Here is a 72,089-nt window from a genome sequence, read left to right as displayed (position 1 = left end):
CCCAGCAGGGGGATGGATGGACTTGGGAACACAGAAATATTGCCAAGCTATCCTGTGTTAGCAGGTGGGCCCAGTTGGCTGGGAACGATTGTAACGAATGCTCGTGGCTCATATAGTCCTGGCTGCTCCAGTTCTGCGAGCAGCTGGAAAGCTGCTGTCCTTGGCCAAGTGTGACAAATGGCTCCCTCTGGGTCCCACTCCCCTTGGCTCAGGCGGGGTGGAAAGCCCCGCTTAACTAGCTCTGCTGCTGAAGCTGTTCTGCAAAAGGCAGCTCTCAGAGCATCCTGCCCCACAGCAAACTCAAGGGTTCGTTTCTGCTCAGGATCGCCTTTTGGAGTCCGTAGGGAGCAGCACAGCCATCTGCAACCGGACGCTCGCTGAAGAGCGGCACTCGCCCTTCGTCGCTCCTTCGGCAGCTCGCTCGCCATGTGTGCTGAAATGAGCCCATGCGCTCCGTGTTGCCAGGAGCCTCCACGGCCCGTCGCGCAATCTGTTTATAGCATGGGATTGTCTTTGGCTTTTAACCGCTGCCGTGTGGAGTAAAGCGAGTGCTCCGAGCGCGAGCTTTGTTATGACATTGTGCTGCAGGCAGGAGGCAAGCACTGGCTCTAATAACAAACACCGAGTGTTATGACACTTTTACCTTTCCAACTATTTATGCAAGCACAAATATTTTATCTTAAGGTTTGAAACGCACAGTTAACATAAAGCAGTCTCGTTCCTTTAAATATAGCCTGGTTTTCACTCTGGGAGATGTTGTTTAATGAAAAGGTTAATTGTGTTTTACAAGGCGGTATTGCCTGCCTACCAGTTTCGGTCTTGGAAGGGGATGAGGTATGGCTCCTGGTGCCAGTGCCAAGACCTGGGTCTTGAGTGCAAGCAGTTCCTTGGGAAGAAAACAAAGTATGCTAAAAAACTAGCACAGAAATAAAGTATTTGGGCTGTGCAATTCCACTTTGGGGCTGCAAAATCAGTTTCAATCAGTTCAAACTATTTCCAGCAAGGTTACGCCTCTATAATGCACTGTCTTGCAGTGGAAGAAGAGAAGGGAGTTTCAAAGAGCATGAACTGTTTCTGGCTTAACAGTAAAAGCAGTTCAGCATTTCCCTTTCGTAGTTTTGCCATGTTAAACAAATCCTGCATGCATTTTCATCTCCTGATATTGAATTAATTAACTTCTTGAAATTACATATTAACAGTACATAATAACTGGGGAGAGGAGAAGGAACTGAAAATTTTATCTTGACTTCTCAGCAAATTCTTCCAGCAGCCTGACCGAGAAGCAGCCCTGCACTTGCACAATGCCCTGATGTGGCCGCCTGACTGTTTTGATTAAATGGATTCTGGGGGTTTAGGAAAACTACAGCTTTTATAGCTATGGTGTTCATTGCAAAAGTGATGTAAAACATCATAAAGCTGCCAAGACACCAATGTGGTGCAGAGATTTCATGCTGGCCTCCTCTGCAGCAGCGAATCTCAGCCCTTAGAAAATACTGCAAAGAAAATTTCCTGGCTGGAACTGGCAGGCAGGGTTTTGGGAGGGGCGGGGGGAGGGAGTTTTGCATGTTGCAAGTGTCTGTTCCCCTCTCCTGATCACTTCGTGTCTTTTGGTCAGGGCCCCTTAGGAACCACGCATGGGTTTAGCCCAGTGTCTGAAGATGGGCACTTGTTAGCTAAGCGCTGATTTTCTGCAGTAGTGTCATTCATGGGCTCATCACGGCATCAGTAATGGCATCATGCATCATCTTTCAGTCCTCAATTTCAAAAGAGATACACCGGACCTGTATCAGGGTACTGACTATTCCCACCTTCAGACCACACTTAAGATGGATGCAGAGGAAAGTCAGTATCAAGGCAGTGTGGGTTTGGAGCAGCTTTTCAAAAGGAGGTGCAGGTGGCCAGGAACCTCATGTAAGGAGTCGTCCCCTACCCCACATCCACCCTGCGTTGCTTCCTGGTGGCCCCACAAGCTGTATTTGACCACAGCTGTCCTCGAAGGATGAATTTCTATCTAGATGTCTCCGTCGTGGTGTCAGATGTGTGCTGTGTCTCCTGCATCCAGTTGTTGCCTCCTCACACCTACCGAGGCTTTTAGACAGGGTTTCACTTGTAAGCAGGGCTATGACCTGGTGCCCTGCACTATTAACAAAATGGAATATATAACCAAGAGAGTGTTTTGCTCTAAGTTTTCTGTCAGCTCCCTCTGTTGCACAAATTCAGCGGCTTTGGGCTGGAGATGGCAGGAATGCACCGGGAGGGTCAGTCTGTCTTGAAGCGTTTAAGGAATGCTCCCTCTTTTGGCTAATTTAGATATCTGTTCCTATGGATTATAGAGATGAAATAAGTGTGCAGGACCTTTCATTTCATGCAGCTGATGATTACTTAAGGATTTTTAAAAAGGAATTCCTGAAATCAAATTAACTATATTAAAATTACAGCCACCCTTTATTGCGATCAGTGCCAGATGGGTGTGCAGTGTGTGACTGGATGATTTTAATGACCAGGATCTGAGCATTTCAACTTTCCGATCACTAAAGAACGGTCAGATTCTGAGCAGAAGGGTGGAAAATTGCACCCTATTCACTGATGAAAGGCAGCAGCCAGGACTGGGAGTATTCAGAAATCTGTGACTCACATAAGGGCTCCTATTTGCTGCGGTATGTTCCCCCCCCGGGCTGAAGGATGCAGGATTGATGGCTCATTTCAATCAACGTGGTCGGAAAGGGCTGACTCGGAGCAGGAGGGAAAGCCCCCCCCCCCCCACCATGCGAGCAGGGACCTTGTATCGGCACATCAAGCAAACCAACGTTTTTGGCTGCATGAACCTGTTCTCTTTAGGCACCCAACTACTGCAGGAGGAGAAAAAAAGCCTGAATACTGGCCATTCAGCGGGGATAAAAGAGCAGTGATGTGGAAGGGCTAGTCTCACTGAATGAAATTCAGAAATGATAGATGGTGGGAAGCCGGGGGTGAGGGAGGAGGTCCCCGAGTGTAAAGTAAAAGATTTTCTTTCATATTCCTCCGTGCCATGTAGCGCTGTTCGCTCCCTTCCCTTCACACAGCATATGACCCATACCGTGCTCCCATCCTGCGCAGAGAATAGGGCTCTTGTCAGCGCTACCATCGGATTATTCTTTTGATTCTTTTTTGTTCTTTTCATCAGAGCAAACCATGCAGTAGAAAACATCAGTGCAAAATGTTTAGGCCTTAATCCAGCTCTGGATCGGAAATCTTTTTATTTCCTTTCAAGTGGCATTAGATAAGGCTCTTATTACATGACTAAGCTAAAGTAGTTCTGTAAAATAGGGGGTAAGTGCGATACTAGCTGCTGGATGTGACTTGCCTGCAGGAAAGTTGCACCTTGAATAAGGCCTCTGCTTGATGCCAGCGGAAAAAATTTAGAATCAAAATGCTGTTAAATATCTTTAACATATAAATGTAAGTCCTCTAAATCTGAAGGTTTAATTGATATTTTTTCTTCAAATAACAGACTGAAATTGAGTAATTTAAACCATTTTACAGCAAAGGCAATTGAATAATTGCTAATGGCTTTCAGCTGAATGTATTTAATGTCAGGTCACCAATCTGAGCTGACTTAAAGACCATGGGGCATTTCTTTCTCTTGAAGAACTAGATAACAGTGATAATTACAAGGTGTTTTCAAATGAATTCAAAGGATCCAAATGAAAACCGAGATTTSAGTGTAAGGCTTGGCAGAATGTTAGGAAAAGAACCTGGTGAAGAAAAATGATGAAGAATTGGCAAAGCATAGCCTGAAAGTTGGTTTGTGTGTATGAATCAGTGGGAGGACAGAGCAAGAAGCAGACTGAGGATCCTCCTCACTGAGATCTTGTCCAGGTTGAAAGGCAGTCCCATGTTGCTGTCACGTGCAGCCGTGCCAGCGAGCAATGCCCTCTCTCTGGGTAGCAAAGTGCTGGGAAGCAGAGTCATGCCTGGCTGATGTGGCAGAACTGGCTTTCTGAGATGCTTCTAGAGGAACGTTTTGGACTCCCTAGTATCTGATCCTTGAAAGTGCTTGTAAAACAAGTGAGGCTGGGGGAGCTCTCAAACTGTGGGCTTAACAACCATCCTGTGAAGGGCTGGAGGGGAGTGAAGCTAGAAAACTGTGACCTTCGCATTAGAAATTTGAGTTATGTTATAATGTGTGTTAAAGGATGAAAATGGAAAGGTTTTTAAGAATCATCTGAATGATGAATTTGTGGCCCATTGACCCCATGGAGAAGAGAGGGCCACACTTACCAAAGACTTTGAGTGCCTTGGGGCACATAAAAATGCTCTTGCCCTGGTGTGGCCCTTATCTCCCAAAACTCGAGGAGCAAGCTGTGCTCCATCTTCACAGATCCTGCACTCTTTTGTTCATGGTGAGGTTTTTCTGTAAATGTGCTTACTATCTTAATATCTTTCCAGAAGTATTCCGGAGTATGTTTCTGATGGCTGGCAGTTCCAGAAAACATATTGTGGCAGAATTCACAGTGTTTCTGCTTCCCTTGGAAAGAAGTCCTTGTATTATGGTACTGGTAAGAAGAGACTTGTACCAGGCTGTGGCCTGGTGATTTATGGAGCTTGGTGTCATGATATGGAGGGCAGCCTGTTGCAAGACTTTCTGGGCCTTGGCTGCACCTTGCATCCATTTGCAGGCCAGAATATTGTCCCGATGTGGGTATGCGGTGATGCTGGATAAAGGTGTTGAATAACAAGCCCTGCCAACCCGTGACTAAATCCAGTGCCCAATTCTTGGTCTGTGGCAGGGCAAGGCGACCATGTAGCCACCAGACCAAAGAGGAGCACTGGTGAGGGCTGCAGGGGTAAGCGAGGTTTTGAAGTGAAAGGGCTTTAGGCAGGATGACGTGTGCCTTGGCCAGAGAGCTGGCGGGGGCGGTGTGGCACCCAGAGTGGCGGTGCTGCACAGGCTGGCAGGGGAACACCGCTGCGTGCTTGGGATGGGAACAGGACGAAGTCTTAAGATAACTGCAGAGCAAAGGAGAAATATGTGCCCCAAATAGTTGTGTGGGTGTTTCTCGGAGCAGATAAACCGTGTTTCATGCTCTTCCGAAGAACAATTTATTGATACTTCAAACAAGCTGGGACTCCTGCTCCAAGCTGCTGTTGGGGCAAGTCATTGTTGTATTTATTTGTTTTCCTGCTGCTGGTTCAGGAATTTGTTGGCTTTGGGAGCTGGCAGATGTCACTCCTCACGTTACTGAACAGCAGCAGTGTGTGTCACCAAGGCATCTGCTGCCTGCTGTGCCAGCGGTGCTGCCTGGTGTGTCCTTGACCTGGGGAGGAGCTGTCCACGAGGGCAGTTTGGCTGGTTGTAGTGTGGCTTCTCATAAAGCCCATGACCTCTTTGTTCCCTGCCTATGCCTGGTTTCCACCCTGGCAGGCAGCTCTGGTTGGGATCTCCACCTGGTGCCTTGCTGATCTGCACCAMTGTTTTGGGGGAATGATGACCCCAAAAGGCAGGATTTTTCCTTCTCCTGTATGCAGTTCATTGAGGTTCAGCTTATGCATTCAGGGGTGGCCCTGTGGACTAGGTGTGTGAATGGAGCACACATGCACTACCTGCCTTTATTGGTTGAAACTGGTAAACCCTGGTGAGCCAGGCTTGCTTGCTGGGCAGTGCTAGAGCAAAGGGCCTTTTATCCCTGTCCATTTCCAGAGGGAGTAATGTCAGGACAGTCCTTGGCTTCTGTGTTGGCATCTAAAAGGCAAGAGAGAGGAAAGAGTCTCGGACAATACATGTGTGTTCAGCCTGGGGTCTGAGTGTTGATTCAAGATATTCGTACACACCTCACCTCCAGTTGCCTCCTGAAACTAGGAGGGGCTTCAGTTTCAGTGATATCTTATGGCAGTGGTATCCGCGTCCTAATGATGAGCTTGCATGAAACTGTCTGCTTGAATGGTCAGGCTCTAATAGTCCTTGAGTGATGGGACAAGTTAAAGAGAAACTCCTCATTGGCTTTCTTTAAATAATAGAAAGTGGATTCCTTTGCCTCCTTCTTTTTGTTTTCTGTTACAGTAACTTGTAGTAGCTCTTCAGATAAGAACTATTTTCTTGCCTCAATGTTTGTTCAGCTTCTCTGCACTCCTCCTTGCCCTGCATCCTCCAGGGATGGAGTATCCTGTAGTGGAATGGCAGGTCCCTGCTTATCTCTGTATTGCTCCCCTTGATGGGGTTTCACTTGTGTGTGTTGTTCACCGTGTCTGTATGTTCAGCTGAGGTCTCCCCTGTCCCTTCTGCATTAACGGTATCGGTTCCTTTCTGCACTGGTGCAGTAACGTGAGTACTTTCCAGCTTGCACAGCTTTGCCTTTATCAGTGCTGAACCTTGATTGCTATCACTTTGTTTGCGTAAGTTGATAGGTCTGCCTCTGGAGTGCTGCTCTTCAGGAGCTTTTACACAACACAGCCTACCTTCTGCTGTAATTTATCTCTTTCCCTCTGCCAGCCACCACATGTGGCATGTGGAGGTATGATCTATTAACAAAATGTATTGAACTTTAAGTCAGAATTATGCAGGATATGTCATGGGTAGCTTTGTTATGACTTGCCAGGCATTTGGCTTCCTTTTGGAAGTTCAGTAGTGCTAACAAACCATCCTTGCAGCTCTCCATGGCAATTCTCATAGCCCACCATGAGGGTTCACCTTCCTTCCAGGGCTTTCTTCAGACTTACAGCTCCTGGCAGAAGGCCCTTCCTCACTAGATCCCGTCTGCTCAGTGCCCTTGGCTGAGGCATCCTTCATTAAGGTCTTGTTCCTTGCAGATTGCCTTCTGGAGGCTCCTGTTCTCCATCCGAATTTGGCAGTCTTCATCCTGATGTTATTAGAGATTCTCCTTATCTGAAATCATGGCTATTTATCATTTTCTTTCTCTTGCCCTGCAACTTGCTCCCCAAGACTCTCATGACTGCCATCTTCACATGAGTTAAGGAAAAACTGAAGAACAGACAGAACTGCCAGTGGATTTTTAACATCCCGTTGCCTTGGGAAAGGCGGTGGATCTTGTACTTTACTGTTTTCTTTTCCATCACCCAACTTTCCACCGTGCTTTGACATGGGAACAGTTAAACAACATAAATAGCAAACAGGTTCACAAGCCTAAGCGTTTCCAGATGCCTGAGCAGGTAATGCTTTAAAACTTCTTTTAAATGAGTGCTGAGTTTTGACCTGCAGGATAAATGCTGACTGGCATGACAAAATAATACTGATCTTGAAAATTATCCCAAATTACCCCCACTGGTTGTAATGGTGGCAACAGCTCAGGGAACTGCAGCTAAATGAAGCGATTTCCTGCCTAGATACTGTAGAGCCCTGCAGTCACTATCACTGCCTTGTACCTTGAATTACTACATCTTTGCTAGTTTTCTATGCTTCCTCATTCAGTCTTAAACACAAAGCCTTTTCTTTTAATTATTATCTATTCATATATCTATGCCCTAGCCATGTGTGATCTTTGAGCTCTCTTGTACTGGGTCTCAAGGAACCGAATGCTGTATGTTCAGCATTGCTCATGGGAAGCTTGCTCCTTTGGTACTCTTTTCTCACGTAGGAGTTTTGCAGCTGGTCTCTGCAACTTAGAGGTGTCCATTTTTCCCCTCTCTCCCTCTAATTACAAATCTCTTTTTGAACAGGATGATAGTTGTCTTACTGTAGAGAGCAGCACTACCGAAGGGGAGTACTCAAGCTCAGGCCTGTTTTATTTTCAGGAGTTGGTGCAGGATGCAGGCATTAAACCAACAGGTGATGAAACCAGCAAGTAATATATTTAGTTCAGTGTGCTTAGATACCTCCATTATGGTTGTAGGCTTCTGCTGTCCAAACAGCTTAGATTGTCCCAGTCCATTTAGGAAAATAATTAGGACAGATTTTTCTTTGTGTGAGAGAAAATTCTTTGGAACCACTGACAGCTCACACTTGGATATGGTGTGTAAACTTTGTAAGTCAAAGCAGATCATACTCCAGACCAAACCGCTACCAGTGTGAGGATATTCATTTTTGTCTTTGAAATGGGGGAGAGGAAATGGATTCCACCGATGCTCACCTTGCTGAGAGTATTCTTTGCTCTTTAGAAAACTTTGCATTAGACCCTGACTCTATCTGATTGCAATGAGCTGATTGGAGATGATTTCTATAGAAATTTTCATTACCTACAAGCTCTAAAAATTCCTCTGTGCACTTCTTTCAGTTCTTTTTGCTGCTTAGAATGAATGCTGCATCTTCCACAGGAGATAAATTAATACCCCCAAAAACCCTGACATCTGTGTGGGGGATGAACTAACAAGCTTGACTGCATGTTGTGATACTGTGCAGCATGAGCAAATTGGTTTTCTAGTAACTGTTTACAAATGTTTGCTTCATGGAAAATGTCTTCTATACTTGGGCAAGGAATTAAACTATTGGTTTAAAATTAATTTCCCTGTATGAGAGAGAGAAAATAGTATATGAACCTTTTGCCTTGTGCTGAGTGATAACAAACACCCAACATAATTTTAGAGTAATTTCTCCCTCTAGATGTTAATCTTAACATTTTATTTTAGTATTAACGTTTAAAAGGAGTGGGATTTTTTGTTTTTCTTTTTGTTTTTTTTTTTAACTGTGTTCTGTCTGCTACCGATTTCTCTCCTAATAGCTGTAGGAGACCTTCCCTAATCTTTCCAATTAACTCGGTATTTCCTGTAAAGCTAACTTCGAAGAGGGTAAGAAAGGAGTGTAAAGCGAGGAAAGACATCTGTCAACTATTGGAAATACTTTCCGTGTTAGAATTTGAAGGGAGCCCACACTGAAGCCAGATGATCCGGCAAGAAGAACAATTGCAGCGTTGGCTTGGAAAGAATGCGGGTGATTTGTTATAGCTGTCCTCACAGTAGGCACCCGGTTGTCATGTTCATATGAGAATACCTTGGAGATATGCTAAACACATATCCTGTTCCCATCAGGAGTGCTGTAGGGCCAGAACAGGCAAGGTTTGACTTGCATTTTCTGGAAGACATAAATTATCATTTGTTCCTCAGTCTCTGTCTTTTCAAATCCTTTTCATTCCTCTCTGCTGTCCCACGACTAATTTAAAGCAAGATGTGAAGAGTTTGCGTGTTGCATAGGCAATTGAAAGTGCGTTTTGCAAACCATTGAAACTCTTGATTGACCCTTTTTGGGGGTGAGGCCTTACTGCAGAGATTTTGTAATGGTCTGGTTTTGACTATAAGCTTTTATTATATAATAGGTCATTGGAGAGCTATTTTGGAAATACTGCAGTAAAAATATGAAACAACATCTGGGGAGGAGAGACCCAGCATTTCAGCTGATCTGAAATGTAATTGGATTATTGTTTTTGTTTTACTTTTTGGTTTATTCTGAAGTCTGAAAATGGCCCTAGCATAGCTTGAAAATGAGCTGGAGCAACAGTTCGGCTTTACAAACCAGGCCATGTTTTGACAGGAGAAAGGCTCTGCAAATTTCCGGGGCTGTCCCACTTCTCCACCCCCATCTTTCCCGACCCAAAGCTAAGGTAATTCTGAACTTGCGCAGAAGAACCAACTTCATTGTCCTACAAGGGAGAAAACCTGATTTCACTACTGTAATTTCTGCACCACTTGATGTCCCCCTCCCTTTCCTCATCTGTGCAATGATAACCAGCTTTTCAGCAGTCCCTCATCTCTTGCAAAAAGAGACCTATGAATTAGTTGAGTCACTGCATGGCTGCACCAGTTTGACATTATACTCTTCTGTTCTCCTGAACTTCATCTCTTTTGTGCCAGGCTCTAGGAAATCCGAAGAAACTTCTGGGAATGACTGGATTATTTTTAAGAGCAGAGGGTATCACAAGATCAACAACTGGAACTTCTACATTTCATGAATCATGGGCTTTACCCGGTCACCCTGGCCATGAGCCCAGTAACTTATTCCAAAACAGCCTGCAAGTGAAGATGTCAGGGGATGGAGACTGTGTTAACATCTCCTTTGTTATCTTCTTTGATACTTAGTCACCCTTTTTTGTATTTATCTATGTTCATTTCTAATGCTAAGTCACATCAGCCTTACTCCCTGAATTTTGGGGGTAGATGTTACCATGGGATGAGAAGGAAGGGGGCCGTGGAGGTCATTTTTGCACATTTAGGTCCCTCAGAGTAGCATGTGCTCTGGATCTTGTGACAAAAAGCAGCCTTGCCTGAGGGAGCCCAGTAGCATTTGACTTGAGAATTTGGATAGATTCAGGGATAACTCTGAATGCACTGCATCTCAGTAGCCATTTCCTCCCCTGGTGTCCTCAACACAGAGGGCGATACTTTAAATGGAAACCTTTTATAATAACTGTTCAACAAATTCTCTTTCAAAGGATCAAATCTATGTCTTCTCAGAGGTTTCTTCTCTCGAGTTTTGGCTCTTTTTCAGGCATTTAGTAGGCACGGGTTAACAGGGACCTCATGGGGAGAGGAATCCATGAACGGCTTGTGTTGGTGTGCTGTGAGGTTTCCTGCTCCATTTCAGGCCTGAAGATGACACTGTGTCCATCACAAGCAGTAGCCCTGTCCAAGTGCATCAGCTGATCTTTATAAAGGTGCCACCTCTCCCTGTGACTGTGGCCTTCTCTGTCCTTTGAGTGCTATTGCTTATGCCGACAGTGCTACTGCTACACTGTTTTCTGGGACATCTTAGCCCTCATTGCTTTCAGCCGCTGCCTTGATCGTTGGGCTTTAAACTCCTTCCTCCCTTGCACGTCTCAAGTCCAGCCTTATGACATATGTGCTATTTACAGAAAATGTTTGTCAAGACCAGGTGGTTGAAAGTAAAAATGCCAACAGATCTGCCTTTTGTAACTGTGCAAGCAGCTTGTTAAAATTAGTCACACGCTAAGCTGCAGTACATCTGTGCTGTCAGCTTTCCAGAGAGCTATCGATACCGTGCACTTCCACAGTACAATTCCCAGATGGGGAGTTGTTCTGGTAACACTAATCTTTGGTTCTGCGTTAGCACAGATTAAAGTCATCCCTAGTTCCTTTTTTTCCCCTCTCTGATTCACAAACCTATGTCCAAATTTAGCCATGAGCCTCATTCTAAATGCACAAACGTTTGCGTGTCCTGAGTTTTAGATGCCCAGAGACACAGGATCCTGAAACAAAACCTGGGAAATCTTGACACTAGAGTTAGCTTAAGCATTTGTACTTGGCTGTTCTGGAAAAAAAATTTTCCACTTAATTGAGTAAGGGCTGGTGTTTCCAGGGCCTTTCAGGGAGTTGGGTACCTAGCTCTCATTGGAAGTCTATTAAACTTGGGTGCAACTCCCATAGTCTGCTTGAAAAACTGTGAAGCAAAATTCTTATCTGGGTCCCTGCTGTTGTACAGCTGTCTAGCTAAAAGCATCTAATCTTTTATTAAGTAATAGCTGTCACCAGTGTTGAACAGGAATCATCTTTTCCTATTTTTTATGTAGCATCTAGCACCAAGAGATTCATGATTTCGGGGCAGTTCCCTGAGCGAGGGCTCTTCCTTCGGCCTGAGTGACACGTGGGGCCAAGATGGCAAAGACGTGCTAACCGCACAGCCAGCGGCTTGCCGGTGTAGCATCGTGCCTGGAACCCTCTGCTTCCCCATCGGGAACGGTCTTTGCACATCCAAAAATCAGGCTTGAATTGGCTTCTTCAGATCCATCGTGCTTAACTGCTCTATCAGCATGCCCTACTGCACAAATAGATAAACATTGTGCTCGTCTGCCCTCGAACCAAGGGTCTCCTGTTTCTCAGAGTCCTACCTCTGATGACTTCCCCCAACGTGCCACAACCGATATCTGTGCTCACCCTAGAAGCCCTGTTCCTTGCTGTGTGCGTGTGGTCCCTGCTGCCTCCCTTCGGGAATCGCTACTCCTTTTCCTGAAGCACAGAGGTATGCAGGATTCCCCCCCGCCCCTTAAAACACGGAGTCTCGTGTGTTTTGCCAAGCTTTCTCGTGTCGTGGCCGACAACGGGCCTGCTAATGGTCCGCGTTCAGGCAGGGAAGGGCAGAATGTTGCTCCTGCTTTGCCTGTCTCGTGGAGCACGTTTGGTGTTGACTCGCAGGCACATTGTACGTAATTCCCCGCCTGTGTGAAAGCCTGACTTTGTGGCGGGAGGACACGAACACAGAACCTTTGTGCTCAGGGTATTGTGCTTTCCTCGCGCACAGGCTTTCTGCTCTCACATGCCGTCTGGGGCTCTTGCATACCACGCTTTCTTACGGAATTTGGATTCGAATGTGAAAATTCTCCACCACACAATAAAAGTGGCATTTCCATGCCCTTTAGCACATCAGTCTTCCCTTGTGAATAGAGGCCTGAGTTCTTTGGCTTTTGCCGTATGGAACAATTGATCCCTTCAGTTAACTTGCCAACAGTAATCAGTTTTTTCTAGCCATAAATTTTAGCCATTCTTTTTTCCCCTTTTTTTGGGGTGGGTAGGGGGGAATAAAGTAAGAAAAAAAGACAGCCATAAAGTAGGCAGCTGTTAAGAGTCAGATATTGCTCTGGGGAAGAGGCAAAGCAAATCTCAGCCTGACTTTCACCTGTCACTGTATGCTGAGGTTTAGCTCTCGGGACAGGTTGCTTTATAATGGGTCCTGCTGCCGAAGTTCCCATTTTCTCTGTARTGGCTGGCCACATGGACCCTTGCTGTACTTAAAATAAAGGGATAACCAATGGAAGAACCCTCTGGGCTTCCATGGTTGTTGAATAAGGTAAGGTAGTATGGTCTCGTGGACAAAGCAGTAGTGAGACAACAGTTTTGTTCATGATGTGATTTTTGAATACATCACTTTTTTTTGTAATACTGCTTGTTTGCTGGTTTCTGGTCTCGTGTCTTCAGACTGTTTGTTCGTTCCACCAAGGCTTTCCTTTTCAGTGTATTGAGTATCCATTTCAAAAGGAGCTCRGCGCTCTTTGGTCGTAGTGAGCTGCAGGTTTTGTGTTGCGTGGCATTGGAGAGCGTTCTCCAGAACACCGTGGCAGCGTAAATCCAACCTCAGCTTGCAAATTCTCCTTCTCCTCCAGCTGACATCCTGGGAAACCAAGTGCATGTTTTGCTCTCCTCATGTCTGCAGCTGAGACAAAAAGAGATGCAAAATGCCAAGAAAAAGGAATTTCCCTCCTGTAAAGGTGAGCACTGCTGAGCTTACCTTAGGACTTGCTGTCTTCTAGACCTAGAGCCTGTCTTGAGGATGAGTTTATGTGAAATATGTTTGTTCTTGATGTAGGCTTTCTGTCCATATGGCCCAAAACAATAAGAGTTGCTTCACTCCTCTGTTGTTGCAGTTTTCGGTAAACTGTGAGTAGCTGGTTCCTCTGGGCTTGGGAACGGGAGTGCAGCTTTGAAATTGCTGATAAAATTGCTCAGCTCTGCGATGGAACTCTATCTTGTTTTGTTTCCTTCCTCTGCCTGTTTGCCGCTCCTCTCCTTTCCCCTATACTGCTGGTATCTGAGGAGCAGGGTGGAGGCCTCCAGCTTGAATGGCTTATCAGAGAAAACAAGGCAGATTTAGGATTTGATCCATCTGAAGGATGAAAAAAATTCCTGTTGACTTCTCTATAAGCCCTCGGGAGGAAAGAACGTCCTATTTGTGACTAACTGCACTTCTGCAGACTGCTGCCGTGGCTCCAGTGACATTACATTGGCATCTGTGGGGCCTGCATGCAGTGGGTTACTTGCAAAGCAAGCAGGAAACCCTCCTGCGTAAGGCGTTTCTCCGTCCTCTGCAGTTGCTGATCTGTAGATGTTAGCTTTCCCGCAGCATGGTTTTGATTCCTACGAAGTTCTTCCAAAACTGATGTCATTTGGGCAGAGACCTGCCAGATCTTCTGACCTTTTTGACATACTTCCAATATCCCCAGCCCTAGGGAACTCTGCTAGATGCCGTGTGCCATGGCTAAAGGCTGCAGGGCTTCCTGGCCTTCAAGGAAAGCACTCGTGAATGTCCCACCTCACAGGTGGCCAGAGGAGAAACAGCTCCAAAATCTGTGCCCAGCTTCCCTCCAAGCTGCCTAACTCCATGCCACTGAAACCTCTTGTTTCCTAGTAATGCTCTACAGCTAAATTTTGATTTTAGAGATGGTTTACATTTCTTTCCATCCTCCCTTCCTCCCCATTCAGGATAGGAATGAAATATGTATGTTTTAAACACCTCAATTTGGCAAATACTCCCCTCCCATCAGTAAATGCTGTTCCCAGGGGTTGTGCTGGGACTACGGATCCAGGGTCAGCCCTTTCTAGCACTGTTCCTGCTGGTTCGATTTGTAAATAATGTGCCAATATCAAACTGTGGTCCTACTACAGCATTACCTTGTTTCTATCAGTTCAGAATGAGGGATTAAAGTCTTTTTAAATCTTGGTTAGACCAGGACCACCTCTCTAGTCATCAAGCATGTCGTTAGACCCTTTCTTTTAGGSAAGTATCTATTTCAGTGCCTTATGTAACTGCGATTTGCATTTCTGCTTTAAATACTGCACTGGTGTTTGTAGAAGTGTTATGTGTCCCTGGAAGTCCCCCTTGGAGGACAACGTGCATCAACAGGCACATGTGAAACAGGTGGACGGTTCTTCAATGCAAGTGTGAAACAGCTAGACCAGTGCAAGAGGCACAGGTCTGAAAAGCACAACCAAAGGCCAGCAACGTCTCTGAGGCATTATAGTTGTCGGAATGGTGTTGGGTTTTCTTGTGTGTGTGAGCGGACATTTCATGCACAAAAGCAGAATTTAAGGCCCAGATTTGGAATCTTGTTCCAGATCTCAACAGATCAGAGCCGCCTTGCAGGGTGATTGCTTAAACTCCAGATACACAAAGCCTGGGGCATGTTTTCAAAGTAAGATCTTGAGTTGCTTGTTTGTTTGGGTTGTGTTGTTTTTTGTTTTTGTTTTGTTTTTTTCTTCTTCTTCCCCCATAACTAGCATCTGCCCAATTCGGTTGGTATGTGAAGCTGTCAAGGCAGGGACAGTCTTCTGATGGTGTTTGCGTAGTGTCTAGCTTGAAGCGACCTCCTCAGATGGATCTCCAAAATGCTGCTGACACCCAGAGAAAATTAGCAAACTCAGGGGAAGGCCAGGAATAATATATACAGCTGCTACTCACATTCTTGTCCTGATCAGTTTAAAAAAATAAATAAATACACATAACTGTCAGTCTACCACAGCTGAACACAGTTGTATTATCTACTCCACTTTCTGATTTATTTGTTAAAGTATCGCACAGCACTTATGCCCTAAACAGCTAATAGTTGCTCTTTCACTAGCAGCAGAAATGCTTACGCATTCCAGTAGTTAAATGATGCAATATCCAGGTGGATATTTAATGGACCATCACAAATCTGGAATGACACAGCAGACACCATAAATACCTTCACTTGAACAGATAGAACAAAACCTTTTTTATGAAAGCAGTTTCCAATTTTTTTCATGTGCTAGCCATATTTTTAATGTTTCCTTTAAGAATGGTCCTTGGAACCATCCCTGTCCCCTCCCTAACCTGTTTCTTTCTGGGCACTTCAGAGCATGAAGCCCACAATGCTGCAAGCAATGGATCTCTTATAAAACAGTTGCTTCTTTTGGATTTCTTTAAGATTCAAGGAAAACTTCCAGAAGTTTAGTCACGCGAATATTTCCAATTTGCTCAGTGAGACTCCTCAAGCGTTTATACACTTCTCTGGATCAAAGCCTACCTCGGAACAATGAACACAAAATACTTTGCTATCGCACCTTTTCCCATTTTGCGCTTCTAATCACGAGCCCCAAATCACTGAGCAGGCTACCTGCTCATCACTTTGCATCAACTACTTAGGCAAAATATATGAGCTGTTACTGCTAAAGCAAAATGGTTGCTGCATAGCAAAGATCTTGGGTTTTCTTAAGCGTGTGCTTCTTACAGGTAAGTGCTTTCCTGATTAGGGAAAATTGCTGCTGGGATGTCCAAGCTGACTGTGACTCACATGCCAACCATGTGGGTACTTCTTTGCTAGCAGTGTCCTTCAGGGAGAAGATACGATCCTGCAGACACAAGACAGACTGCACTGATGTGTCTTAGCATCTTCTCTGAYTCTCATTGTTATCATGTTGCATGTAACATGCTGAAAAGCAGCAGATGAATCTTTTGAAGGGAAGGATACTTTCTTTAAAAAAAAAAAGTTCTGGAGGGACTGGAGCTCTTTATGAAATGAGGCTGAATTTGTGAAATCTTTAGTTTTTCTACTAAAGCTTTTTAAAAACAGCCAGGCTTTATTTTGTCATCTTTCAGATGTGACTGATTTGGAAACAATAYTTGAGGCCAACATTAAAAGAAAAAAGAGAAAAGTTAAAAAAAAAAAAAAAAAGTCTAAGTAACCCAAATGTGAAATAATCTATTTTACTTTGAGTCAGGCAAAATAATTTTATGGGTTGGTGACTTAAGAAGTTTTTCAAAGGGTAGGGAGGAAAGAGGGGTGTTTTTCTGAAACACTCCTTTTGGTTCAAGGTACAGAGGTATTTTTAGGCTATTTAGTTGCTCAGTGACAAAACCTGATTTTCTTGCATCTGCTTTTTTTTTTTTTTTTTTCAGATAGTCTTGAATCCTGGGGCTGCAAAGAACAAATGAGGGACTTGGCACTGCTTTGCATAGGATCTGATCCCTTTTTTGAGTGCGTGGCAAACCCAGCACGTAACTGTTCCCAAACAGGCATAAAGCATCAAAAGAATGTACCTAATGCTACTGTCCTTGTTTATGGGCCATTCCTGTGTATTTCTTTTTAAATATTTAGAAAGCTGTAAGATTTAATTACTGATATGTGAGTGCCTGAGAGACAGCTACTGAGTCTAGTGGAAACATCATCATCTGTTAAACTGTGGTTTGGACAGCGAGGTATTAACTGATCAGTTAGGTTTAACAAGATGTCCTGGTACGAGGTACCAGAGAGGCATTTTTCAAGATAGGCATGTCTAAAATGCAGTACACTCAGCTTAACGGACTACACATGACTATATTCCTGCCTACACCTCCCCTCTTTAAAAATGCTCTTTATTCTTTTAGATACATCCTTTATTCATAAACACTGAAGAACTTGTCAATTTGTCATTGCTCTCTATATCCCCTTTTCCTCCCTCCAGTTAAATCCTTAATATGGGCTAACAAAACTGTTTGATTTTTATCTCTTCTTAACCACTTACTCCTCCTGGTATTTTGCAGTCACTTTTACCGATACTCATGTGTTTATTTCTGTTTAATCTCTAGTGTCAAAGCACTAGAAGTCRCTCTTGGTTTTGAGTTATGGGATACTTGTCTCTACCACAAATTAATGAATGATGTAATTGCAGCTGCATCTTGAACTCGTCTGCCTGAAAATGCCTCCACAGCAGCTCTCCAGCCTTTATTGCGTTGCATTTGCGTTGTGAAAAAGCCTGTTCCCTGGCCATACATCAGCAAAACAGCCTTGCAGATGGGCATGCAATGCTGCATGCAGGCGGGCACGCTGCAAGAAACTGAAATTGCTCTGGCCAGCAAAAATTTAAGGGTTGCTCCATGAGATTGTTATTGCCGTTTTATGGTGGGGGAAGTGTCACAAACTCCTCTATCTTCCAGCAAACTTCACATTTTTGCTCTTTTGCATGGAAATGTTAAGAGTTTCTCCATGAAACAGTGAAGTTTTTTTTTCTAAAACATACACAAACAACCCTGTTTTCCATGAGCTTGTTCTTTGAAATACTTGACATATTTCAAGAGATGTCCCCCACCCCCCGTACCCCCCAAAATGTAGACAGAGGCAGACACTCAGCTTGGAAAACTTCAGCCCCAATGGCTGAATTTTGGCAATAGCAACTGAAAAAAAACAGTGTCTTGTCATAGAAAGTGTCCAACAGCTTTAACGATCGAAAAGTGCTACGTAAAATAAACCTGGGTAAATCATTTAGCCTGCAGAGGAGACAGCGAAAATGTATAAATGGGGAAGGATTTCTTTAGGCCTGTGGTTTTCTGCATCGTTTTCCACCGTATCACCACCGTGGCCGAGGCAGCACTGGCGTAAGGGCAGTTTGCTCAGCTGGCTCTTGCTTTTGCTTGGCAGCGGCACCTGGCTCGGTCCGTTGCTGTCGGGGTTAGCGCTCGCTTGCTTCTCCCCACTTCCTGCAAGAAACTCATTTTTTTGGAAAACCTGCTGAGAGCATAAGGCAGCCGGCAGGGACACCTACGGGGGCTGAGCCCCGACTGCTAGAGACCCTCCAAAAAGCCGTGTAATGCCAACATGTCCTATCAAAGCACTTCCAGAAGAAATGCTCAGACTACCGAGTCCCCTTTGGACCGGCGCAGAGACACCAAGGAGTGTGGGCTAGGCCTAACTTAAGAGACTCTTTTTGTCCCTTGACTTTACTGATGGCTTCCTCTGCTTGTCTTTCTGGTTTCCTTCTCTCCCTTTCCCTGTTAGTAAGAGCACGGCCTCCTCCTGGGGTGCGTCTGCCTTGCCGGGAAGACTTGAATTTCCATTACTAATGTCTGTCATGTGTTTGTCAGGTCCCGTACACAATTCTCCCTTTGTATTCCCAAAGTGTTAAATGGCATTTATTATACAGGACACCAAGAGAAAATTGGCTAAGCAATTGAAGGAGAATTGTATTTCTTGTATTTTTCCCTTTTTTCTCCTGTAGAAAAGATGTGTTTGGTGAAAAGACCTCTGCRGTTTTTACTGAGTTTTCCTCCTGCTGTGACAGTTACTCATTATTCATTCAATTTTTATCTTTTGTGGCAATGAATTTAGGGGGGTTTTGGCCATGAACTCTAGTTTGTTCTGCCTTTGCCCTGATTAGCTCACATTTGCTTTTCCTTCGTTTCCTGCAAGAACATCTCTTTGTTTAAAAACCTCCTGTGTTTATCTTTTAGACATTTATTTGTAAATCGCCACCAGGCCCTTGTATTCAATCCAAAGGCAAAAGCCCCGGTATCTCCAGGAGACATTTGCAATCCGACCACAAAACAGACTCCTGTATTGTGGCAAGTATTTGTATAGTTTCATAGCTAAGGACAGTTCACATGGGTCCGAGCAAAGTTTCTCTGCCTCATCTCTCAGACTACAGCGAGAAACAGATGCCAAGGAAAAAGGTCTAAGAAAAAGGCAAATGTGTCATAATACCTCCCTCGGCATCATTTTGACTCCTGGCAGTCTATGGCTTAGGGACTTCCCAAGCAAGAGGTTGTGTTGCCTCTTGGTATTTAATGTCCATGTCTCTAATCCCAATTTAAACACTGTGCTTAGTAACATTTCTCTAAGTGGTAGCTAACAAAGCTTTCAGTAAATGGCTTTTTTATTTTTGTTAGCAAAATATTTTTGGGTTCCATAAAGTGTTTTCCTTGAAAAAACAAACAGAATAAATCTTGGTAATCTATCAAACTTAGCACTGTAAAAATCATAGTAATTCCCAAGTCAACCCCATTGTCTCGGACTCGGCTCAGACTGTTTAACAGCTTCACTGACCAATGTGAATTTCCCAGAGCGCAGAGATTTCTGGAGGGGGGAACTACTCACGTCCCGAGGCTTTAAYGTCTCAAAGCAGGAGGGCGATTACATGTGCAAAACCTCCCCAGGGCCAGGTCATTTCAGCAGCACTTTGCTGTTATGTTTCCAAGAAAACTGATTTTTCCTGGTGTGCTTCATGCGTCCTGCCCTAGCAGTTTGATAATTAACCCCTCAGTCACTGATTTGAAGGTGCTGTTATTATTTGTAATGATTCATGTTCTCCTTGGGTGGCTGTGGTGCTTACCATATCGTCTAAGGTGCTAATTTGCTCAAGGGCATGCCAGGAAGCATAGCCATAAAGACCATCCGTGCATCCATACATTCACATCCTGTCTTTGTGCTGTTAGTGAGGAAAGAGCCAGCAACCAGTTTTCCATCCAAGCAACCAGTTGGACTTGTCCCATAACTGGAAATCAAGCTCCCAGCTTTGAAGTCAATCTGCCTTTTGGGGTCGTGAAACCTTCCCAAGGAGCCTATGGAGAAGGTCAGCCCTTACTGCCATCCCAGTGAGGCCAACAGGGCTGGAGTGGGAGAGAGGGAGAGAAGACTGTGGGGCAGTGCCTCAGAAAGCCCACCAGCCCCTTGCTCTCTGCAAGGACAACAAGAGGGTTTGCCCAGCTTTGCCTGGAAAGGCAAGACAGGGGGAGAGCCTGTCTCTTCTCAGCGGGGGGATGTGGGGATGTGCTCCTGAGGGCCATCCGATGGCCAAGTCTGGAGTTCAGAGCAGCAGAGCTGAGACGTGGCTCTGCTCTTCCTGCTGAGCCCAATGGGAGTTGAGGCTGCTCAGAAGTCCTCTGCGTCATGTCCGTGGCCAAGGGGCTGACAGCCGTCCAGAGGTTTGCTCTGCAAAGGGCTCAGCTGGAGCACAGAGCAGTAAAAACTCTGTTCCAAGCATTTGGGCAAGAGCCTGTTTTAGAAAGTTGCCTGGGTGCCTTGGCAGTGGCGGTTGTTTTCCAGCCCAAAGTGAGCCATCAGGGCAACAGATGATGTTTACTCCGTGTGACATAATACTCAAGTCAAATATTATTTAATAGTGCTTTCTTTCATGTCCTGACAACTCTGAAAGTGCCTCTGTATGACAAAAAGCTGTCGAACAACTTTTTGCAGCTTTGTCTTGTTTTGTGTGCGGAGTGAATATTTGTCTTTTCTTTGGCCAAGTCAGACCAATCCCAGAAGAGCTACATCAGGTCAGACTGAAGCCATTTGCATTCAGTTTTACTAGCAGAAGTTTATCATGTCCTACGAAAGAGGCTGGAAAAAGGCTCCAGCGGATTTCAGAGCAAATTTAAGGTCAGTTACAGTGCCTGATGAAGTTGGAGGGATTAATAAAAATGTCAGCAATGGAAGACGGGGAAAAGGCTGGGATTGTTCCCTGAAAAGGGGCAATGTGGGGCAGCCTCCTAGCTGCCTTCAAGTGGTTCAGCTCAGGGCTGTGAGCAGCCTTGAAACTCTGCTTTTAGTTCCAGTGTGAATAGGGAAGCGGAGGTAACACGCAGGAGTTACACTGGGCAATACTGACGGGGAGGACAGAGAGCAGGAGCTGCTCACTCTGCTCTTCTGGTGCCCTGATAGATGAGCCTTTGATTTAATCCCCTGGGTTTAGAGGCTAGAGCCTCTCTTCCTATAAATATCTTTTGTTGGGCAGCAGTGCTCTTGCGCTAAGTCAGGACTATTTAAATCTCTGGTATAGATGAACGCTGCTGACACCTTGTACCTGGGAAAGGTCACGGACTGTTTCGGCATGCCCAGCTTTGGGAGCTAGCCTATGAGCACTCCGGAGGCTGCCTGACCCTTTCCTCTCTTTGCTTAGTCCATGAGCAAAGGGAGATCTGCCGGGTGGGTTGCTGCTTCCCACTGTCCCTGTGAAATAATGTGATAAAGCTTTTGTGGATCTGTTTGAGCCACAGCAAGCTCCAAAGCAGAGATATGGTCATTATTGCCAAGCACTCACTTTGGGACCGAGCTGAAATCTTGTGCTGAGATCCTGGTGACCAAGGAGAAGTGCGTTGAGGTGGTGCTGTCTAGAGACACCATCACTTTCTTGCAACAGTGGCTGGTTTATTAACCTCCTCAAGTCAAATTTTCACGAGGAGTGTGAAAGATACATTTCAGGGGATTGACCTGGCATCTTGCAGGATCACAAGGTAACTGAATTTTAAGAGCCTTTACGCTAAAGCTTTGCAGAGCCAATAAACCAAGTGCCCTGGCAGTGGGGTAGCTGTGAAGTACTGGATGGACCATTTCATTTTTACAGTGTGCTTAGACATATTTTATTGTCACTTTTATTAGGGAAGGTAAATACTTTTTATCTCAAAGGAGATCTTTCTTTGGAGATGGTATTTCAGGTTATCCTGACAGGCTGGCAGGAGGAAATTTAACTGTTCTTAGCCTGCAGCAGGTTTTCTCCTTTGGAATCAACAAGGGTCCCATGAATAAGGTAGAAATATCCAAGGATTTAGTTAAAACGTTTGCTGATGAGAGAAAATATTATTAGTGGCATGCATTTTAATAGCACCCTGAGGATGTGGCTGAACCCAGTCTCTCTGTCCTGCAGCAGGGATTCTCCAAACCTGAGCTGTTTTGGAGAGGTAAAATCTCTGCAAGAAAGTCAGGTCACAGGAGAAAACACCATTTGGCTGAGCTGGGAAAAAAGACTTCTGCAGACCTCAAATTTATATTCACAGTCACAAAGTCTTTCCAAAAAGTCTCCTGTCACCTGTGGATGGAGCAACAAGTGCCCCTCTTCCCATTTGGTCCATAGCAGAGGAGTCAACAGATCTGAAATCATTTGGAAGGGTTGGTGTTTGTCCTGTGTTTTGAGACTGCAGGGGCAAGTCACATCGAGGATGACTGAATGGCACCTCTTGGCCTTAGGAGGCTGTTTAGGAAGTTTACAGGCTGTGTTAAGCATTGTAAAGCACCTGGAGCAAGTTTACATGTGTCTGGATTTAGCCATGAAGGGTGGATAACCCCTGTGTGAAGCATGAAGCTTCCCCACCACCCTGTGATGGGCTGCAACACTGACCTTCCTGATGGGAGAAGTCCAGTATGCTGGCAGTGGCTGAATGCAACAAAAATGTCATGAATATTCATGGAGATTTTTACATGAATTTGCTTGAGCTGCAATCACTTCCTTCGTATCCACTTTTTATTGATATTCACRCCATCAGGTTTTACTAGCAGCAACATGCAAGCGTTCAAGCCAGGATGTCATCTGTATGAGCATTTGTAGAAACTGAACTTTACATCCTATGCGAAAAAAAAAAAATCATATGGGAAATGATCAGGGCCTGGTTTAATAATAGCTGGCAGGAAAATTAGGCTCTTGGGATTTACTTCGTTGTGGGTTTGGATGTTGGGGTGCCAAGTACTAAATGGGCAATAGACACTGAGGTTAGGTAATACATAGTTCAGTCTTGCCAAAGCAGGATCATTGTGCTGTTTAGGGTGGGTGTTTAGGATTGTCTCTCTATTTTAATTATCCACATAAAGCTTTCCTGTGGACAGCCTAAGCACGACCGTCTGAGCAACTTCTCAGAATTAAAAACATCCAGGAGTGTTACATATGTGCTAGCACTAAATCAGTTTTTAAAGTTGCAGGTGCTCTCAAAGTCCCATCAAGTCCTCTCCATTTTCTTCAGCGATGGCTGTTTGAAGTAAGTAGGGCACAAGGGACATCTCCACCATCGCCTGGGCCAAGCAAGCAGCACTTCGCTCCTGGACACAGAGGGGTATAAAGTGTCCAAAGTCAGCTGGAATATTGACAGATCAAAAAAAGCCAGGTCCCCCAAAGAAAACTTTCCTTCCATGTGAGCTTCAGGACTTRACACCATTTTTGTTGAATAACTTAATCTGTAGTTGTTAGTGGCACAGAAGATAGTTTCAACCTTCTTGTAAAGCTCTGATAATGGCTAGAATTAAAAGTAAATGCACATACAGAAACCCTCCCATTAAAGTAGCTGTTTCTAAGAGTATCAGATTGATAGAGCCTACTTCATCACAGTCAAGTTGGGCTTTTAGCAGATATGCATCTAAAGTCACTAATGTTGATGTAGTTGGAAGCAAGATGTTTGGTGTGGTTTATGGGTTGCATTGTTTTAAAATGATTGATGTTGCAAAAACTTTATCATCCTGTCATCAATAAAAGGAGAAAGGACACAACGTGTCCAGAGTCATGGAGCTGGTAGCTCGGACTGGGCCTCCTAGCTTGCAGCTGCATGCCTCCTCTGCTCGGCCACCCTGCCTTCTCAAAAATAATGGGCTATCGTCAAATGTTCTGCCGCATCCTAGTTCAGCAGTGAGCCAAAAGCCCGCAGGAAGAAGAAGGATGTCTATCAGCCACTCTGGTGGGCTTTGCTTTAAGAGCTACGAACCTTGTGGGATTTTCAAATGGAGTATTTTCAAACCCAGACAGTATCCCAAGCTCCACTTGGGGCTTCTGCAGACATGTTGTAGCCGATCTGACTTAACATTTAGATTGGAGACAGAYGGCGCAGTTTAATCCAGAAAAGATGGAGACAGAAGCTTTTAAAAAATGACTGTTTATTACAACTTACTCTCAGCTTTAATGCCAGGAAGGGCATTTGAAGAGGGCTGGGTATCTCTCATTGCTCCTCCCTACGATCATTCACAACAGGGTGCAAATCACCCTCACAAATAAACGTGGGCAGAAATACCTGGTGCCTGGTACACCCATTCCCCAGGAGGCTTGTTTAGCAGAACCAGCCCAGCTCCTGTGGCATGCAAACCACAGTGTCCATCCGGGAGCGAGTGGCATCTCTTGCTTTAGTTGCTCACTGCCTGCTTTTATAGGGCAGCATTTTTCTGCCACTTTTGGCTGGGAGACAAGCTTTGTCTGAACAAGCAGGAGGGAGTCTGTTTTGGCAGCTCCCAGTCTCCTCTCTTGTTTCCCCTGGTGTTTTGGCTCTTGCTCCCCTTCTCTGTTTATTCACTTAGGAGCCTAGACACTAGCAGATTTGTTGAGACTCCAGCAAGGGTGCAGCAGTCGCAAACAGGCAGTCACATTTCAGCCCCTTTGCAGAGCGAGAAAAAGAGCAGACGTTGAGCGCAAGGGAGTTGCCTTGGGGATGGCAAGAGCTGGGAATGGCCTTCTTGGTACAGATGCAGAGCTAGACCTGCCTGGCACCACCAGCCCACAGCTCAGGTTGCTTTAATTGTCACCAGCAGTGGAGAGCGGTGTGCCAGCCGTCAACCAAGTCGGCCTGGGATGGTCCACGTGGGTGGGATGAAGCTCACCAGCTACAGGCAACCTTCAGTCGTCATCTCCTCTGGAAAAAACGCAGGGCTGGCTTGGGAGGAAAGCTTATTCTCTAGGGGAGCTGAGGTGACAACTGCCACCAGGAAAAGTAAGAGCAGTCATTTCCAAAGTGCTTTTAAAACTTGTGTTGTCTCTGAATGCCTTCCCTAGTAGGAGGTCGGCTTTCAGATGCTCAGAGGAGAAGGGCGGCTCTGGATGCTAAYTGGTGGCTAATTCAAGCAAGGGCTTTGAACCATCATCCAGATTCTAGCACTGGAGATGAAAAGGAAGTTAGTTATTGTATTATTGCCTTTTCCCTGACATACCAAGAGACAAGTACATTTACTCAGCCACCGTTCACCCTCAGTTCTTGACACAGCTCTTTGGCCAATACAAGCTGTCCCCAAGTTTGTTGGCTTATCCCAGCTCTGTCTTTCCCACCTTCTTTTGGAGTTTTTGGAATATTTACTTTTCTTCTTAACTGGAATTATCTCTAAAACATTGCAGTGAAACTCCCAGCTGTCACAAAAGAGTTTTTCCAGCAATAGATTTCCCARTCATCCTGTGTGCGTCCTTTCCCTTGCCATCAGCAGGGACGTCTGTGGGTCTGCAAATGAAGGAGGACGTTAGTGAGTTGTGCCCTGCCTTTGGAAACCTAGCTGTCCTGCAAGCCTGGGTGAATAATGGGAGCTAAAAACCTCTGTATTTCTAAAAGGAGCTTTTTTGGCTTTTGAAAGAGATTTTATGAGCTCTTTTGTGGAGACAGGAGACTAAGTTCAGTGATCTTTTCCAGGTCTGTGTTCTTAAACCCAAAGGTTGTAATTTAAGCATGAATTTAATCCAAGAAGCCTTGTGTCCTGTGTTAAAAAGAAGCTCAGGTTAGATAAGGACAACTGTCTTTTCTCACTTTAGCATCTGCCAGTTGAAGGCATGGGGCTGCTGTGACCGTTCCTCATTTATCCCCACCCACACGCGGACGGGCTGTTAACACCACACCTTTTGAAAAAATTCAAATCCGAACCTAAAGCCTTCCTGTGAGGCAGGCAGGAGTTCCATCCAGCCCCRACGCCTTTGCCATCCCTCGCACTTTGGCGTAGCAAAGATGGCTTTGAACCTTGGATTTTATCTGCTTGAGTTGATGGCTTGCCTGCCACCGGGATCTCCACTCAAAGCTTGGTGCAGCAGGGGAGTACACGTAGCTGCTAGAYGGGGAACGCTTGTTCGGGGCTGAGCTGACTCGAATGTCTGACCACCACATCTGGCAGGCTGAGAGCTGGCAGGGAGGGCCAGATCGCCTTCCCCGTGCCTTTCCCAAGAAGAAAACGCACAGAGCAGCTTTCAGCTACATCCAGCTTCTCATGGGATGGCCRGTGGGTAGGTTTGTCTGCTTGACAAACCACCTACAACAGTTTCCTATGCACCGCATGGGTCTTGGTCTGAGTCTCAGCTGCTTCGAAGAGTGAGACCACACAGAAAGTCCAGCCGTGCAATGAGGGACGCAGCTAATTGTCTATGTCTGCTCTGGTGTCTGGCTACCACTTGGCAGGAGCCACACRTACGCGCTGAGCCTGCGCTCGCGAAGGTGGAATGCAAAAATACAGCCCAGGCATTGGCGAATAACTGCAAGGGCAAAAGGGTGGTTTGCTGCAAATCGCACTGTAAATCGCTCTATAAATAGCCGAGTAATTACCTTTGTATTTCTTTCGGAAAGATGCACTTAACTAAACATAGAGCAGCACTGAGGGGCTGGTTTGTTTGTTGATACACATGGTCTCTATGCAGTGAGCGGACTTTGCGAGGCTGGAAACCCTATCAATATTTTGGTGACATGGAGTTACTAAGCTACTGTCAAATCTCTCCGAGAAAGTGAACAGATTCTCTCTTTGAATGCAGTTTGCTTGCTTAATCCATGACTGTTAATTTCAAGCCCATTTTTTACATTTTATGACAGTGTTGTGCAATGTTGTTATCTATTACTGTTCAGCTTAAGAGATGGTGGAAATCAGGGTGCTCTTCCACTTCATCCTGGAAGTGCTGGGCTGGTAACTCTCCTCTCTATAGCAGCCACCTAAGGGAGATTAGGCTGGGGGTGCTGGTGGAGGCAACCACAAGCCTTTCCTTTCTCAAATCAGTCCATGGCCCAAAGCGGGTCTCTCCGGACTGGTGGCAGGTCGGCCCACTGGGTTGTATTTGTACGAAGCAGGCAAGCCGGATTTGGTCAATGGTTGTTTTGTTTGTTCTTCTCTCTGTGCTTTGACTTGGAGTCTTGGCAGTGTCTCTGAAAAATGCCTTGGGGTTAAGAAAGTCTGAAAATGTGTTTGTTTCAAATACTTGGCCAGGCTTTTCTTAGGCAAGATTCCCAGCACAGGTGTGAACTTTTTTTTGGGTGCTGTTTGTAATGCAAACACAGTGAAGGAAGCGCTCCCATATTCTGCACGGATTTCATAACGCTCCGGTTTGCTTTGAGTATTTTTCCTTGTGGCCTTTGGCAACATTAGTTTTACTCCTAATTTATTTATTATTTTAAAACCATCCTCCCCCTCCTTCCCTCCCTCCCTCCCTCACTGAGCAAGGAGGAGTGGTGGCCCCCTTGGTGGCTTGGGCTCTCCACGGGGACCCTGAGCAGGTGTTTTTGCCTCTGTGGTTCTCTGACCGCTGGAGCTATTTGCAATCCTTGTATAAATTAAAGGAAACAACGGGTTTCATCAACCTGGAAAATAGGGAGCACACATGTATTTTTTTCTGGTTTCAAGCTCTAATCCCATTTGCACTTAAAATACATTGTGACGTTCCTCGTGGAGACTACCCAAGCTCTAAATCATGCAGAATTTGCTCTCCCAACACCAGGTTACTGCCGTGGGTTGGAATCTTGTGGGATTAATACAACTAATACAAGAGGGAAAGTTTTCTCAGCCCTACTAAAAAGGTGATAATTCACTGAACTCCTAAGCCAGCATTTTGCCAGAAGCGGTTGGGCATGTGGGGTGGAATTTTCTTTTAAAGACAGGGCAAAAGTATATGTTGTTTGCTTTACCTTTTTTTTCAGCTTGATGGAGCAATTTAAGGCTGTGTCGAAATAGGACTTTAAAAGTCAGACAAGCATTTTCTCAACACGCAAGGGGGCTGCGGTGTTCCTGTCAAAACACGGCTCACATGAAGGGAYGTGGCGCTAGGAGTTAACTTCATGTTTCTTTAGAAAATAATAATGTGAAAAAAAATCCAAATGAGTTTTGGCATAAGAACAAATGTTCATAAACAGGCAGAAAATGAGAAGAGTTGCTATCCTTAAAGGAGCAACTGTGCTGGTGTTGCTGTGGACAAGGAGACCAAAGAGGGCGGACACAGGCCCGTAATACACTTGAGAAGGTGGCTCAAGGGCTGGTGATAGCCGGAGCTCTGCTAAGCAGACCAGGAACTCCAGCTGGTTGTGTATCTTTCATTTATGAATGAGAATATTTTCAAAATTAAACAAATAGGCTGGTGAGAGCAGCAGTGAGTCACAGGTTTACATGCCTGGGTATTTTTCACAATCAAAATTAGTCCTGTAGTCTCTTTTCCTCTGTTTTCACCTCGGTTCATAGTGTTAAAAATCACCCGAGTACAGACCATGGCCCAGGAGAATGGGTGGCAAGCACATTTTTATTTTCCCTGCAATTGTAATTATCCAGGCACCATTTCAGAAAAGTGCTTCATCTTGTGAGTCGTTTAATTGCCTGGAGTGAGTTTTTACCAGCCTCAGTAGGAGCAGTCCCCCCGCCTTAAGGCTAGCTGTAGGTCTAAGTGCTCTTCTGAATCAGGGACTTAGCTACACAAGATTGTCATTTTTGCCACAGAAATTAATGAGATTAGAGCAAACCAGCCAAGCCACTGCTACAGAACCATTGTAAGTCACGCCAAGCTACCCCAAAGAATGTCCTTTCGCTGTTTCTAAACACTGGAGGACAAATTCAGAATGCTCCATATTAATTCAAATTACTAATAGATATTTCATCCTAATCTTTACACTGATTAGGACTAAAACAAGAGCCTTGTTCTTCTCCTTTGGGCAGAACTGTGTCATTAAGAGCATGTACAAAAAATGTCTCTCTTTTTTTTTTTATTTTTTTGCCAAATTTTGATGTTTGTTTTGTCCTGATTCATTTTGTTCAATTTGAATATTGAAAAATAAACCCCACAAGTTTTGCTTGCTTTTCAAGAGAGGCCTGGTTTTCCAAGGTGCCTGCACAAAGATAGATATTTTGATTTGAGAAGAAGCAATTCTCAATTTTAAATAAAAGAAATGCAAGGGCTGTGTTGTACCAAGTGCCAAAAGAACTTATTCTTGATACAGATTTCAACAGCAGAAGAAAGCTTTGATCRTTTTGAAGAGTTGGACACAGCACAGGGCCGTGGGGAGAGGGATCTGCTGATCTCCTGAAAAGGAGATTTCCCGGAAAACCCCCAACACGATCGCGGCAGGCTGCAGGTGAAGGGAACGCAACGCAAGGCAGGGTCGTGGCCGGGACCTCCACCCTTTGCCAAAATAGCCRGGGGAGGGATGCGGCACCGCTGGGCGTCTTCCAGGGCCTGACCCAGGTGGAGGTTGTCCGGCAAGAAGAGGGTGTTTGGCCAGAGGCAGGGTTCAGACGTGCTGCCGGACGCCTTTAAGTCCTCAGAGGCGGATATTGCTTTACCTTCCACAGCGGTGTTGAGCGCCCATCTGTGCTTTCCTGCTGAGGAGCCGTCCCCGGAGCTGCTGGGAGCAATAATCTGTTTCACGAATTTAGGGAACTGAGGCAGGCATCAGAAAAAGGGCTTAGGTGAGAAAAGACAGATGGCACGAGCACGGCGTGTCGGGTCTCTGCCACGTCGACAGCAGAAGAAACTTCTGTTAGTCTTTGCGGATAAGCTATAGGACTCTTTCCTTCTAAAAATATTTGGAGCTCTTATTAAAGGGCCCTTTGAAAGATAACCAGTGATAGCTCTTAGCATCATTTCCTTGCACAAGCGTGACCTAGAAGTTGTAAGTATTCAAGTTTGTTATCTGTATTTGATTTCAACTTTAATAATAATTCCTGCTTTTAATTTGATGCTGATTGATCGTGAAACTGCATTTAAGCCATATGGCACCATGTTTACAGTTTTACACCATTCTCATTTTCCAGCAGTCATATCAAGCTGTTTACATAGCTCTAGACATGCTTAAGGAAAGCCAAAGAGTGGCATTTGTTTTGATTATCATCTCATTAATGCTTTATTCAATCAAGAGAAATCACAGCGAACACGTAGCAGACCGAACGCGTACGAACACAACGGCCCATCTCACGCGCGCTCCAGCAGGCGGGCTGGGAGGAGGAGCGTTTGCTAGGGTGTTACTCATCTGCTCTCCAAAAAAACAAATGTTATCTTTGTCATTGAGGCTGAGAAACTCTCACCGAAGGCAAAGGACTTTGTTTGCTTTGCCATCACGTGCTCTGGGCTGTAACGAACACAGCGTGGGGCTGAAGGGGTGCCCAAGTCGGTGTCCTGCCTGGCGAGGGTCAGGGAGGAGCGTGGTCACGTACCCCAATTTCTGCTCAGCATCTGCATCGGCCGTCTGCCGACGGCTTTTGGCCATCTGCAGCTTGGAGACCTCCTGTGCCAGAGACCCGTGGGGCCCCGTGGGGCTGGGTATCGTTGGGGCGCCAGCGCTGCGTGTGTAGCACCTTCCAGGTGCGGGAAAGTCAGGGCACCCGGCCGCCGGCGCGACCGGCCCCCTAATTTGTTGTGTGGATCAAGCTGCAATTACTGCTCGATGTATAGCGCATATGGGAAACATTACTGCCTGCGGCCCATCTTGAGCTCTTTAATTGCAATGCATGGTTTTGCAATACTTTATCCAAACCAGGCTGTAATCTTGACACTGGGAGGAGGCATTTTGGCTGGCTGTGCTCAAAATCAGGAATTCCAAGTTTCCTCAAAATCTGACAGAGGAGAGAGGCATTTCCCGCTGAACAGATGGAAATGACTTCTCCCATAGCTATGATATGAGTGTGCATGTGCGTGAGGTGTCTTTTTTAGAGTAAAGCTTGCCCTCGTTTCCCCTGATGTGCCTGTGCAGGTTTAGCCACAGGTGCTTAATATGCATGGCCTAGACGATCTGAATTTAAAACATACCATAAAACTGCAAGGAAACAGATCGTACAAATACCAATATTCATTGTAATCTCATTCCTGGCAGTGTCTGGAGACTTTTATGATAGCCAGGCATCTGAGAAGCCCAATTCGTATTTAGAAGATGAATTTCTCACAGGTACACTGCACATTCAGAATGAAAACCAGGTTCGAGGAGAAATCAGTGCTGGATGCCCCACTCAGACCGAGGTCTGAGCGCGTGAGTATGGGTTTAGCCTGAAATTTTCAAAGATGTTTTAGGCATATAGGGCTGTTGATCACTTATATCCCGTATGTGGCGTTTTCGTTTTTGGAGAAATGCTGCTCGAATTAGCTAATTACAAAAAGATCGTTTTCTTCCATTAAGAGTTCTAGGTAGCTAAAAAAGCAAATAGCTTGTATTATAATATAATTGCATTGTGTTAATATGTTGCACTGTACAAATTGGAATGCCAGGTGTTTACTTCATTTACTCTTCAGTTAAAAATCTGCTAAACTGGAAAGAAGAAACACCTATCCATTTCATACTTTTCCCAATAAAAACCCAAACTGCTTTGCCAAGGACAATGTTGAATTGAATAACAAATTTGATGTTCCACAGTGTAAAGAGGCAACAAATAATTACATGAGATGATCGCTAGTTTGCAGTAGCCTGGTACAAATAAGGTCTTATGCCAAACTGGGAAGTGAATTATTAAAAGCTGTTTTGCCCCAAAGAAAGATTTCCTCTTTGAATTTCCAGATCATAGCAAGCATAAAGTGGAATACATATAAATTAAACATTTTGCATTACTTGTGTGAACTGTTTACTTCCAAAACCCCATGTTAGAAGACAGTGGTTGGAAACAAAATACCGGCTTTCCCAAAAATGCCTTTGCAGTCTTGCTTTCCCTGTCTTCCCGTTCTACAGCAGTGGAAAAGATTTCACATGTGAGTGCCGAGTTGAGCATACGGACCAACTCGCAGCTCTTTGCTTTCTGTGCGTGTAATTGTTTGCAGTGCCAGTGGTATCTCCTCACTTGAGTAACAGCACGGAGACACAACCTCTTCCTCCCTGTTCCCCTGCTGTCATCCTTTAAGACGAAGCAAAAGCCGAAGGAGGGAATTCAGAGAATGTTTTTTCTTCCAGCTAAGGACATTTCGGGGGCTTCTTCTGAAACGCTCACAAGTGCTGCTGGGCGGGCAGGCGCGCAGGCTGCAATGCACAGCATTTCGCACCAGCTCAGCCCCGTCGCTGCAAAATGCTCCCTGACCTCCCTGCGTGGCAGCTGGGGAGCAGCTGGGAGCAAGCTGGCCTCAATTTCTGGAGCTAAGCCCTCTTTCTGGAACAAAATTCACTTTTTCTGTATGAAATTTGGACTGGTTTTATGCGCACCTCAACTGAAGTCCCCAGGCATAAAGACAGTGAATTCTTAGTTCAGTGTATTATCTGCAATGATTTATTTGACTTAACTCAAATGAAAAATGGCAGAATTTAGTTTCTATATAGATTATTTTGACAAAAAGCACAGGAATAGATTTTAATTATTTTTAAAGAAGAAATGGTTAAAATCAGAATTGATTGAAGTATTTGCTTTCTGGTAAGGATAAGGAGTCGTTTGAGGTCTCTTAGCTGAGCTTCAAAAACACCTAAAAGTTGCATGATCGAAGGTTTGTTTTCAATTATTCATTTGTTTTCAATATCTCAAGGTCAAACAACAGGCCAGGGTGGGGAATGGAGCTGTCATTAAAAATTTACTTACTTTTTGTACTCCAATTAAGCTTACCGATAGTAGCGGACAAACACAACCATGCAATTGCTTTCCTGATGAAGGCACTGATTTATTGATACTGAACTTGGCTTCAGTGTAGTTACACCAGGGATGAATTTGTCTTCAAAGGTTTGCTTCCATTTTAGGAAGAGAAAAATTGACAGCTGTAAAAGCAGCAGGATGTGATACTGTCCTCAATAAGGATTTTTCTCAGCAGCACGGTATGCAAATCTTGCAAGACCGTGGCACGCAACGGTCCCTCCAAAGACATGGTCAGTTGTGTGCATGTGCAGAAGTGTGCAATGGTTAACTTTGCATGGGAACTTTTAGTTTCTGAGTAAAACTTTGGAATTTTTGTCTTCTATCTAATGCTAGCCTTTGTCACTTGAAGATACTATACCACAGGCACTCTTAATCAGCCACATTTGTTTTTTGTAATTGGAAAGATTTTGGGCAACAATTTACGTTAAAACCGAATGGAAACCTGTGATTCTTATTGTCATCCCACCAAGTGCAGGTTGGCTGTAGGGCTTGACTTCAAGTTTTCATCAGGTCACGTGTAGCTACAAGTTCACCATCTTTAACAAGTCTGTTGGGATTACGCACGTTTGCACTTAGGAAAAGTTTCACTCTCTCAAACTCGGGTAGATTTTGACTCTGGGTCTGGGACATGAACCTCTGAAAGTGCACCTGTTGATGTCCGTGTGCGTGTGCGTGTGTGTGCCTGGGCTGCAAGAACGGGACGTGCATTTGGCCCAGCGTAAAGGCAGAACTTGGCATGGAAATGGAGGTGCACACTGTACATTTGCACTCTGAAGTTAGTCTCCTCTTACAAAACAGCAATTTTGAAATTATATTAACGTTGTATCACAAGTAGTTTAATTGGCAATTGCTAACATTGCTATGTAAATGAGGAACTCGATTCCCTCYGCTCCCTCTGTCGTCAATGTCAATGAAAGAGAGGCGAGCTGGAGCTGTGCGAGGGCATGGTCCAAGCTGCCTCCAGGGGCAGAGCACTGCACTCTGCGTTTCCCAGCATTTGTGAATTTTGCTACCTTAAAAGCAGGATCTTTCTTGAGAAATCAACCCCTGTTCAGTTTGCAGGTCGGTGTTTCAGCAGTTCATCATGTCAGTAGGAAGCAAGTTATCCAAACAGTAAGTGGTTTTGGAAATCCAGCCATGTAGCTTTGGCTTTTAACAATACTTCCTTTACCAAAGGAAGAGGAGATGCTGCAGTGAATCAATATATCCTGTGCATAGAAAACTACCTTGGACATATTGTCTTATGGGCAAATATTTTCTAGAACAACTACAAAAGTAATTGGAATATGCAGCAGTAAGGCAATCTTTTGCTACATGTGATCTCAAAAAGGAAAGGGATCCAGCCTAGTATACTGGTTTCTCCTGTCTAAATCAGGGCTAGATTTACAAGGCATGTACTCAGCTGGAGCCACCTTGAATATTCTTTGACAGAGAAAATTGAGTAGCTACGCCAAAGCAAGCTCACCAGATTTCCCTAGTCATTGATGATTAACCCCAAATTATGCATAATATATTTGTGAAACACTATAGACATATTAAAACTGTTTCTAATGTGGACAAATAGAAAACTTTTTTAAAAAAAAACCACTAAAGACTGCATTTAGAAGCTCCTGTAAAGGAGAAGGACCTCATGGTTTATGAGACAGGTCCATAGGAGAGAGTTATGTATAGTTATGAAACAAGCAATTCATTTTTATATTGCGGTCTCAAGGATCGGAATTACCCAGAAAACCCCAGTGGTTTTAGTCAGAATGGGATTGGACCGAAGACACTTGCACTCTCATTCCTGAGGCTCCCTTCTTCCATCCAGTTCTCCAGCTCTTCTTTTGGTATGTTTTGTCCCTCTCACTCAAATGAAAACTACATCTAGGTTCATCAGTAATATTAGGGATTGATCCTGAACATTGGGTCAAAGGCATCATTTTACCATGAGATTTCTTGCTAGTGAGCTTAGACTTCTCTATAGCAGTTAATCACATCATTTGTGTCAGGTAAAAAATTCGGAAACACTTGATAATTTGGTAAGTGATTCACTACAAACAGGGTGTCTACTTTGGTTAAAGAATATAAGATCTAATGCGGAAAGCTGTGTAGGAATGGTCATATAACATGCTTAATTGTTATCTTTTTTTTTTACTTTGCRTAAAACTCCCTTGAATATCTCGCAGGCTTTAGTGGGAGTTTTGGAAGTACCATCAGTTAAGGTAAAAATATGGTATGCTATTACAGATTTGTATTTTCAAAAGCAGATTTGCTGCCACTCTATGGATGAAATATCCTGTGTAACATTTTTCTATTGGAGGCCTGAAGACAAGCAGATTGGGGTAGGACCTATGCAGATAAAAAAGTCCCGTGAGTTCAGTGGATTGTATCATTCTTACTGGACTAAACTTTCATTTAATGCTTTTCAAATGTACTCTTTAGAAGCTTTGTATTTCACAAAATGTCAAAGAAATTGTCTTCATGGTGCTTTCAGAAAGACTGATGGTAGAGTCTTGCTGTCATCAGATTGTCACGTTGTCCAAAGTGGCTAAATTATATAAATGGAGGCTCTGGTTTGACTGAGGGAAGGCTTGTGTGTACACTGCTAAGGACAGGCTCCTCCTATAAGCTTGTAAAATGACTAAGATGGATAAATAGAGCTTAGGTTTGAACTAATCTTTGGGCCCTGCTCATGCCTTTAAGGCTGATACACTTGCGTGCAATGAATGAGGACACTGGGTGTAAGTTACAGAAACAGCTGCAACAGAAGATGGGTCTTAAACCTCGTCAGGATGCCCGTGTGTCCATATGCACATGTCATCAGTCACATCTTCCTGCTCAGTATCCAGTTGGTCATTCTTCTAGGTAAAGCTTGCTGAATTATTTTCAGCAAATTTGAGTCAAATTTGATGAATAGTTTCAGCCAAGGTATTGTATAAGGAGAATTCTGCAAGGATTTAAGATGTCTGCTAATAGATTTTTAACCAAGAAGTTTCACTTCGATATTTGCCATTTTTCAACAGTTTTTGAAACACTGAATGAAGTAATGGGCCATTTGGACTCTCTATTTTAATATATTTCATATATGGTGATGCCCAAGCAAAAATATGCTTATCCCAAACTGTCATTTAAAGCATGCTAGAGTGAGTGTTATAGTCATGATGCTGGCCACCGGCTGGAGCAGATCACTTTGGCTCCCTAGTAGAGACCCCAAACTGTAAACTGGCAGTCTGAGTTCCAGATGTTTACCAGATTCGTTAAAAAAAAAAGAGCGGTTTTGGTTTTCCTCCGCAGGATTTTAGTGAGGTAAAATGTTAAAAAATACCTTTAATGAAAGGACAATTACAGAATTACAATTACAATTACAAAACCTCTTTATCTTATTGCAATATTAACATTCATGTAATATATTTCTCTTTCTGGAAGGCAGTGTCACACTAAGCTGATAATGGTATGATTAGATAAATGCTACTTTTACATGTATACCTCCTTATGAGGTTGCGTGTGTATGTTTTTAACAATTTTGTTCTCCTTCCCATTAGAAGAAAATCCTTTTATATTTTAGCTATTACACAGCAAAATATATTCATTACTTGGGAGATGGAGTTAAAAGTATTTGGAAAGTTGGAGTTTATCAGAATGAGCAGATTTAAATGGGTAGGGCCGGTGGTGGGAGGGAAGACTGTTCCCTGTAGAAAAACGGGAACAAGTTACTGTTGGAAAAAATTTCAGACGCACATCTTGGTTTCAATTAGTGATCTGTAAATTCTTAGGCTTCCTGGATGGGTATCAGATTGAAACGTTTTGGCCTCAGTCCTTCGAAGACGTATGGCACTGCTCTCGAAAGAAGCCTCCCTGAGCTCAGCAGCAGCAGGTCTCTTGCAAGGGGATCCTTTACTGGTGACTACCCAGTTGCGCATGGGAGCACGATCTGCACCCAGAGAGTTCAAATCCACTCGTACATGTGTACAGGATAACACTAGGCAGTGATTGTTATTACATCAAGCAGCAAAATTTCTTCTCCCTGTCCTGCCTCAAATATTGCCTACACATAAGCTCAAAATAATTCTGTTCTCACGTGAAGGAGAACAGGGGTCTGGGAAGCAGATACCGAGTTTTCAAGTTGTTATGCCGCTTTTGTGCTTTTCAAGTTACTGTTTCAACAGGAAGGTGTTTAATCAATGCAAGGTAAAAGGCAGAGAGGCAAACGTGATTTCCAGAAAGAGAAAATGTTGGGACAGATTAGAGTGTTTCTTTTTCAAGAAAGAGTAGACAATACAAAGTGTGTGATAACATGCTCAAGATATGCCCAAGATCCCCACCAGCAACCCTTTGAATGAATGGCACATTTCCTATCGCGGCTTTCACAGTCTGGGCTGATAAGAAATGGCTAGTGCCGTAGAGCCGCATTTGTGCGAGATCCTTGAATACTCCTTTAGAAAATCTCGATCTTCTCTCAGGCAACAAAAACTATGAAGTTAAATTAGAGGAAGCTGTTCCCCAGGGTTTTTTTTKTTTGTTTGTTTGTTTTGACTTGTAAATTTGCTGCTTTATTTCACTTTTTTTTTTCATATTAGGAAATTTTATTCTCTAGCTCATGTGAAGGTAGGAGGATAGGAAGAAAGATGATATTTCCTTTAAGTGTTGATCTGTAGAAGTGAAATGGTTGCTCTTCAAGTGGGTACAATATCTTTTTGTGCTTTAAAATTTGATTGACATAGGCAAATGGGACATATTATGCACATAGCACATGTAGCCCTTGATATCCTGCTCGATGTGTGAGGTGAAGTTGTTAATCTCACCCATTTCCTGTGCTCAGCACTGTGTGCCAAGACGTTCAGAAATAGCCAGGGATTTGGGATGCCTCAGTTATTGGGTCTGCAGCTAAAGAGTCTCCTAAAGGTCTTGGTTTTCAGAAAGCCTTGAATAGCTATCTGCTGAAAATTGGGCTCTTGTAAAGTGTCTGTCAGCAAATGGTTGGACTTAGTCCTTGGAGGTCTTTGTGTAGTAGACATTTTCATATCTGTAGGTTGGGCTTGGTGGAGCATCACTGGCATCTTAAGATGCTCTTTCATAGAGTGATGCCACCATGCAGATGGTGGTGTTCAGCTGGAATTGTTACCCTCCGAGTTGTGCTGCTATAGCTTCCCTCAGACTTGCACTTGGCTGGCACCAGCACAGGGCAGATTTTCCCCATGCGATAAAATTTGTGATCTTTAAATGTAAAACAAGGGGAAAAAAAAAAAGGATACTTTCCTGGGATATCCCCATATTATCTTCAGTAGGAGTCAATATTGCCAAAGCCATGGTTGACCTTGATATTACAAGTTCTAGAGACAGAGGATTGGTGCCTCTGCTGTGTATTAAATTTGCAAACATCAATTCACATCTCAAAGAAATGTCAAATTCACCTTATACACCTTCCTGTCAGAAGACCCGCGTTATAGAGTACCTAGGAGTGCCTCATGCCTAGCTTGAGCTTCTCTCCTACCCTACCCTACTGTACTCTTGTCCTCATCTCTACAGCATCACAGCAGCTTCTAGAAGTGCTGGTTGAATACATTTTATAGATGAACTCTAAGGTCAATATATGAGAGAATAAACAATATGCAGAACAGAACCAGCATGTACCAGCTTGTCTTAGTGGTACAAAGCTGAGTAATACCTGGGTAAACACAGCAAAAATAGCTATTGACAAATTGGCCACTCAAAAACCCAGTGACCTCTGAGATGCTGGAACCCTGCCAAATTCCAGCAAAGACAAAGCATATGATAAACCACATGTTTTAGAGTGAAAGAGAAGGGAGAAATATGAATTACATCCTGGATGTTGCATTCTGTAACTAACACCTCTATTACGTACACTGGTGTGTATTGAACTTTCTGGGTATAACATATAGTTACACAGACACACACTTAATCTGAGGAATAAATATGTCAAGAGAAATCCAGTTTTCATCTTTTTGTCTCCAAAGCTTCTTTTACTCTTTTAAAAGCAACATAATAATAATAATAATATCTGCTCTGCAGGATRTCTACAGCCAAAGTTTGGCATGTTCAGAAGATAATCCTTCACACCTTTTTGCTTGGAATAAATCATTTTTTTGTATCTAGATAGAGAAAAAAAACAGTCAAGCAGTCTTGATTTTTCTTCCTTTGAGGAACTCTATGCAACATGCCTTAGTTATGTAAATGCTGTCGTCATCATACAAACAGATTTCTTTGGTTGGAGAGGTGTTTATCATATTATCTTTGGCCTCGGGGACCACAGGAATAAGGTTTGTCCATTCTGCATGATTTGAAGTAACCAGTCTATTAACCATGAGCCATTTGCAAAGGCAGAGAAGGGTTGCTTGTTCATGCAAATAAGCCCTGCTGGTTTTGCCCACAGAGGTATGCAGTTCGCCTTTAATGGTCTCATGTAACATGGRTGCCTTGAATTCTTCCTTTCCGTATTCTGTTTCCAGACTTTCCGCTGCCCTCCTCCTCCTCCGAGTGTGGTCTTACAGGTAGGATTACTCATGGGAGTCACGGATGCTTGTCACCTCCTCCTTTGCAGGGCTCACAGGCTGTTTACAAACTGCTGGTAGCAATTGCTCCTCTGAATATTGAAAGCCTGGAGCATGAGCTGGGTAATGGGCCTCCCCTTGAGAGACTGAAGTCCTCTCCTCCCAGCAGTGATGGAATGGGATGGAGGTGGAAGAGGGGAGCAATCTGACATGCAAGAAGATGCAAAGGTCTTGTGTGTATTTCTCAAGGAATAATGCCTGTTTTTTAATCTCCATCCCTGTGTTTGGTGGGAAAATGTAGGACTTAAGGACAGCAAATTATTGGTCTTGGGAAGATGCATGGTATGATGATGTCAGTAGTGGTTTTGTATAAGGTCCTTGGTAGAGAGAACTATGTAAACAGGAGGAGGCTCTGCCTTGGTTTTAGAGGCTTGGCTAGTTTAGACTGGTGCTCAGTCCTGGAGCAGTTCCTTCCTGGGACCTGGRCACTTCCCAGTAAGCGGAGGCTCCTGAGAGATGGTTTCATGTCCCTCCCTGCTCCAGGACCTGTAAAGAACATGTTCTGTTCACGCTTTATGCAGACCAGATGCCACTGATTTTTTTTTCCCTGAAACACAGCCAAAATCTTTGTCTGTTTAGATGGAGGTGTGTGGATAATGCATATTACCAATACCAATTCCTCATGTTTAGAGTAAAAAATAGATATMTTTTAAAACAACTCATCTAAAGATTTATTGAACACCTGCTGTTACTTCCTGCTTGGTCTTTGGCTGGGGCCTGCACTGAATAGCCATTGGTTCTGATTTAAACACAGTATCTGATATTTTAAAATATCTTAGTCTGCCACCAAGTGAAAAAATCTCTTCCCTTAAAAGCCAGGATATTTGTTCTCCCACTCTTGCACAAACACAGCATGCAGCAACGCTACAGGGACGAGCCCTGCCTTTCTGGGCAGCAGGGAGATGTTCCCTTGGTGCCTTGTTTCTAGCCTTTCTTCCTCACAGTTCCCTCAAACCAGTACTCCTCTGCATGTTCATCCTTGAATTCCTTCCCATTTGCTGATGCTCGTCTGGCTTTAACGGTGGGCCTCTGCAAGGTTATGGCGGGGCACATCTTTCTGCTGGTGCCACGTGTGTGCCATGGAGCGCTGGGCTCCTCCGTCTCTGCTTAGCAGTGGCTACATGGCTGCTAACCTCATCTTCTTGCCTGTCTTGGGGCTAAAACCATTTGACCTGTGAACCTCAGCTGATTTGAAACCTCCATCAATCCTTCAGAAAAATTTTACTGGAATCAGGACTTCCAAATGACCCTTTGCATAGTTCCTAAAAGAAAGAAAGGAGGAAAAAAAAAAAAAAAAAAAAAGGACCAGCCTTGTGCTGTTTTGTGTTGTTTTAGCAGAAACCAAACATAACTCATAAAAACACAGGCAAGAAAAATAGAGCACACTGGTTGCCAGAAAAACAAATCGTAACAGAACATAGAGGGGCCTCTTGCAGGGAGGAGGCAGGGAAGAAACACCTGTGATTTCCATTTGAACTCCCCTGATACCTACATTCCCCCTGTTCTGCTCCAATAAAAGCTCTCACATGCTCTATCTTTGACCCCAGGGCAAGGTCTCAATGCAAAAAGGTCCCTCCTTGTTGGGCTGCTTGGACGTAGCACCGAGCGCTAGACCAATTAATCACAGCACACAGCTGATGAGCACAGAACGTGCCTGCCAATTGTCCTCATGTCATTGCCATGGTTATCTTAAAGCTCTCTGCAGATGTTTGCCTGCTTAAAAAAAGAAAAAAGAGGGAGAGGAAGATAAAAACAAAGCTTTAAATTTTTCCTCAGGACTGTTATACCGCAACTACTAAAAACCTTGGATGGAGGCAGAGCTGTTGCTGCTGATTGGGTTTTGGATCGTGACGGTCCTTAGAGGCCCTGATGGAGATACAACTGCCCAGGTGGCCTGCCTTGCTCCCAGCACAATGCGGAGCAGGGTCCAGGGGCCTGGCAAGCAGAGAGCAGGGACGGCAAAGGCAAATGGGACATGTGCACAGTGCTTGGATGGGCTCACTGCTCCATCAGCCATTTCCAGAAGGGGGTGGGGATTTGTGGGGCTGTTTTCAGCCCTGTGAAATTGCCCCCATGCTAGCTGATAAATGCTTTTGCATATAATTTTTCTAAAGCTCCTTTATTACCAAGCAAACTTGGGATGTTGAAATCAGTTAGACACAGGGGACTGAAGCAGGTATCTCTGCACCACCTCATGAGCACAAATCGTCCAGGAAGCTCTCAAAAATCAAACTTCAGGGTTAGGTAGTATAACTGCACCAGAACAGCTCCTCACTGGCAAAATAGCTAGTACAGCTATATTGCTTCCAAACCCCTCTTAGGACTGCTATACACTGCCATGTTGTCCAGTATAGACATGCCCTTGGGGGTAGTCACAGCACCAAACTTTAGGACACAATTCAACTATCTGTTTTTTAGCATTATGTTGCCTTCTGAGAGTTTCTTTTTTCTCTTTTGCTCTCCATTTATTTCCACTGATAATGGAGAGCCTAAGGAGATTAGGTCTAATAACATCTCCATCCTAGTGTCATGGTATGTGGGCTAAATACCCTTTTCTCGGTGCAACCCCACCCATAGCTGCTTTTGCAACTATCATCTCTTAGTCTGCTGGTAATTTCCTATGCTCATGATTATCCTTCTCAAAATGATCCTATAATACCTAGACCAAAAAGCACAGGGACAAGGGGACTTCAGGAAGAGATCTGAGACTTACTGTGGGACCTAAACATGAAGTTTAAACGTTTGTCTTGGTTGTTTTACAGCTTTGTCAGACTTGGTGTTTATATGAGGCAGGGAGATAAATGATGAGAGAGATAAGCACTGTAGACGTTACTCGGCCGAACAGGCAAGCATATCAAACAGTCCCTTAAGGAACTGCTTTATGTTACGTTTGCTGCGGCACGTCTCACAGAAAGATAAATGCACTTGGAAGGGTACATCCAAATGCCTTGCGGGGACCCTTGGTGAGCGTCCAGCTCAGGCCCTTTGGAGTCAACAGGAGGTTTTTTCCATTGACTGAAATGAGCCCCAAATCACATTAGAGGTGTGTGTGTGCACATGCGGGCAATGGCCTCAGCAGCAGCACCAGCCCAACAGGCTGGGTAGATTTTAGCAACAGGACATGGTTCACTGGCCGTGTTGTGAATAAGCCATTCCTAAATTGCACAGAAAGAGAAACAGCCAAGGCAGAAAGCACCCTCTGTTATTTCGTGGGCAGTAGGTTCAAGTACACAATGTTTTCAAGAACATTTAGTAAGACTGGGGTGGCTAAATGTAGTTTTGAAGTACATTTTCTTTTTGCAAAATGGGGTGAAAAATCCTTTTTAGGAAAGCAGAGCCCAACTCAGAGTTGAATAGAAAACAGCCTTGCTATAAAAAGCATCATTGCCTTTCTCTGGAACATAAGCACATGCACATAAAGAGCTCAATTCAGCAACGTATGCGATGCATTGCTGACCTGCGGTCTCCAAGTTGTTTGCGTTGTTATAGGACAGGAGGAAAGGCATGACTTGAAACTATTTATGACAAGCCCTTTCTTTGTAGCTGCATGACTTACCTTCCGAAGGGCAAAAGAGGGAGCTCATGCTACAATAAGAAGACAGACTACACAATAGATAGGACTTTCTTCTGAGGAGGGAGGAAAATCCCAAGATCTCTGGCACCTGAAGCTTCTCCAGCCTGGTCAGGGCTACCCAAAAATCTCCACAGCTGAGAGTGGTTTCCATTGAAACAATTTTCTTTAAACAACCAAAGGCTGTGTCAAAAAATGCCAATTTTTTAAGAAGTTCTTGATTTTAGGTAAATCTTTGAAGTTTATCAACTCTTTGAAGATGCTCACCCATATTTTTTGTTTTCTCCTTTCCTTCTTTTCTCCTTCTCCCACTTCTTCTCCCACTTCTGATATTCTTTATTAGATTATTTTCCACTTTTTTTTTTTCCATTCCATGTCTCTCCCCGGTATAGCTGAAACTGTGGCTCTGAAGGCCCTGAGCATTCAGTTTGTGAATGGACGTCAGTCATTTGTTCAGCAGCTCTGTGGCCCCTAACATCTGAGCAGCTCATGCAGGGCCGCTTCGCCACACTCGCTCCCAGGCAATGTGCTGTGGGATACCTGCCCTGGATTGCGTTACAACCAGGGCAATCGTTGCTTTCCCAGATTTTCTTCCCACTCATCTTTTGGGTCTTGCTCAGTTCTAGAGGGTATGGCATCAGCAGGCTGTGTCTGAGACTGAGACCTGGAGTTTAGAGTACCGCTCTCTTTTTTTGCCTAGGGCTTGATAGTAGGGGATGAACCTTTAGGAAAATAAAAGCAGTCTCATTGCTTCTAACCTTTTCCAAAGCCTTTCAAGGGATGAGCAGATTAAAAATGACCTGTATAGATTTAGAAAAAGGAAAAAAACCCTACAATTAAACCAAAAAATTCGTGCCCTTATAATATTCTGAGCAAATGATGTTTATACAAGAGCTGCGTTGTCAGTGAAGTACTCACAGTGCCTTGGAGTCAGTATACAGGGCCTGTCTCTGAAGCTCTTGCAGAGATTTGGTGCGGCGAGAACTGCCCAGCTTGTGCTTCAGCGTTCGAGCTAATGTTACAGCTAGCTAGTCACTTCGGTTTGGTTCTCCATCTGAGGAGATCACTGTCCAAACAGGGATAAAGGGTTCCTTTCTTCTGGGTAACATCTGAAATCACAGTCTGGGCTTTGGTAACAGGATACTAGTAGCTTCAGTTCTTCCGATAAGGGGGGAATACTTCTTTTCCTTGTTGTTGTTAATCCTGGGAGTGGAGATCAGTTGCAGTGCAGGTGTCTGATTTTCATTAAAATTGCAAATTGGACTGGATGCTTGATCAGATAACAAAGACATCATTGAAACCATGTGTCTTCCTTCAGCAGCAGAACAGGGGACAAGACAAAGAATTTCCCAGTGTGTGTCCACTTGTGCATATTTACTGCAGAGTGAGTCTTAATACTTTGGTCATGGGTGAATAAATAGCTTCTAAGAAATGCCAACCCTATCAAACTTGCTGCAGCTTTGGAACAGCTTTTGAGTTGAATAGAAGAACTACAGTATTAGCCCTTTAGGGAACATACAGGCTGTTCTCAAAGGAAATCAATTAACTGTAGCATCTCTTTGGTCCCAATACAGCAGATCTTCCCTTTTTATCAAAGCACTTAAGTGTTTTCTTAGCTTTAAGCATGAGCTTAAGTGCTTTAATAAATCAGGATGGACTTTCACACATGCTGCTGTCCTCTCCGGAGTCAAGATCATGTGCTTTTTACTATGAGAAAAAGAACAAGTTACACAGAAAAACCCAACCCGTCATTCTGTTTGGAAATCGTACATGAATAGCTTACTTGAAGTARGCAAGAGTGGGGGGCTGATTGCACATACACAATATTTGGAAAAGAAATTCCTCATGTGAAGTACTCTTGGCAGCTAAACAAAATRCTTCCRAAGCAAACAAACAAATAAACAAACACTGCCTTTGCCAAGACAGCATTTTCTGACAAATGTCACTRCGTTTATACATCATAATTAGGTCTTTTTAAAATAGTTCTCCTCTTTTTTGTGACAAAATACATATGAGCTTRCATTAGTAATGGTGAAGAGAGCAGCTAAACAAAGTCTTGTCCAAACCAAAGTATTAGCTAGCAGGTATCCAGGATAGGCCCATCTTAATCCTTTAAACACTCCAGAAACCATGATTAGTGATAAAGGTGCTGAGCTGTGCCTACACACAGATACGCATTTCTGTTTAACCTCTATGAACCAGGGAGCTTTCAGCTGTGACCTGCTGGGCTGGTGTTTGGAGAGTTTTTGAAGAGGATGGATTTAAAATGGAGCATTTTACATGGGCACTTAGCACTAGAGGAAGCCTGAATTATCTTATCATGGTCTTAAGTAGGGTTAGATGCAGACAGGACATGATGCTTCACCATTTAGGGGTAAAAGAAACTGTTCCTGGTGCAGGGGAGCATGAATTGTCCATGAAGTTGCTAAAAATGGAGGCTCATTTGGAGAGTCTTTACCAATTCTGCTCTGCTCCGTCTTAAATGTGGCAGGAGGAATTTTTGAGGGCATTTAGACAGGTCAAAGCTTGGGAGGGAAAATAGTTCTTGGCTTTTACAAAAGAGACTGTAAAAAGGAAAAGTTTGTCCTGCTCTGTATGGACAATGAGGAACTCAATTTTTAAGTTATAATTTGTTGTTTTGGTGTCCTTGACCRAAACTATCAGCCATGTCTGTCTCTGACACAAGTCCCACCTCACCTGTGAGGAAGTTTGGTTCACTCTGGATGTAGGACACGGTATAGACTGTACTTGCTCCATGGATCTGGGCATGGGAACAAATTCCTGCAGGAATGACTAGCTGTGATTTACTGTGTCAGCCATGCCATGAGATATCCCAYGTGCGCACCGCTGGTAAAACTGGGGTAAGTTCAGATATACTGGGGAACTGCAAGAAAGAGCTGAACTTCTTGCCCCAAAAGCATTGTGAAGAGCCTATTAAAAACTGTGAAATGTTTTGTATTCCAAGGAATAGACATTATTTAAATAGTATAGACATATTCAAAGGATTTCTTTGGGACTAGGACACACGATACGGATGCATGAACYGATCACTGTGACAGCTTCCCCTGTATCAAGTGCTCCGCAGTTACTGTACACTTTCATCCTTCGGTAACTGGGAGGTAATTTGAAGATATTTTCATTTCTCTCGGAGCATCACTTGGGATATCTGTAGAATCACTCAGCGTCACAATTCCAAGAAATCTGCCAGGATTATGTTCTAAAGTTTGCTTTGGATGAAAAAGGACTCAAAAGGTCATAGATTATCCCAGGACATATCAAAACATGCATTAAAAATTTCCATGTTCTTGAACTCGTGGTAAAAGTCAGCCACATCCACTCAATTTTATTCAAGTTTAAACTCGGGGGACCTTATCTCTGCTTGCCAGTTTGTCAGTGCATTAAGAAAGGAGGTGGAAACTGCTCGCTGAACTCTGCGTGTGTGTCCTGTCGGAAGGGAAAGCACTGTGGGGACAGGGAAGAGCTTTTGGACTCAAAGGCATGGACTGTAAAGCCTGGGAAACTGCAGGCCCCAAATAGGACGACTCAGAGTTACGATGTTAAGTAGCACAGAAGAGGGGTGAAAGTAGCTGTGGAAAACCAGAATACAGCGCTTTGCGTAAGTGCGATACCAATGTCGACTCTGCCAGAGAGGCTGACAGACTGCCCCTGTGTAGGCAAAGAATGGGATAGAGGGTAATACCAAATGCCAAAATCACCAGATGTTGCCTGGAAAGGAAGCAAAATGTGCAACTATTCAGGCATCATTCATAACCTTCTCTTATGGCAGTGGAAACCTGGCAGAAAATTGCTTGATGAGAGGACAAGTCAGACGTACCATGGACCCTAATCCGASAGAGCAGGTAGTTTTCAAGGACAGCAGTGATCCAGAAATGGGTTTGGGCAGCAGCTGCTGCCATCAGCGTGGGGAACAYGGTCAGCTCCAGCTCCGCGTTGTGCGTATCGCCTGAAGGGATGAGCACTGCAGTGGCGCCAGCATCRCCCTCCTAGCCTTTTCCTTTTGCTTAATGGGATTTCCAGCCTCTTCAATATGCAGAAAATCACTGATTGCGGATTTCCTTGCTGCTGCCTGCTGTTACTAACTCTTATTTTAGCAATAACCTTTTCCGCAAGCAAGGTGAAGGTGGTGCATGGTGGCACACCATAGCATAAAGACACTCCTGTTGTACCTAACAAGGAGGTATCAGAGGATGCCRGCGTGGAAATGTTGTAGCATGTTGTGTGCCGGCCACTCGTTTAATTGCATTTGTAAACCCTGTCCACCGCTCCGGTTCAGACGTGTTGTCAGAGGAGCAGTTCTAATCAAAGAGGAATGGTGCAGATAGGAAGGTGAAATCATCACTGGGCAGGAAGTTACAAGCAGCATCAACAAGATCAGTCGAAGCCCCTCGGCCAAAACTATCTAATAAAGTGAAGTGGGCCAGAACGCCAACATCAGTGACCCTGAGATTGTTTTGTTTTTTTATCATCTTAAATAATCTTCTCTGGCAACTCTGTTCTAAACAAAAGCAGGGATTTCATGGCCATCCTCGGTGCGTTTGTCTGTGCTACAGTGGCAAGCCGTGTTTCAGAGGGTCAGTAATGGGAAACAGATGCTTAAATGTGTACAGCAAGAGGCAGAAAAGCAAATACTGCAAGCCCAAAGTCTGACATGAAAAGGAGGGTATCTTTCCATAGTAATAATTAAAAAAACACATTCATGAAACACAGGATTAGATAAACTGCTGGGTTTTTAATTGTTGTGCACAGCTGCTTTCATGGCTATAAAATCACAGGCCCTCTAATATATCTGAATCAGAAGCATACCCTGTTCTTGGTTCGTACAGGGATAAACTACTGCACAAGTAGTGTTGCAGGAAAATGCTGTGCTGCCAGAAAGACAATACAAGATTAATTATTTGCCCAGCACACTGCTGCCAGGCTATGAAAAATGTTTCTATGTATTCTTTTAATTAAGAGGAGATACTTCCACTGTGTAATAGAGCTACTTTGAAATCTGAGCTATTCCAGTATTTCAAAATTAGTTTTCCTTCCAAATTGGATTTCTAAAATGTGTCTATTCAGAAAGTTTTTTTAGTAGTGTCAAAACACTATGCAGTTCTAAATATGTATCTGCTATAATATTTAAGCCACAGATAACATTTAGAAATTATTGTCATGGAAAAAAGCTCCAAAATGAAGAAAGTTGTTACTTTTCCTTTAAACTTCAATACATCCCCTTGAAATTCTTTGTTTTGGACATGTTTAATCTTTGGACAGAGAACTGTTCTTTTTTTTTTCTTTTTTTCTTTCTTTTACACCAACAGTAGCAAAATCTATATGAGTTTTGGTTTTCTTTCTCTTCATCAAGGGAATGAAACATGAAAAATAAAAGTAAGCAGGTCCTAAAATTGCACTTATGAGATGCATATAAACCTACAGAACTACAGCAAGATGGTTAAAAGAAATATTGGAATTGTTCTATTTGAAATGATAAAGATCATCTTGTTCCTTTTCAGCCTGTTTCCCTGCTATTCTTGGATGAGGAATAGACAATCTCCAAGTAAATGTTGCATTGAAATCCACTGAGAAGAAAATTAAACTTTTATATTTTTTACTGGGAAAAATGATGATTCTACGAGCTGACGTTAAGGGACAGATTTTCAACATTATTCACCCATTGAAAACAGCTCCTATTGTTCCCGAGTTCAAAAGCCGCTTTCTGGTTATTGCAACTTTGTCCTCAATTTGTAGCTGAGCAGTTGGGTCAGATCCTTCAAACCCGGTTGCAAACACGCGAGTTGGCCGTGCGGTTCCCGCTGCGCGCGTGCAGAAATAGGGTTTGCACGCTCGCGATGCTGCAGGCACTGCGTTTGTCCGCGTCAGGGGGGAGCTGCTGTGGGATTTATTTAGATGGAGCAAACTGCAGTTATCCGAGGGGACGTGTCCCGCTGTGACGGCGTCAATGCAGAGAGCGGACCTGCGYGGTCAGCCCTGGGCACGCGCGCTCACGCAGCCGCCCCACGCTCATCAGAGGATGTGCAAACACCTTCCCGCCCGGCGCAGCGTGGCAGAGGGTGGAAAAGCCCCTCTCCCTTTATTTTCCCAACCTGCGTTCGGGGGGAAGCGCGGAAGGAACCAAACGCAGCAGCTGCGCTCAGCAATTGTCAGACCCTGGTAAAATTTCACACAAGATTTCTCTGCGAAACAGAGACAAGGTAAACAGGATTTGGTACGAATTTAAACCTTACACTGGTTGTATTATTTGGGAACAAAACAGTTGCATAACCTTGTGAAAAACAGCACAGCTGTTCACTGCTCGTAGCCGTGCCAAGAGCCGCGGCCTCCTCCGCTGCAAGGGGCGTACGCTTGCGCTTCGCTCTCCTTTCGCCCTCCGCCAGCCCGGCGGCACTCGCTCCCTGCCCTGGGGGTCCCAGGCAAATCTGCTAGTCCCGTTCCCTCCGGTTTCAGGACTCCCCTGCGAATAAGCACTTAAAAGATGTGAAATGAGTCTCCTCTGCTTTGTAGCCCCTGTTGGCTGCGCTGGAGAAGCCGGGCGGGCTGGCCCTGTGCTGCCTCTTGCCTCCTTTCTCGCTCTCGGCCCGCGATAAATGTGCACAGCATGAAAATCAGATTTGCTGTGAGATTAGGGGAGTATAATCTCATTAACAGTGACAGGCTCCACTRGCCCGTTCTGCCACCTGCTAGTTATCACCACCATCCTGTGGATGTGCAGCAAGCCGGGGCTTTGATTAATGGCCTGCTGCAAAGATAATGATGCACGAAGTTAGGCTGGCGTGGCGTGAGGATGCGCCCTGGGCAGGTCCTCGGGAGCCTGGCATCAGCATGGTCCCACGGGGACCGTGGGCTCTTTATTCCAGATCCAGCCCAACTCTTGCTTAGGTTGTCAGTGAGTCCACAGCCTGGCGAGGGAGTCGGGAGGGGACCTTCGCTAGAGCTGATAGCACCGTGCAAAGCATCTCCCCAGGATGCTTTGAGTAGTGCCTTCATGCCTGGGCATGAAAGAAAACATGTTTTTAGGGCTGTCCTAAAATCCACAGCCTATAAAAGTTACGACTGCCGGAGCAAGTAATTCAGTGCAACAGGAGTGGATCAGTAGGTTGAAGCTATTGGTGCTGAGGCCACCAGGTCTACACTATAAGCAATTTGACATTTTATTTAGGACTAGATTTGGTCTGGTCCCCTGGACGGACCCGAGGCCCTTGTACATAACTGGAGGTCCCTGAAGGACCAGCCACTGGTTAACCCCACACCTGGGGGTTTCCTCTGAACGTGTTCCAGTTCGTATCCTCCAGAGCTGCAATCTGCACCCCTGCGTGGGGAGAAAGGATGACTGGGGACCAGCCTAATCCTAATCTGGCAGTGTCAAACACATCCAGCTCACTGATCCCAAAGGGTCTTTCTGCTGCTAGTGGTAGCAGGCGTGCCTGGGTCTCTGTGGTCGGGACAGTTTCCAAAATATCCTGTGTTTTTTTCCTGTTATTTTTATATATGCTAATATTAAAATCTGGAAGGCAAATAGCTGTGATTTGCATATGCAAAAGGAGGATGAACATGCTAATAATTATGTGTTTAAYGGTGTGGACACTGATTCTTACAGGCAAATGCTTGGTAAGGAAAGACAGAATCCAAACAGTGAAGCAGGTAGAACAGGCAAACCCCCCCCCCCAAAAAAAAAAAATCCTTTGGCATTTCTGGGAGATAAACTTTATTCACATTCCTTCCTTGGGCATTAGGTGGAAATCCCTCTTTAATTAAAAGCTGCTCCCGAGCCCCTGGTGCGGCAGGTGCTGAGCCAGGCCGCGCTGGCTTTGCTGTGCCTTGGGCAAACCCCCCCCCCGGTCCCCAGCACCTGTGCCGCGGTTTGCGCCTCTGCCCAGCCTAAAGCACAAGTTAAAGACAGACCTGCAGACACGCTCCCCTCTCGCTTGGCGGGGGCCAAGGGGGTCCGGGCGCCTTCCCACAGAGCTGCCGCAGGTGCCGGCCTATTGCAGCGATTTCCTAACAGGGCTGCGCTCCCCCGTACAGGCCACCTGGGGCAGAGAAGAAGACGGAGCAAATGGAGAAGCTCTGTGATCCCCGGGGTCCTGAGGGTGCCTCCCCACTCTCCGCAAGGTCGTGCCGTGGCRCCTGTGCGCCGACGCTCTGCTTTATTTCTTCTCGGCAAAGTCACTTAAATACTTTCCTTAAATGCAAAATATTTTGGAAGCTAAAGATAGTTCAGGCTGAAAGGCAGACATCTAACTGACACTGAGCAAATAAATACAAGTTATGAAGAATTCTTAGTGAAAATAAAAGCCTGGAGGAATGGGACTCATTACCGAAAGCCAGGCGGGAGGCTTGGGCAGCAGAAGATTCTGCAGATGACCCTGTGCTCCATCCCCAGGAGCCCGGAGGTACTCTTCTGGGGCTCAGTAGCTCCCGCAGTTTCTGTTAATGCCACAGAAACGTGCTGCAGGTGAATGAAGTTACAGTACTGTCATATGATGCGATGTGTCTGGTCTTGGCTCAGCTCGTAAGCAATTCTGATAATTTCCACTGTGCAGCGTGCGTGGTCCGCCATCTGCAGTAACACCCTGAACGCAACGGAGAAGGAACAAACTCTGTTAGAGGGGGATGAACTGAGTGAACTAGGGTTTTGCRCTCGATTCCCTCTCTGCCAGGCTGAGGGAGAAGCTCCGCTGCTGGCGAATCCAGCGTTTTTGTGTGCTGAYGGAGCTCAAGTTTGTTTCACGGCCAAGACCAGCTGTGGGACACATCTCTTCTCAGGACATCCGTGGGGTCACATTTTTGTCAGGGTTGCTACTAAAACCTGGTGCATGCCTTAGTAGCTTCGCTGTTGAACACGCTCCGCTGTTAAACACGTTTTTGCCATTGCTTTTCCCTACGAACTGGGACTTGAACCACTGTGTGACTGCACTAGTGTGCCGAAATTCCTGAGCTTCGAGGGGGAATGATTAAAGACATGGGTAGAAAATGTACTCTCCCCAAGGTATGCATCTCTCTTCAGGTATCTTTCCTTGCTTGTTCTGTCCTCTAGGTTTTAGTGATTGCAAGCACTAGTAATAGGGACTGATGTTYTTTACATTTTATTGGTGTTGACTTATGATATAATAGAATCAATTGGAATTCCAGGAAATATTAAGTCTGTTTGCAGAAATTACCCTTCTTTTAAACATAAAAGCTCTTGTGTGTGTGTGTGTGTGATTACATTCTTACCGAGATACCTTCTTATCTGCTTCTAAGGAAGAATGCATTGTATTGCTGCTGTTGTCTTTTGTTGATTGTGGTAAGACGTTGGTGCTAACCAGGGGTTACTGTTAGAAATACTTTTATTGGGTTTAACGTGTTTAGTTTAGCACAGAAAAGTTGCCATTATGTAGAGCGATTTGAATTTTCAAGGACTACAAAGTAGCAACTACAGACAGAGCCGCTGACCAGTTAGCTAAATAGTGTTAGACGTCTTCACTTCCAGGAAAATGTCAATTCTTGCTAATAGTGGTTTTTGATACAAAAATTGTGTAGAAATATGTAAAAAGAATATGAAAAAAATAGCCCAGAATAGAGCTGAGAAAAGATATTAAAGGTCCAAGAGTGGTTTTGCAGTGTGTGAATCCACTTACCTGGCCTTTCAATGGAAGGCAATCTGGTCTTGTGAGTTGAGGCCTTGTTCTTTCATGAGATCGCTGTTCAGTTCCCCGTTCTGAGGCCAATTTCCTTGGTTCAAGGAGGTCAGAAGCGTTGACTGTAGCTTGCAGGGATGTACCCAAGATACTGCAAAGCTAAATGCCTCTATTTTCCCTACCAGTACAGCCAAGGTGACTTCCCGTCGTGAGACATCAAAGTACTAGGCTGAGCCTTGGGTGAATATGTCCAACCAGAGAAGTACCTTATTACTGGGGCAGCTACTCACCTGGAAATCATGCCTTGTCTTTGCGGCAACAACATGTCTCAGCAGGGATCTATGGCATAGCCAGGAGCTGAATTCAGACCTCATAAACCCACTGGATCCAGCCCACAGCTGTCCTAACCGACAGATGGATCTTCCACCTCCTGCCCTTAATATTTTGACTCTTAATAGCTCTGTCTTTTCCCAGTCTTGCCTCGGAACAGGGCTGGCTTTCCATGTTGCCCAAGGCAGCAGGTCTCTGTCAGGAAGACCTGACCCTGCAAAATCACAGCCTGGAGGAGATGAAGATCTGCAGGTGCCCTGTGCTGGCCAAGAATCACAGCAAATAGCTCCTGCAGCTGCCGTCCCCACAGGTGCTCAGACCAGGACCAAGCCCTGCTACACCAGCCTCTGCTCCCTCCAGCAGGATGGAGGGGCTGTCCCCAACACACACCCTAGGGAAAGAGGGAGGGATTCTTTGTACAGGGTGCTGATGAAACGATGTAAAAGACTGGCACAGGCAGATGAGGAAGAGCTTACTGTTCTGATAGCCATGGTTGTTTTTATTTCCTGGGGCTGAACCAGGGCTATTTTGCACAGAGTGGGAGAAAATCCCATATTGAAATACCTCAGTGAATATTAGCTATTAGAAATGCCTTGATAGAAACACTAGATACAGCCACAGCAATCAAGAGGAATATGCCAGAGTAGATTTCAGTGTCCCAGAAGCTAATGAGCTTGTTAGAGAAAAACACTCTTACTAGGTCGTGCAGATATTTGCAGCTTCCCTTGCTCAATAAACCCCTGCTCACTGGGGTTGTTTTTGAGCATGGTTTATTGCAGAGCACTGGGTTCACTCGGTTTCGATCCTGTGACACCATCCTGCAGATCTACGCTTACCTGCAAAGTCGAGACTAGAGTCTCAGGAGATCCCGACTGGTGTGAGCTGTGCCACAGACAACCTAGATACCTTCACACATCTGTTTCACCTCCCTGGGCTTCATCTTCCTACAAAGAAAGCAGGAATTGGGGTCTGCTGCCAGTGCAGCACCCAGTGCTATGGGGCCTGAGGGTTATGTTCACTACCACAGTGGGAAGCTGTAGAGAAAAACCTACTGCAGTGGCTTAAATCCTTAGGCAACGCAGGGCTGCTATTTAAGAGGGGTGTAGCCCCAGCTGTTAATTCAGCCTTTTCAGACCCCATAGCTTCATCATTTTTCATTGTGGTGATTAGTAAATGTCTCCAGAGATCTATGCTGTGCTGGATCCACTATCGGCAACTTGCTTGGCTGGAAGTCCTCGCTGATGAGCACCACCGTACAAGGGACTAGCTGAGCAGGCAAGCACCGCCAGGCCATGGTCTTTCCAGCAATCTTTGACCGTGTTTGATTTTAGGGGAGGATGTATATAACAGCTCAGCTTGACTTGAAAGCCCATGGATGAGAGATCCTTAGCCTTCTCATTTGGACTTCCAGGACAAGGCAGATTTGTTTCTTCTAATGTGGCCAATATTGCTGGGCAGGGCAGCAAGGGAAACGAGATCAAAGATTGCCCGATGCTTTTCAAAGCCAAGCAGCCTATCTTCTGATTGGACTTTTAAATAAAAGCCACACAGCTAGCCTTTGAAAATGTGCAGACCTGAGTGTAAACGTTGCATTATGCATGGGAAACACTGAGAKCAAATGCTTTTATCACCAAGAATGATCGGAGCTGGCTATTAGCTTGATAGAGCAATAACAGGACAAAAATTGGGCCTGCTGATGCAGTTCAGGGGGGTTATGAGGTGTAAWGAGTTTTCCTCTTTGAGGGTAATGACTCAAGTGGGAATATGGGCAGCCTCCAAGCTGGGGTTCAGGTTTGATGTGCTTCTGAGAGAGGCAGCTCTGGTGAAACGTTGTCTCAGAAGAGGACTGGGATGTGCAGGAGAGCTGATGCAGCACAGTTATCCCTGGTAAGGTTAGGGCATGCTCGTCGTTATACTGCCAGTTCCTCATTTCTGCAAGCAGCTTCAAAAGCAAATACACAGTGTTCACACCAGCCCTGGAAGAGTCTTGCACTACACTTGAATTTGGCCCCTATGCCAAGGTCTTTGTGCCTCCATGCACACTGAGGATGCTTCCAGCACTTTGCAGGTCAGATGCAGGCAATGGAGTTATACTTGTGTGAAACAGTTTGGCAGTAAGTGGAGCTCCAGCAGCTCTCTAGGCTACAAAAGAGGAGGCTTAGATATTGGGGTGAAATACTGGACGTTTGGAGTCTATTCTTGGCCCTGCTACAGATTTTGTGTGTGACTTTAGCTCTTTTTGCTGAAGCAATGATTTTCATCCACAGAAGACGTGGCTCTTAATATTTTCTTGGTCTCAGTTCTCTCTTGATAGAAAGAAAGGAAAAGATGGAAAATGCTTCCTTTTCTCTAAGGGGTTCTCTGAAAGCGTGTCTGTTATCACCACTGAGGTGCTCATAGACTAAGGTGATGAGAAACCTATAAAAACAAATCCCACTCTCTCAGAACTGAAGAAAATAAAATGGGAAACAAATGTTCGCCCYAGATTAGAATAAGCGCAGAGGGATCACTCGCTCAGTTGAAAAAAGARTAATTCTGCACATTTTGGTCTCCATTTGGTGTCAAACTGCACAGCTGTGAGTACTCCAGGGTGAAATGACAACCAATCCCTGAGGTTGCTATTACGAATACTGCGCCTTCAGAAGGACRACAGTTTTAAACAATTTGTTCCTAATTGAAAGGGGTCACATGAGACTGACTTTACAAAGTTTACATAACAAAGAGTAATTCTGTTAAGTAAAATGATTAATTCCTGTCATTGCACATCAAACAGCAGAGTTACAAAACAGTATTGTCTGTGTTCGCCTTGCATTGAAAGCCATTTTTTCTCCAGTTTCCCTTCCCATAACGCAACCTTTTGACGGAGCCTTAACTCTTTGGTGTTATTCAGCACAAGAATTTGTGAATGGGAAGCGAGTAGGCTGCCATGGAAGTGTGAGATATGTTACGCTGGTGTGGTGGCAGGCAAAAGACAACAGCTCTTTAGAGTGGACCGAGCTTACCCAGGATCCCAGTGCGATGAGAAATACTCTCCAGCACAATGCGTTGGTTGTTGCCCTCCCCAAACACAATGGGGCATTGAGAGAGAATCGCAGCCCCAAAATGGCAGGTCGTTCCTTTGAAATGCTTCCACGTTGGGTTGCACATATGTGCCAAGGAGTCACAGAGTGGCCAACTGCTGAGTAATTTGGCGGTTGGATAATCTGGGAAAACGTGGGCATCTTCATAACCGTAACACTGTCAGTTTACAAGTATGGGGGGTGGCATGCTGGCTGTTCACAAAGATTGAAAAGCATGGACAGTCTTTATGTGGTATGTACAGATCTGATACATGGAGAGTCTTGGGATTTGGAGCAGCTCCCTGTTGCTTTTATTATAGGGCTGGATGCAGCTGTGCTTTGGAGGGGAGGCTGTGTGGCCATATGGCTGCAGTGGGATCAGATGCCCTACCCTGCACGTTGTGATACAGGTGCTCTGCAGCCCTCAGGACAAATCTTCATCTGCTGGTGCTGGAGGGACATCCTCTCTACARGCTAGGGAAGTGTGGGCTGTCTTTGCCACTGTCCCACACGTTGCTTACGAAGTATGTAGGCAGGTTAGAGAAAGGTTGGGATGCACTGGGGTACACAGCTTCATTTGAGAGTAGTGCTTGATGACCTCTGAGAAGGTTGGGTCAGACTTAAAGCCTTCTGTGGGATTTTAATATGATGTCTCCAGCACACTGTGAAGTTTTGTGGCACTCCTTTTTCTGCCTGCTTGTCATTTTTCCTCCCTCTGCTCACCTCCCTGTGTTAGCCACAAAACAGTCTCTTTCTTGCTTGATAAGAGGCCATAACAACCACCAAGGAAGGAGGTGTTAAGACTCGTAAGGGTAGAGGGGACAGAGGACACAAATCCATTTTTAATCATGCTTTAGTTCAGCAGCTCCTGGGTTTCCTTGCTTGAACATGTAGTCTGGATACTCTTCCATCTAAATCTACCTTTGCCCAGGCCATGGAGTGAACTTCCCTGTAAGARCTTATTCTTGCTCACATGGGGTGATGTTCAGTGTAGAGCACTTATTTGCTGTCTTTACATTTTTTCTTATTACAGTCCTTTTGCTTTCTTTCTCCAGCCTCCTCTTGTGTCTTTCTTTCCTTGCCTGCATTTCAATTCAAAGCCCTGTTGGAGTTTTCCATTCTCTTCTAGGGCTGAGTCACTGACTTTTGTCAGCCTCCCACCATGGATGGCAAAGGGGAGGAGGAAGAGAAAGAAGAAACAGACAGAAATTGCCTCAACATGAGCCAAAAGCTGCATAAAAAAGCCCAAATGTTATGGCATCTGAAACAAAATCAAGCACGAGCAAGCCTTGCCAAATCTCCCTTGAAATGCTGGAAATCTGGAAGTGTTCAGTGCAGCTAAACAGCAGCTATCTAGCCTAAGTGCCAGTAGAGGGGTTGGTGTGAGTATCCTGCTCTGCAGGTGGGACATCCATGTTCTCTGTCCTTTCCCAGCGTAACCAGGCACTGCATCTCTTCCCTGTTGTGAGGGAATTTGCTCTGCAGGGAGATGACAGTGACTCTTGCTGTAGTTTGGTGGCCTGATGGCCAACATGAGGTAGAGCCTGAGTTAATCTCCTGAGGAGCACATGGTGGAGCAGTGCAAAGGACCGCTACTCATCTAAGTCACAGCCCCCGGTCCTGGACTTTGCACTCTCCTGGGGCAGAGGGTGAGGAAGGGCTGGGTCTGCTGCTTAGATCTTTGTRCTGTCTTCAGCCCTGATCATGCAAAGACCAGGCCTTGAGCTCCTGCTTTCATAGGGTACTCACAACCTGTGTGATCAGGTTGCCAGGCATGCAGTATAAATATATCCCATATGCAAATCATCCAGTACCTGTTTTTTCCCATATTTTCACCACAACTGGTCACATTTCCAGTTGATGAGAAAACTGCCAAGTCCAATTAATCTGTCTGGGATGATGGCAGGTTTCACCATGTTGAAATCGGACTCCATTTCCTGAGCAGAAGGCCCTGGCTCAATCCAGCGCTGGGCTCCCAGAGACCTTCCGCTCGCCCTGGGCAGATCTGCACCCCACTGAGCATCTCAGTTGCTGGGTGCAAGGAGCGCTCAGCTGTTGAAATCCCCACACGTAGCACTGCAGAACACCTGAAACTCCTGCAGTCAAGCTGCTGCTTTCCCTATTCATGCTGGAAATGAAGGAGGGTACTCATGCTCTCTTGAGTGTCTATGGTGAGAAGACTCATCTCTCCAGTGTCTCTGCTTTGAGAAAGAAGGGTTGAAAGTTGCTCCACAAGGCCATTTAAACTAGATTTCGTCTCTGCCTTCGATCATCTTCTGGAAAAGCCTGTTTTTCCCTGCTGACTATATCAGAGTACTGCTCTTCTCACTATCACACCTCCTAAATTAAACACCAATCCCCCTCTGTGGCCACCAGCTTCCAATGTCTTTCCAAGGCCCCGGTGACATACCTTGCAAGGTTTGCTCTCACGGAGCTCAGCTCTGAAAGCTGGCAGAGTATAGGTGAAGGTTCATTCAGATACATTTCCACTGAAATCTACTTTTCCCATAAAAGGCTATCAATGGCAAGTCCCAGGCATTTTCTACACCTCTTGCTATAAATCTAAGCAGTTTTAACTCTATTTACTTATTTATTTGTGCCACCAGCTAATCTATTTAGTTAGGAAAGCAGATTTTTTATTGTTTGTCATTTCAGAGACATTTTTCCATCTCTTTCATGTGCTAAATCACAATATCTCTAATGTTGCAATTCATTTTTCTCCATAAAAGTGTTTAATAATGATAGATTAGATTGGCCCTTCTGACAGATTAGATAGGTTTTTAGTTTTTGGCCTTTGATGAAATTACAAGGGAGAGCACGAGGCAAGTAGTAAAAAATGTCCTCGTAGTGAAAGGTTTGACTTCTTATCTTCATAGATTAGCACCCTGCCTCTGCAAACAGCTTCAAGAAAGCTTAATGAGTCTGTGGGGACTGGCTGTTATCAAGAATAGTTGCTCTCTGGGGACTTGAAGGGCAAGGAGCAGCCACTTTGATTTAATGAGTAAAAATATACTGTGCTGCCCACAGCAAGGGCTATTTAACAAAGGAGATCCCGGGCTTTCTTATTGCTGCACATACATGGTCTTTTCTGTCTTCCTGCGTGCATATATACATGTACATATATTTTAAAACATTCTGAGATATCCCAATACAGTCAGTGGGATCAGGACCATTAAAAGCTGATAGTTTCACTAGTTGTTCTGTCTGTAGCTGGGTCCAGCCAGCCAGGAAAGGGACAACAGCCAAACCTACTGGATTCTGGAACAGGACAGGAATCGGCAAACCTGCGCTACTTCCATTTCATAAAGACAGGTCTGAGGGCATCGTCTGCCATCTACATTTCACCCATGATATATGTTTATGGGGACCAACATGGACTCTCTGTCTGCCTGTCTTCTGGTGCTGGGTAGGATCCTTCAGGGGCTGGAAGACGAGTACTTTCACACGCACCCTGCTCTTGTACCCATGCGTGTGATGAGCTCTGTGCTGTAGGTGTCAGCAGTATGCAAAGGGGACTGGACACCAGAAGGGTACTCGCTGAGTGGACAGGTGTTGTGGAAACCAATGTCCTTAATGTCCTTTTCAGTTGCAAATGTGTTGGAAGGGCCTTCGAGGAAAACATCCTTGCAGAGAGTCTGTGATGTATGCATGTGCTCCAAGGATGAGGCAGGTCAAGTGTTTCCAGGAGGAGCAGGGATGTACCATGCTTGTAGAGCCATGGATAAGGTATCATCTAGGGCAGCGTGTATGGTTTTGGTCACCTCAGTTCAAAGACTTGGAACTGAAACGGATGCAGAAAAAGGCTGCATGGTGGTGAAGCAATGGGGAGTCTGGCGGAGAAGAAGCTAAAACAGCTTATTTAGTCTGGCAAAGATGAGGGGTGAGAGAGGATAGGGTTGCTCTCTATAAATATACATTTGCAAAGCAAGGCTTCCTATTTATTTATTTTTTAATTAGATCTAGTTTTAAAAATGGGAAACCTGATTTTGTGTTTTGGGGGAAAAAAATGCAGTTCACAGTTGTTTCCACATATTGGAGTCCTGAAATAGCTCTGTTTTATGGAATTTTTCAAGTGTTCTCTCTTTGTTTTTATTGTGTTTTCGGTGGGCTGGGTTCACAGGTAGAAGGAGATGGTGGAGGGGACAGAAGAGATGGAGCTTGGCCTGGAGGGACCTGTAACTAAAGTAGCTACGTAGGAAGGCACGTGGTCAGCAGGCGCGGCCTATACTGCTCCATATCTCTTCTCGTGACCCAGCACATGCTGCTTCATGGTCGTGTTTGCTCCTTGATATCCATGTGGCCAAGTGAGCCTGTCTCCCTGAGGCCCGGATCCCCAGTACAGCCTCAGCCCAGCAGACAAGGAGCTGCTGATTTGGCCGCTCGTTAGAACGTGCCAGTTGTCAGGCCAAAGGAGACAGTTATCCTCCTGTGTAATTTCTCCGATTATTTTCATGAACGCCAGATATGCCCATTGCTCCCTCCTGCAGCAAGAGCATCGCATGGAATCTCTCATGGCAGTTCCACCACAGGCTATTGCTTTTAATTTTAAAGAACTCAGAATGTTTTGTTTCGGACAGATTGAAGCCAAAAGGACATCCTGAGCCTTTGCATTGTGGCTCAGTGCCTTAAGGAACATCCCTGTCTCCGAGGGGCTGGAGGAAGAAAGGACAAGCCTATGGGACGTTCAGGCGGCGGCGTTTCCCCGCAATGGCAATTGAAACATGCCCCACTGTAGCAGAGCCTCGCAGCCCTTGTGCAGCCCCTGGCAATCCCGCACGGTCCTTGTCAGGCATCAGCAGCGTGGGGGACAGCGAAATGACATGTTGATTAGCCGGTGGGTAAAAAAGTAGCTTATCACCAAGTCGTTCTGCTCTGAAACACATTAAGATCCTGATTCCCAGCTCCGTTTCGTGCCCTATCGGCAGCCCCCACTGGGTGCGAGCACTTTAAGAAAACGGGTTACGAAGCAAGATCTGTGTCCTTCCCTCGTGCTCCCAGATTAATTACAAAAGGTTTCATACTTTCCAAACGCAATAATTTCCCTGCAATTTTTCAAATAACCAATTTATTTTAGAAATAACACCTCAGCCTCAGGGAACTGTTATCTATGCAACTGTTTTTTATTAACTCTGGAGCAGGAGTCCTAGGGGGTGAAAACAAGAGCATTCAAAAGATTCTTCTACAGTGCTAATTTGTACTTATTTATTTATTTATTTATTTTACAAAAGGCATGAAAATTGTAAGGCGTCCCAAGGATTATTTTAATCTCCTTGCCATACTCTGGGTATTGTTTATATTCTGGGGAAATCACTTGAAATTTCAGAGCCGTCTTTTCATACAAAGGATATGTTATTAACATGCATATTCTTTGGCAGTGGTTCCATGTGTTTTTTGAACCAGGAAGGCATTTTTTATCTTGCTTGCATTTGAAAGGTGGAAAAGCTGTTTTTCCATTAGGGCAGATCATCACGGGAAATACTTCAGGCTGGAAGAAATCAGTCACGGGAGTGTCAATTCAGCTGCATAGGGCCCCATAGGAAAGCTCGGAGGAGTTTGGCTCTGCCTGGACTTCATCTAACGCAGCAGACTGTCCGGGTCTGATGGTTTTTTGGTGTGGAGTGTAATAACCAGGGAGCACGTGTGAGGATTCACGAGTATCCGGTGCAAAGTGAGGCTGGTGCAAACAGAGAAAGAGAAACTAACGCACCAGCCAAGCTGCTGAGGACTTTTAGCTCGTGACACATGCTGGCTATAGTCAGTCAGCTGGAGCAATTTCCATGTTGAAGCCCATGCTCCCCCAACCTGCTTTCCACAACAGAGCCAGATTAGCTCACCTGTAACCCATAATCCTGCTGATACAAGCTGCCTGCAACCCAGGCTGGCTGTTCTTGGGTGTGCTCTCCTACCAGGGTGTAGCCCACTCAGGGTAAGTTGTTAATCTGAATTAATTCAGCTGCTTTTATCACACACAAGCCCATAGGCTGCAGCAGGACAGCAGCAGGAGGATGAGCGAGGGTGGAGGAACCATTTTTCCTGGCGTGGCTGGATCTGAAAGGGAATTTCTGTCCACAGGAGCAGCTCATGAGCAAAGACTTACCAGTAAGGTCCCCCCTGAGGTTTTTGATAGGGACTGCCTGTCAGGATGATTTCATCTTTTGGCCTAAAAATCTGTGCAGTTATTTCACTGTTTGCTTTGTGCCTGATAATGCGTCACTTCTGCTCTACCAAATCCATTTGTTAGAAGTAACCTCCTACATCAGGAGCGTTTAACAATTCTCAGGCTGTGGGAGTAAAAGAACATGGTAGGTGTTTTGGAGGAAACAGGGACACAGAGATGAAATGGGTCTTTGAAACTGTGTAATGAACCTGGTAACAGATCAAGGAAGAGGACCTAGGTGTCCTGCTGCCCAATCCCCCCTTTTCTGGCTGCAGCAGCACACAAAATAGGTATGGCAGGAACAAATTGCTGAGGCCATGTGTGTGCGCAGGCAGGTGTTGGTCCTGCCTGCTGACCTCTTCCCGCCTTGTCTGGTTGCCCAGTGATGCARACTGACCTTACTGAATTGCAAGGCAGGGAAGGAGGACAGAAATGCACTTACTAGAGGAAAAAATGAGTCTAGACCTCTGAAGGTGCTGTCTGATGATCTGTTTAGAGGGCACACTGGGGCACGCTGTGCAGTAAGCACCAGCTGAACCACATTGGGAACGGACAGCGGGAGGGCTTGGGGGACATCCCTGCCAAAGCCTCCAAATGTGGAAGGAATATCCCTAGGACAGGTCTTCCAGGAATGGTTCAAAGGCTTTCTGGGCAGTGTCACGCTGCTACAGGTGGGGGACAGGGACAGCAAAGCATTCGGAGGGTTGGGGAGGTACCACCGCTGGTGATCCATCTCTGAGCCTGGCATCAGTGAGGTCCTTAGCCAGCAGAAGGCTCCTGGAAAAGGTACCTCATACCCTGCCCAGCAGGGACATCCTCAGACCGGGAAGAAGACCTCCGAGGGCAGGCAGACACAGTCTTGCCTTCGGCACTGAGCTGTGAGTGCCATTGGGGGCCTGGCTCAGGCTGGTGCCACATAAGCAAAACCAGCCCCARTGCAGACACCAGCCACCGCAAAACCCCAGTCCTTCCTCCCTGCTGGGGGACACAGGACCTTCCCAGTGAACCAGCGAGGCAAATGCATGCAGCTGTATTTTTCATTCGTGCAAGCGTCCTGCTGTCTGGTCCCCTCGTGCCTGGAGGCACCTGAACTGTTGCATGCTGGCAATGATCATGGCCCACGCGGACTGAAGCTGATGTTGCCGTGCTCACGTGGTGGGAAACAGGTCTTCAGAGAGTTGTCTGCAAACCTCATTTGCAGCCAACGTTGACTGGTGAAGCTAATGACCCAGCTGACTTCATTTCTTTCCCTACCAAAAGGCCTGAAGCCCTGCACAGGTGAAAGGAGACGGCAGCCAAAACGAGACCAGCCTGCGGTGTGTCGTCCTTTTCTCGCAACGTGCAGGCACTGCCCTCTAGTGCTTTCTGCCTTTGGACTGAGCTGGAAATAGTAGAGAAAAACTGCTGCTGTCACCGTGGCAGAGAAAAGCCTCGCGTTGGGTGCAGGCTGGGCCGACGTGGGGTGGCACGGAGGGATGAAGGTAAACACAGGACAGCCGCGTTGCTTTCCTCCATGAGTTTGTGGTGCCCTGGGGTCAGGGGAARCGGTGGGGGCACGGGGAAGACCTGGTCTACCCTGAGCTCTCGGTGAGGTCCTGTTGTGCTCAGGCTGGGGAGCTCCCGAACAACTTCGCTGCTGCCTCCAAGCAGTGTGGTTCAGACCAAAGGGGATGCCYGACACGTGCAGTCACATTCCTGGTTAACAAACGCCTTTGGCATAAATGGAGAGGAAAGTTGAATCTGTTCAGAGTTAAGCAAATAGCAGTGTTAATTAAGATTAGGGATTTCTTTTGTGTCTGTCTTTCATTTCTTTTTTTTCCCTTCAAAAAGTGATTTTATTGTCTTGTAAGTACTGAACATTTTATTGCTTTGTTTTCATTTCTTAATCACACTTGCTTTGCTGTTGGCTCCTGGCTTGAATCAGCTTTGCTTTCCAGAAGGAAAAAATGCTTTTATCTGGATGCATGTATGTGTAATGAAAAAACAAAACAAAAAAAACCTAACCCACCTCTGGTTTGAAGGAAATTTTCATCGGTACCCTTGGGAGCGGGTGAAAAGCTTTTCTGTTAAAACACAATGAGAGAGGAAATTTGATCCATATGATTCACCACACAGCCTCTTCCTTCTCATTTCTGGCAGCATCCTCAGAGGATGCCTTTTATCTTCATATCATCTTGGCTGACACTAGCCACAGTCCATGTACTGCTCTTAACATAGTTGAGCACAGTCTTGTTGCTGAAAATGTCTCCCTTTTCTCAGCAAGGAAGATATCATTTATTGCTTTTATCCCGTTAGCCTCTGGGGACTGATCAGAGAGCAGGTTCCTACTATGTTAGTCACTGTAAACACGCACAATTAAAAAACGAAAGGTGCTCTGCCCATTGCTTCTTACAGATAGAGACAAATGGGAATGAATCTCCCCTCGGCAGCGGTGGTCCCGTCAGCAGGACCGAGGCCAGATGAGGCACAAGCAGCGGAGATGTGTGCATGGAGATTGTCTCCTCCCCACCTGCCTGAGCCAGAGGCCACGGCCAGGCAGGACAGAGCACCATCAAATCATTCCTATGGCCATGTCCGTGCAGGCACAGGCTGGCAGCTGGCTGTGGTGTCTTAGCTGTGAAATGTCAACTGGATGAGGCTGGTGGGCCCCAAAGATGTTTGTCTGGGGAAAAATCATATCCTGAGAAGTGTCTTTGGAGCAGAGTAGGTCCACCCCAGACAGGGCGTATTTTACCTCTTCCTCTATTACCCACAAACTTTCTACTCTTCTCAGAAAGCCTGGGCAGGGGCTGCTCTAAAGTGATGCTAGAAGGAGTGGCTGAGCAGCACAGGTACATATGCAATGTATGGGATGTATGCAGTAGATGTGAGGTCTCTCAGCATCCTGCATATTGGATTAAACTGTGTGTGCAAACAGACTCGTAGTTCATGGTTACAGTAGTGCCGAAGGGCCATACGAGATGTTATTACACTAAGCACTGTACCACTTTGGCATCCTAAGTTGTCTTTGTCCTACAGGATAACAGTCTTAACAGACAAAAAAGATACCTGGTGGGTGAAGTGAAGGCTCATGGGAGTATGACTTGCAAAGGGTTTGTTAGTGCTATATATTTCCTTGAATTCTTTTAAATTAATGCAGTCTCACTTTTGACAAAAAGTCAACCCTTTTGTCCTCTCCAAATTCCAGCTGACTAAATTGCCTCCATCAAGATAACTTCTTCGAAACCAGGAAGAGTAGAAGACTCTTATGTTGACATGCAAAGATCCCAGCCTGATATTGGAAGAAAAAGAATCAGGATGTCTCTTCCAAGAGTTGGTGAGCCTGCGCAGGGCAGGGCTGGCCAGAGCAGAGCTCCCCAGCCAGCGTTACTAAGAGAGGGGCTCTCCTCGCCCTGGGACCAAGCTGACTACCAGGGGCCGGAGGTTCACTGGGCTGGCTGTGACTGAATTGTTCTCCTGCTGCGTAGCTGCTCTGGGAGAACGAAGGCCATTAGGTGATGGAGTGGAAACCATCTCTCAGGCGTGTTTTCTTCTTCACCAATGTATTATCCTTGTTCTCTCTGTGCAATGACTTCCATTCATGGGAACATGCCTTGTGGCCTGGCCCCAATCACTACRTTGATGGACACATGATACGATAATGGACACGCCAATGGTGACAACAAGCATGTGGAGAGTTGTGGTGTGTCAGAGTGGGAGCACAGTGCAAACTTGGGCAACGGATTTGCTGATTCCTGCTGTGATTAATATTTGATCCATCTGCTCCCTTGTGTAGACGGTGCCTTATTAGCAGGTGAGTTTTAAGAGAGCCACATCCCCAGGCCAGAAAGGTTCCTTATAAAGGCAGAAAGTTACTCTCGTTTTTAGAGAGTTGAAGTTCTTAGTTAAGACTCATTCCTCTCTAAATGATATTTCACTGCTACAGTAAATGATCAATTTCTGCTCCTTGTAGCCAAGGTCAGGTGTGAGAGAATAATAGTCTCCTACCTTAGCCTTGCACACTGTGTAGAAATGATTTATTGCATTTCTAAAAGAGGATGCTTGACATTTTGAAAATGCAATGTAGTGCAACAGTAATTAAGCAAAAAGTAGACCGCTGAACAATTGATTGCCACTGTCAGCAAAGCCTGATTAACTCAGATGCTTGAAGAACTGTTTCTGCCACCTATGAATTAAAGGTTAGTAATTAAATTTATGGGCCATGGCCACTGTCTCTGGATGGTACTTCACTTACAAGGGTCCCAGTGAAGAATAATCAGATGGAAAAAAATGCAGCTTGTTAATTCAAAGGCTCTGTAGTGAGAGACAGAGTGAAAAGTTTCTAAGCATGGTACCAGCCTGCATACAGCAGGCTGAGATGGCTGGTGAAAGGCAAGTCTGGTGGCACTGATCCCACAGCAGGGAGACAAAACCATGTTCAAACTGCGAAGCAGGAGCTTGTTTTGAACAGGAAGCTTAATTGGCCATTTGAAGGGACTGTCAGGTTGCTTCATTAGTCACTTCTCTGCCACTTGGAGCCTTTAGGTTCAGTTCCCGATCCACCAGCCCAACCTCACAATATTAAGCTTGATGCAAAAATCACCAGTTAAGTTCAATGTAATGGGAGAGGCTAAAGCTGATCATAGCAGTGCTTCTGTAATACAAGCTGGTTATAATCACAGCTAGTAACAGGGAGTTTATTTTTGGGCCCACCTAGCCTATATGCAGAACAGATGACAGACAGCAACTGCCATGAAGACTTGCTGAACTGTAATGACAAGGGTCATCTCGATGCTRTCACAAGACCCTCATTTCGGGTCCTCCCTTGTGCAGGCTGAGCAACATAACATGCTTGCAGGAATTTTCCATCCTTTCAAAGATCCAAGTTCAGGGCTTAGGTGTGTAGGGTTTCAAGCCACTTTTTTGGGGGCTGGGACTGCCTCAGGAAAGACCCCTTGACCCTGAGATRGCCAAAAGGCAGAGTTTGAACCTGACCACTGGATTTTTCAGGGAAGTGACAAACATTTCAGTGAAATGACAATTTGGGGTTTGATGAAGCCATCATTTTTGTACTAGATTCCTAAAAGCTGTGCCTTCATCATTTGGATTTATTGCATGTCTGTGGAGCTTAACCCTTACTGTCCAGATAAAGATGTATAGCTTGACAAATGCTGAATTTGAAGAAGCTGAGGGCTGTTTTCAAATTTCARCATAGATATACAAATTCTGTACTTTCAGGCACTTGAGTGAGCTGAGCAGGGTGATGCAAAAACTAAAGAGAAGAGCCAGAAGGATAGGGCTCAAACCTGGCTTGTGCCCTAACCAGCTGTCCTCCTACTTGCCTTGCTCTGCACTGCATTGCAAAAGCTCTTTACTTCAGGAGGCTTTGGGAGAGGCTTGAAGTTATGTTCCTGAGTGGAAGTGAATAGGGGTTATTTGATTGCTTTGGCAATCTTAAGCRTTGTTTGCTGCTTTTTGCCCTGCCGCTGGGTTGTCTCGCTTTATGAAAGTGACTTGAATTTAACTGTGAGGCTACATCAGACACCTGCAGAAGCTCCTCTTAGTGTCATTTTGACTTTAAGATAAAATAATAATAATAAAAAAATTCAATGCATAACAACTTCTTCAGTCTGCCATCCTGTTTGGTCAAACCCCTCTGTAACTAACAGTAAAAAGCCACTGCTTCTATGAAGCCTCCTCTCTGCTAGTTGCAGACTTAAGATTTTTCCATCTCTTTTCCCCCTCTGCCCGCCAGTCTTGACAGCTACGTTTTAAATCCTTGCACTTCACTGATAGCGACGGACTCCTGGCTTCAGGAGCTGAAGCAGCACAGTGTGATCGAGCTCAKGCTGTGCCTTTGCTCTTGTTTTCCCTTGTGGACGCAGACTTGCAAAACCTTGTGTGCATTTGAAGAGTGCTTTCACCGCTTGCGGAGTGCCTCTCAAAGAGGTTAGAGTTTGCACTCCCTCGCTGGTGCCAGTGTGTGGTATCTGAATGTGCCCATTGCTGTCAGGTTTGCTCTGGTACRAGTTATCTTTCCTGCTAATTGTATCTCTGTAGTTATCAGTGGTGTTTCTCAGCTTGGCTGCTGGAAGCAGAGGCATGGAGCATTTATGCTGTTTGCAGGAGTTGGGTTAGGTTTGCTCGGCAGCACTGGAAGTGGCAGGTATTTGTGAAGGGGCTAAACCCATTCCCACATGAGCAGGTCTTTGCTGACCTGTTTGTGTTTGATTGAAAATCCAGAGTGGCCAAAACTGGAAGCCAGTACCAAATTTTTCCTGAATTTCAAAGGGGGCAGGAGCTTTTAAATCATATCTGGAAAACGGTCACACTTCTTATGAGTCTAAATAGCAGAACTGCTTAACAGAATAGTTCTGGATCCAAAGTGGCGGAAATCTCATGGGATTTTGATGGTTCAGGATACAATTTATCAGGACAGTTGAGAATCTCATACTGCTGGCGTTAAGCCTTTGTCCCTGGGCCGTTCCAGACTGAAACCTGCGCTAACTTCATCTTTCCTCTGCATCTAAGCAAGAGGCTGAGCCAGTCTGTTAAAAATATTGTGCTTAGTTAGAAGGAACACAAAAGAGACTAGAAGGCCACCACTGTGAACGGCCTCCTGAGCTGCAGGATCTGGTCTTCAGGGGTTGCAGGGCTGAGTTAGGAGTATGTAACCACATGGTCACTCAAAGCTGCTCACCTGAATCTGGGGAACGTGAGTGCTAGAAAGGGCCAGATTGTCAACTGCTAACCAAACGTGATGACTGGCTGCAGCCAAAGTAGCCTAAAGGATAAAGATGGTCATTACATGAGCAGTTAGGATAGTAAATATTCCTTGAAGTTTCATCTTCTTTTTATACATTTGGACCTTGTGGCCCAGAAAAGTGAAGTGACTTGTCCTAGATCAGGGTTTTCCAAACTGTGATCTGCAGGCTGATTGGGGTCCATCTCTGACCTCCAGAACTACTTTGCCTTGCAGTATTGCTGATGAAGAGCTTGATGATGGGCAGACACGGTGCTCTGTGAGAAGTGCTGTGGTGGTTTTTGACCTGCAGCATTTGAGAACTGCCCTCCTGTATTTCGGAGTGCGCCAACGGCTGAGACAGAGTTAGCTTCCTGCTTCTTTCAGAAAACACGGCCCTCAGTAGCCATTTTCCTTGGCACTGTAGATTTGCGAAAGCCTCTGTCAGCGGTGATGGAAGTACCATCGTGGAAGACTGGCCATGCTATTTGTGTTGACTGGAAAACAATATTCCAGGAAAGCTGCTTCGAAGAGCCAGTCTGTTCAAGAGGTGGGAAATTGCAAGTGCTCTTGTGTGTCACCTGTTGTGCTCAGAGGAACTGGCCCCTGACTAGCTCTAGCTAGCGGATCATTTCACTAGGTGACGTGGCCGGCTCAGTTGAGATATCTCAAACAGCTTCTCTGGGGGATGGGCAATCATGCAGTTGCTTGCCTGGCTTGTCCCCAAGGAGCAGCGCAAGGTAGGCTCCTACTGACGGCTGCTGTCCCCTCTGCAGAGAGCGCTTTGTCCCCAGCTGCCCTACGTGTGTATGGCCCCTTATCTTTGTCTAGCAGAGCCAAATTGGCCGATGCCAATGGCTGTCTGCTGGCCCAAAGCCTGTGCTGGTGAGCATGGTACATCTGCATCTTGCACCATGAGAACGTGAAATTATTCCTGTGGGGCAGGCCGGGGAGGCTGAGGACATGCGGCCGGGGAGGCAGCATTCACTCACGCAGCCTGAATGAGATAAATAGGCAGCAATTCATATTTCCTTGGGTTCGTACACATTCACACACCCCTACTGAAGGGAGAAGAAAGAGTTATTTATGATGTGTTCTGAAATATAAATTATATCAAAGTCAAAGCTCAGGGTAATTGCTGCTGAAGTAGATCCAAAGGTTGGCATTATGATTAAAGAGCGCTGCTGCCTTTTAGGGGAAATCTAGTTACAGACAAACAACATGGAGGTCAGCAACAAAATATAATTCAATTCTTAGCTATGAATTAATGAATGTGTTTYAGATTAATTTAAATCCACAAAGAGACTTTGTGTTGCAGAAATATTCATTATGAAGTTTACCAGATTATTCCTCTGGCAGGGATTCAGCTTTCGGCGTTCCTCCAGGTGAACCCGCTTCTTGCAAAATGAAGCATAAGGAATGTGCAGCGTTTCCTTATAAAATGCTTCTGTTTTGCTTCTTCAATACTTTCCTCCTTTTCAGCTGATTTGTATGAATGCCTGTGGCCGCTCAGCTGCGAAACACCTGGAAGGCCACCTCTCTTTGCCCTTGAGGCTGTGCTTTCCCTGTGCTCCCTGGCCATGCTCCGAACCGGACATTTGCGGCATGCCACAAGCCGGATGAGAGACTGAGGACTGTTTGATCTCAGCTCGATTTGGTAGCGGTGAGATAAATGTGAAATGGAACGAAGAAAAGGCTAAAAAAAATGCTGGCCATGAACCAGACAGCACCCTTCTTTCTACCTTSTGTTCTTGGAGCCCTGTCTGTCTGCAGGAGAGCACAGGTTTCGGTGAGGCTTAAGCGTGTCCTTACAGGCTTTCTGCAATAACAAAGCTCTTCTGAACTGGTGCTTATGGCTCTGTGCGCTGGAAATCTTTTATTTTTGAGGTGACTTGGAACCAAGCAGTGGTGCGGGAGGAGGGGACCTGTCCCCATGCGTCAGCCTCAGCCGCTGCACTTCTGTGGTGGAAGCTGGATTTGGACCTGCTTCCCCAGCTCCCCAACAGTCTACACTGCCACTCAGCAGCCTCAGGCCTCCGCACACGGTGGCGGCAGCTCAGCGGGGCCCTGGTGAAGACTGCAGTCCTCCTGGACCCGAGTGTCCAGGCTTGACTTCCGCCCACCAACCTTCAGACTCTCCAATTTTCCTACTTGCTCTTTTTCGCACCTTCTGGGGAAGTGGAATGTGGATTGAAAGTGCTCTAGCAACCCTTGGTCCCTTCTTATTCACCAAGGCAAAGACCATGGATTTTATTTCCCCCAGTCCCAAAATAAGTGAGATTATTAGTGATTTTTGACAGATACAAATTTAGAAATCCTTCTCTATGTATTTCTCACTCTGGGAAAATGGCACTCACCTTTTTCTTTGCTTTCCCATCAACTCCTTCCCCCACATTTGCAGCAATGAAGGCTGTTCTTCCACAGCTGTAATCTGATGTGTGAGTGACTTCACTTTTTAACTCGAGTACAAATTATCTGAGCAATTTGCTCTGTAATTTAAAATCAGCTGCTCTTGACAGAARTGCTTTGCTTTTGCTGTGTTGCATTGTAAAATGTTGGTGGTTGGGGCTATGTATATGCATATTATTTGAACATCTGGATTTTTATGACCTTGGCATCCTGCTCTCTAATTAAAAGCGATGCAGGAACCTCCAACAAGGGCAACTACTGGCCACAACAGCCACCACCCGCTTTTGCTTGTGGCATCGCTCGTTGCCCCCCAAGCATTCCAGGTGAAGCCTACATCAAATTCCACCTCTCTATTAAGATGAAACACTTTGCTCCATGTCCTAAATGTAGCTTGGTCTATTGCTTCTTTAGTGTAATGCTTCTTTTCTATTTTTTATTATAATTTTTTAAGCAAAATATTTTTTTTCTGTGGTTTTACGTGGTTTCTTTCAGAAAGCTGGCCTAACCCTGGGTAGCCTTCCCCTATCCAGATTTGTGCCCTGGATGGCTTTGCTTTCCTGCAACAGAAAAATCTTTGGTCACAGAGGCCAGTAAATAATAATTCATAAGCCATTTTTGGCTGCTTCTAGCTCACAGCCAGGAACATATCGATTGTGGGCAAGATTTAGCCTTGAAACTTGGACTTTGCCTTCCAAGCGCTGTGGTAATTCCTCACCCCTAAGCTTCTCTCTTTGCTTTTGGTAGGGAACCAACCGAAGCCATTTAGGATGCTCAGGATGTAAGSAGCAGGTGGAGACTCTTCCACACTCACAAAAGGCAATTTCTAGTGTTCACCAACTCGGTCCTGGGGTTCCTGGAAGGCTCTTACTTGGCTTGAATATGGTCTGTTTGTAGGCACCATTTACACCATCCCTGGGGTCCCTGTACAGAGTGCGATGAAAACCCTTGTCCTAGGGGAAA

Source organism: Apteryx rowi, unplaced genomic scaffold (genome assembly GCF_003343035.1).
Source record: "Apteryx rowi isolate R43461 unplaced genomic scaffold, aptRow1 scaffold_4, whole genome shotgun sequence".
Lineage (NCBI taxonomy): Eukaryota > Metazoa > Chordata > Aves > Apterygiformes > Apterygidae > Apteryx > Apteryx rowi.
This window is presented reverse-complemented; position numbering follows the sequence as displayed.